Source organism: Oncorhynchus mykiss, chromosome 27 (genome assembly GCF_013265735.2).
Source record: "Oncorhynchus mykiss isolate Arlee chromosome 27, USDA_OmykA_1.1, whole genome shotgun sequence".
Taxonomy (NCBI): Eukaryota; Metazoa; Chordata; class Actinopteri; order Salmoniformes; family Salmonidae; genus Oncorhynchus; species Oncorhynchus mykiss.
In genome coordinates this window covers 43087125-43159213 of record NC_048591.1, presented here as the reverse complement: position 1 = coordinate 43159213, position 72089 = coordinate 43087125, and the positions used below count along the sequence as shown (strand labels likewise).

At 40.6% G+C, this 72089-nt stretch overlaps 3 protein-coding genes across 6 annotated transcripts; all 3 read right to left on the bottom strand.

The window, feature by feature from the left end:
- Nucleotides 1–16105: 16105 nt before the first annotated feature.
- On the bottom strand, nucleotides 16106–47417 carry LOC110508067 (aldehyde dehydrogenase family 3 member A2). 3 transcript variants are annotated; one of them, XM_036965656.1, is made up of 11 exons: nucleotides 47038–47417; nucleotides 41757–41935; nucleotides 41453–41581; nucleotides 41049–41151; nucleotides 36738–36823; nucleotides 35920–36128; nucleotides 34682–34799; nucleotides 26227–26368; nucleotides 20264–20430; nucleotides 19814–19913; nucleotides 16106–16425 (listed from the first exon to the last, which is right to left on the bottom strand). In XM_036965656.1, exons 2-11 carry the CDS (start codon nucleotides 41910–41912, stop codon nucleotides 16133–16135), a joined length of 1503 nt encoding a protein of 500 aa, XP_036821551.1. In that variant the 5' UTR covers nucleotides 41913–41935; nucleotides 47038–47417; the 3' UTR covers nucleotides 16106–16132. The 3 variants fall into 3 exon arrangements, with proteins under 3 accessions (XP_036821551.1, XP_036821550.1, XP_036821549.1); XM_036965655.1 differs by lacking the exon at nucleotides 16106–16425 and adding an exon at nucleotides 18393–18750 and having other exon boundaries at nucleotides 41757–41976; XM_036965654.1 differs by lacking the exon at nucleotides 16106–16425 and adding an exon at nucleotides 18393–18750.
- A 128-nt stretch (nucleotides 47418–47545) lies between these two features.
- LOC110508068 (aldehyde dehydrogenase family 3 member A2) lies at nucleotides 47546–62571 on the bottom strand. Of its 2 annotated transcripts, none has more exons than XM_036965659.1 (13): nucleotides 62083–62571; nucleotides 61278–61480; nucleotides 60798–60926; nucleotides 60325–60427; nucleotides 59045–59130; nucleotides 56393–56601; nucleotides 55846–55963; nucleotides 54107–54248; nucleotides 53685–53851; nucleotides 53295–53394; nucleotides 52922–53160; nucleotides 48029–48362; nucleotides 47546–47820 (listed from the first exon to the last, which is right to left on the bottom strand). In XM_036965659.1, exons 2-12 carry the CDS (start codon nucleotides 61437–61439, stop codon nucleotides 48348–48350), a joined length of 1470 nt encoding a protein of 489 aa, XP_036821554.1. In that variant the 5' UTR covers nucleotides 61440–61480; nucleotides 62083–62571; the 3' UTR covers nucleotides 47546–47820; nucleotides 48029–48347. The 2 variants fall into 2 exon arrangements, with proteins under 2 accessions (XP_036821554.1, XP_036821553.1); XM_036965658.1 differs by having other exon boundaries at nucleotides 61993–62133.
- Nucleotides 62572–67024: 4453 nt separating this feature from the next.
- On the bottom strand, nucleotides 67025–68065 carry LOC118944686 (zona pellucida-like domain-containing protein 1). Its single transcript, XM_036965042.1, has one exon. The coding sequence runs from the start codon at nucleotides 68063–68065 to the stop codon at nucleotides 67025–67027; it is 1041 nt and encodes a 346-aa protein (XP_036820937.1).
- Between the last annotated feature and the right edge of the window lie 4024 nt (nucleotides 68066–72089).

The following is a 72089-nucleotide window of genomic DNA, read 5'->3' as shown; positions in this document are numbered from 1 at the left end:
CATATTATAGATCATATTATAGTTCTAGATCATATTATAGATCATATTATAGTTATAGATCATATTATAGTTCTAGATCATATTATAGATCATATTATAGTTCTAGATCATATTATAGATCATATTATAGTTCTAGATCATATTATAGATCATATTATAGTTATAGATCATATTATAGATCATATTATAGATCATATTATAGATCATATTATAGTTATAGATCATATTATAGTTCTAGATCATATTATAGTTATAGATCATATTATAGATCATATTATAGATCATATTATAGTTATAGATCATATTATAGTTCTAGATCATATTATAGTTCTAGATCATATTATAGATCATATTATAGTTCTAGATCATATTATAGATCATATTATAGTTCTAGATCATATTATAGTTCTAGATCATATTATAGTTCTAGATCATATTATAGATCATATTATAGTTATAGATCATATTATAGTTATAGATCATATTATAGATCATATTATAGTTATAGATCATATTATAGTTCTAGATCATATTATAGATCATATTATAATTATAGATCATATTATAGTTATAGATCATATTATAGTTATAGATCATATTATAGTTATAGATCATATTATAGTTCTAGATCATATTATAATTATAGATCATATTATAATTATAGATCATATTATAGTTATAGATCATATTATAGTTCTAGATCATATTATAGATCATATTATAGTTCTAGATCATATTATAGATCATATTATAGTTATAGATCAGATTATAGTTATAGATCAGATTATAGTTATAGATCATATTATAGTTATAGATAATATTATAATTATAGATCATATTATAGTTATAGATCATATTATAGTTATAGATCATATTATAGTTCTAGATCATATTATAGTTCTAGATCATATTATAGATCATATTATAGATCATATTATAGTTATAGATCATATTATAATTATAGATCATATTATAGTTATATATCATATTATAGTTATAGATCATATTATAGTTATAGATCATATTATAGTTATAGATCATATTATAGTTATAGATCATATTATAGATCATATTATAGATCATATTATAGTTATAGATCATATTATAGTTATAGATCATATTATAGATCATATTATAGTTATAGATCATATTATAGTTATAGATCATATTATAGATCATATTATAGATCATATTATAGTTATAGATCATATTATAATTATAGATCATATTATAGTTATATATCATATTATAGTTATAGATCAGATTATAGTTATAGATCATATTATAGTTATAGATCATATTATAGTTATAGATCATATTATAGATCATATTATAGATCATATTATAGTTATAGATCATATTATAGATCATATTATAGATCATATTATAGTTATAGATCATATTATAATTATAGATCATATTATAGTTATATATCATATTATAGTTATAGATCATATTATAGTTATAGATCATATTATAGTTATAGATCATATTATAGTTATAGATCATATTATAGTTATAGATCAGATTATAGTTATAGATCATATTATAGTTATAGATCATATTATAGTTATAGATCATATTATAGTTATAGATCATATTATATATCATATTATAGTTATAGATCATATTATAGATCATATTATAATTATAGATCATATTATAGTTATAGATCATATTATAGATCATATTATAGATCATATTATAATTATAGATCATATTATAGTTATATATCATATTATAGTTATAGATCATATTATAGATCATATTATAGTTATAGATCATATTATAGTTCTAGATCATATTATATATCATATTATAGTTATAGATCATATTATAGTTCTAGATCATATTATAGTTATAGATCATATTATAGTTCTAGATCATATTATAGTTATAGATCATATTATAGATCATATTATAGATCATATTATAGTTATAGATCATATTATAGTTATATATCATATTATAGTTATAGATCATATTATATATCATATTATAGTTATAGATCATATTATAGTTCTAGATCATATTATAGTTATATATCATATTATAGTTATATATCATATTATAGTTATATATCATATTATAGTTATATATCATATTATAGTTATATATCATATTATAGTTATAGATCATATTATAGTTATAGATCATATTATAGATCAGATTATAGTTATAGATCAGATTATAGATCATATTATAGTTATAGATCATATTATAGTTATATATCATATTATAGTTATAGATCATATTATAGTTATAGATCAGATTATAGTTATAGATCATATTATAGATCATATTATAGTTATAGATCATATTATAGTTATATATCATATTATAGTTGTAGATCATATTATAATTATAGATCATATTATAGTTATAGATCATATTATAGTTATAGATCATATTATAGATCATATTATAGATCATATTATAGTTATAGATCATATTATATATCATATTATAGTTCTAGATCATATTATATATCAGATTATAGTTCTAGATCATATTATAGTTATAGATCAGATTATAGATCATATTATAATTATAGATCATATTATAGTTATAGATCATATTATAGTTATAGATCATATTATAGTTCTAGATCATATTATAGTTCTAGATCATATTATAGATCATATTATAGTTATAGATCATATTATAGATCATATTATAGTTATAGATCAGATTATAGTTATAGATCAGATTATAGATCATATTATAATTATAGATCATATTATAATTATAGATCATATTATAGTTATAGATCATATTATAGATCATATTATAGTTATAGATCATATTATAGTTATAGATCATATTATAGTTATAGATCATATTATAGTTATAGATCATATTATAGATCATATTATAGTTATAGATCATATTATAGTTATAGATCATATTATAGTTCTAGATCATATTATAGTTCTAGATCATATTATAGTTATAGATCATATTATAGTTATAGATCATATTATAGATCATATTATAGATCATATTATAGTTATAGATCATATTATATTTATAGATCATATTATAGATCATATTATAGTTATAGATCATATTATAGATCATATTATAATTATAGATCAGATTATAGTTATAGATAATATTATAGATCATATTATAGTTATAGATCATATTATAGTTATAGATCATATTATAGTTCTAGATCATATTATAGTTATAGATCATATTATAGATCATATTATAGTTCTAGATCATATTATAGATCATATTATAGATCATATTATAGATCATATTATAGTTATAGATCATATTATAGATCATATTATAGATCATATTACAGTTATAGATCATATTATAGATCATATTATAATTATAGATCAGATTATAGTTATAGATAATATTATAGATCATATTATAGTTATAGATCATATTATAGTTATAGATCATATTATAGTTCTAGATGATATTATAGTTATAGATCATATTATAGATCATATTATAGTTATAGATCATATTATAGTTCTAGATCATATTATATATCATATTATAGTTCTAGATCATATTATAGTTCTAGATCATATTATAGTTATAGATCATATTATAGATCATATTATAGTTATAGATCATATTATAGTTATAGATCATATTATAGATCATATTATAGATCATATTATAGTTATAGATCAGATTATAGTTATAGATAATATTATAGATCATATTATAGTTCTAGATCATATTATAGATCATATTATAGATCATGTTATAGATCATATTATAGTTCTAGATCATATTATAGATCATATTATAATTATAGATCAGATTATAGTTATAGATAATATTATAGATCATATTATAGTTATAGATCATATTATAGTTATAGATCATATTATAGTTCTAGATCATATTATAGTTCTAGATCATATTATAGATCATATTATAGTTATAGATCAGATTATAGTTATAGATAATATTATAGATCATATTATAGTTCTAGATCATATTATAGTTCTAGATCATATTATAGTTCTAGATCATATTATAATTATAGATCATATTATAGTTATAGATCATATTATAGTTATAGATAATATTATAGATCATATTATAGTTCTAGATCATATTATAGTTCTAGATCATATTATAGTTCTAGATCACATTATAATTATAGATCATATTATAGTTATAGATCATATTATAGTTATAGATCATATTATAGTTATAGATCATATTATAGTTCTAGATCATATTATAGTTCTAGATCATATTATAGATCATATTATAGTTATAGATCATATTATAGATCATATTATAGTTATAGATCAGATTATAGTTATAGATCAGATTATAGATCATATTATAATTATAGATCATATTATAATTATAGATCATATTATAGTTATAGATCATATTATAGATCATATTATAGTTATAGATCATATTATAGTTATAGATCATATTATAGTTATAGATCATATTATAGTTATAGATCATATTATAGATCATATTATAGTTATAGATCATATTATAGTTATAGATCATATTATAGTTCTAGATCATATTATAGTTCTAGATCATATTATAGTTATAGATCATATTATAGTTATAGATCATATTATAGATCATATTATAGATCATATTATAGTTATAGATCATATTATATTTATAGATCATATTATAGATCATATTATAGTTATAGATCATATTATAGATCATATTATAATTATAGATCAGATTATAGTTATAGATAATATTATAGATCATATTATAGTTATAGATCATATTATAGTTATAGATCATATTATAGTTCTAGATCATATTATAGTTATAGATCATATTATAGATCATATTATAGTTCTAGATCATATTATAGATCATATTATAGATCATATTATAGATCATATTATAGTTATAGATCATATTATAGATCATATTATAGATCATATTACAGTTATAGATCATATTATAGATCATATTATAATTATAGATCAGATTATAGTTATAGATAATATTATAGATCATATTATAGTTATAGATCATATTATAGTTATAGATCATATTATAGTTCTAGATGATATTATAGTTATAGATCATATTATAGATCATATTATAGTTATAGATCATATTATAGTTCTAGATCATATTATATATCATATTATAGTTCTAGATCATATTATAGTTCTAGATCATATTATAGTTATAGATCATATTATAGATCATATTATAGTTATAGATCATATTATAGTTATAGATCATATTATAGATCATATTATAGATCATATTATAGTTATAGATCAGATTATAGTTATAGATAATATTATAGATCATATTATAGTTCTAGATCATATTATAGATCATGTTATAGATCATATTATAGTTCTAGATCATATTATAGATCATATTATAATTATAGATCAGATTATAGTTATAGATAATATTATAGATCATATTATAGTTATAGATCATATTATAGTTATAGATCATATTATAGTTCTAGATCATATTATAGTTCTAGATCATATTATAGATCATATTATAGTTATAGATCAGATTATAGTTATAGATAATATTATAGATCATATTATAGTTCTAGATCATATTATAGTTCTAGATCATATTATAGTTCTAGATCATATTATAATTATAGATCATATTATAGTTATAGATCATATTATAGTTATAGATAATATTATAGATCATATTATAGTTCTAGATCATATTATAGTTCTAGATCATATTATAGTTCTAGATCACATTATAATTATAGATCATATTATAGTTATAGATCATATTATAGTTATAGATCATATTATAGTTCTAGATCATATTATAGTTCTAGATCATATTATAGTTATAGATCATATTATAGTTATAGATCATATTATAGTTATAGATCAGATTATAGTTATAGATAATATTATAGATCATATTATAGTTATAGATCATATTATAGTTATAGATCATATTATAGTTCTAGATCATATTATAGTTATAGATCATATTATAGTTCTAGATCATATTATAGATCATATTATAGATCATATTATAGTTATAGATCATATTATAGATCATATTATAGATCATATTATAGTTATAGATCATATTATAATTATAGATCATATTATAGTTATATATCATATTATAGTTATAGATCATATTATAGTTATAGATCATATTATAGTTATAGATGATATTATAGTTATAGATCATATTATAGTTATAGATCAGATTATAGTTATAGATCATATTATAGTTATAGATCATATTATAGTTATAGATCATATTATAGTTCTAGATCATATTATATATCATATTATAGTTATAGATCATATTATAGATCATATTATAATTATAGATCATATTATAGTTATAGATCATATTATAGATCATATTATAGATCATATTATAATTATAGATCATATTATAGTTATATATCATATTATAGTTATAGATCATATTATAGATCATATTATAGTTATAGATCATATTATAGTTCTAGATCATATTATATATCATATTATAGTTATAGATCATATTATAGTTCTAGATCATATTATAGTTATAGATCATATTATAGTTCTAGATCATATTATAGTTATAGATCATATTATAGTTATATATCATATTATAGTTATAGATCATATTATATATCATATTATAGTTATAGATCATATTATAGTTCTAGATCATATTATAGTTATATATCATATTATAGTTATATATCATATTATAGTTATATATCATATTATAGTTATATATCATATTATAGTTATATATCATATTATAGTTATAGATCATATTATAGTTATAGATCATATTATAGATCAGATTATAGTTATAGATCAGATTATAGATCATATTATAGTTATAGATCATATTATAGTTATATATCATATTATAGTTATAGATCATATTATAGTTATAGATCAGATTATAGTTATAGATCATATTATAGATCATATTATAGTTATAGATCATATTATAGTTATATATCATATTATAGTTGTAGATCATATTATAATTATAGATCATATTATAGTTATAGATCATATTATAGTTATAGATCATATTATAGATCATATTATAGTTATAGATCATATTATATATCATATTATAGTTCTAGATCATATTATATATCAGATTATAGTTCTAGATCATATTATAGTTATAGATCAGATTATAGATCATATTATAATTATAGATCATATTATAGTTATAGATCATATTATAGTTATAGATCATATTATAGTTCTAGATCATATTATAGTTCTAGATCATATTATAGATCATATTATAGTTATAGATCATATTATAGATCATATTATAGTTATAGATCAGATTATAGTTATAGATCAGATTATAGATCATATTATAATTATAGATCATATTATAATTATAGATCATATTATAGTTATAGATCATATTATAGATCATATTATAGTTATAGATCATATTATAGTTATAGATCATATTATAGTTATAGATCATATTATAGTTATAGATCATATTATAGATCATATTATAGTTATAGATCATATTATAGTTATAGATCATATTATAGTTCTAGATCATATTATAGTTCTAGATCATATTATAGTTATAGATCATATTATAGTTATAGATCATATTATAGATCATATTATAGATCATATTATAGTTATAGATCATATTATATTTATAGATCATATTATAGATCATATTATAGTTATAGATCATATTATAGATCATATTATAATTATAGATCAGATTATAGTTATAGATAATATTATAGATCATATTATAGTTATAGATCATATTATAGTTATAGATCATATTATAGTTCTAGATGATATTATAGTTATAGATCATATTATAGATCATATTATAGTTATAGATCATATTATAGTTCTAGATCATATTATATATCATATTATAGTTCTAGATCATATTATAGTTCTAGATCATATTATAGTTATAGATCATATTATAGATCATATTATAGTTATAGATCATATTATAGTTATAGATCATATTATAGATCATATTATAGATCATATTATAGTTATAGATCAGATTATAGTTATAGATAATATTATAGATCATATTATAGTTCTAGATCATATTATAGATCATATTATAGATCATGTTATAGATCATATTATAGTTCTAGATCATATTATAGATCATATTATAATTATAGATCAGATTATAGTTATAGATAATATTATAGATCATATTATAGTTATAGATCATATTATAGTTATAGATCATATTATAGTTCTAGATCATATTATAGTTCTAGATCATATTATAGATCATATTATAGTTATAGATCAGATTATAGTTATAGATAATATTATAGATCATATTATAGTTCTAGATCATATTATAGTTCTAGATCATATTATAGTTCTAGATCATATTATAATTATAGATCATATTATAGTTATAGATCATATTATAGTTATAGATAATATTATAGATCATATTATAGTTCTAGATCATATTATAGTTCTAGATCATATTATAGTTCTAGATCACATTATAATTATAGATCATATTATAGTTATAGATCATATTATAGTTATAGATCATATTATAGTTCTAGATCATATTATAGTTCTAGATCATATTATAGTTATAGATCATATTATAGTTATAGATCATATTATAGTTATAGATCAGATTATAGTTATAGATAATATTATAGATCATATTATAGTTATAGATCATATTATAGTTATAGATCATATTATAGTTCTAGATCATATTATAGTTCTAGATCATATTATAATTATAGATCATATTATAGTTATAGATCATATTATAGTTATAGATCATATTATAGTTCTAGATCATATTATAGATCATATTATAGTTCTAGATCATATTATAGTTATAGATCATATTATAGTTCTAGATCATATTATAGATCATATTATAGATCATATTATAGTTCTAGATCATATTATAGTTATAGATCATATTATAGTTGTAGATCATATTATAGATCATATTATAGATCATATTATAGTTATAGATCAGATTATAGTTATAGATCAGATTATAGATCATATTATAGATCATATTATAGTTCTAGATCATATTATAGATCATATTATAGTTATAGATCATATTATAGTTATAGATCATATTATAGTTATAGATCATATTATAGTTATAGATCATATTATAGATCATATTATAGATCATATTATAGTAATAGATAATTTTAGTGTATAGATCATATTATAATTATAGATCATATTATAGTTATAGACATTATTATAGATCATATTATAATTATAGATAATTTTATAGTTATAGATAATATAATAGTTATAGATCATATTATAGATCATATTATAGATCATATTATAGTAATAGATACTTTTAGTGTATAGATCATATTATAATTATAGATCATATTATAGTTATAGACATTATTATAGATCATATTATAATTATAGATAATTTTATAGGTATAGATAATATAATAGTTATAGATCATATTATAGATCATATTATAGTAATAGATAATTTTAGTGTATAGATCATATTATAATTATAGATCATATTATAGTTATAGACATTATTATAGATCATATTATAATTATAGATAATTTTATAGTTATATATAATATAATAGTTATAGATCATATTATAGATCATATTATAGTATTAGATCATATTATAAATCATATTATAATTATAGATCAATATATAGTTATAGATAATTTTATAATTATGGATCATATTATAGTTATAGATCATATTATAGTTATAGATAATTGTATAGTGTATAGATCATATTATAGTGTATAGATCATAATATAATTATAGACACTATTATAGATCATATTATAATTATACATGATCTATCTGAAATGTCTTGAGTCAATAAGTATTCAACCCCTTGTTATGGCAATCCTAAATAAGTTAAACTTAATTAATTAATTAACAAGTCACATAATAAGTTGCATGGGCTCACTCTGTGTGCAATAATAGTGTTTATCATGTGTATGCATGTGTCTGTGCCTATGTTTGTGTTGCTTCACAGTCCCCGCTGTTCCATAAGGTGTATTTAATCTGTTTTTTTAAATCAAATTGTACTGCTTGCATGGGTTACTTGATGTGGAATAGAGTTCCATGTAGGCATGGCTCTATGTAGTACTGTGGAATAGAGTTCCATGTAGTCATGGCTCTATGTAGTACTGTGGAATAGAGTTCCATGTAGGCATGGCTCTATGTAGTACTGTGGAATAGAGTTCCATGTAGGCATGGCTCTATGTAGTACTGTGGAATAGAGTTCCATGTAGTCATGGCTCTATGTAGTACTGTGGAATAGAGTTCCATGTAGGCATGGCTCTATGTAGTACTGTGGAATAGAGTTCCATGTAGTCACGGCTCTATGTAGTACTGTGGAATAGAGTTCCATGTAGTTACGGCTCTATGTAGTACTGTGGAATAGAGTTTCATGTAGTCACGGCTCTATGTAGTACTGTGGAATAGAGTTCCATGTAGTCATGGCTCTATGTAGTACTGTGGAATAGAGTTCCATGTAGTCACGGCTCTATGTAGTACTGTGGAATAGAGTTCCATCTAGTCATGTCTCTATGTAGTACTGTGTGCCTCCCGTAGTCTGTTCTGGACTTGGGGACTGTGAAGAGACCTCTGGTGGCATGTCTTGTGGGGTAGAGATTGACATGCATATGATTAATGTTTGCTCTCTGTGTACATATATGGGCCAGCCGATCTGTCCGGTTCTGAGCCAATTGCAATTTCCTAAGTCCCTCTTTGTGGCACCTGACCACAAGATTGAACAGTAGTCCAGGTGCGACAAAACTAGAATCTGTAGTACCTGCCTTGTTGATAGTGTTGTTAAGAAGGTAGGAACTAGGGCCTGTAGGACCTGCCTTGTTGATAGTGTTGTTAAGAAAGTAGAGCAGCGCTTTATTATGGACAGACTCCTCCCCATCTTAGCTACTGTTGTATCAATATGTTTTGACCATGACAGTTTACAATCCAAGGTTACTCCAAGCTGTTTAGTCACCTCACCTTGCTCAATTTCCACATTATTTATTACAAAATTTAGTTGAGGTTTATGGTTTAGTGAATTATTTTTCCCAAATACATTGCTTTTGAATTATTTAGGACTGACTTATTCCTTGCCACCCATTCTGTAACTAACTGCAGCTCTTTGTCAAGTGTTGCAGTCATTTCAGTCGCTGTAGTAGCTGACGTTTATAGTGTTGAGTCATCCGCATACATAGACAAACTGGCTTTACTCAAAGCATGTCATTAGTAAAGATTGAAAAAAGTAAGGGGCCTAGACAGCTGCCCTGGGGAATTCCTGACTCTACCTGGATTATGTTGGGGAGGCTTCCATTAAAGAACACCCTCTGTGTCCTGTTAGACAGGTAACTCTTTATCCACAATATAGCAGGGGATTTAAAGCCATAACCCATATGTTTTTCCAGCATCAGACTATGATTGATTTTGTCAAAAGCTGCACTGAAGTCTAACAAAACAGTGCCCACAATCTTTTTATCATCAATTTCTCTCAGCCAATCATCAGTCATTTGTGTAAGTGCTGTGCTTGTTGAATTTCCTTCCTTATAAGCGTGCTGAATGCCAGTTGTCAATTTGTTCACTGTAAAATAGCAATGTATCTGGTCAAACACAATTTTTTTACAAAACTTTACAAGGGGTTGGTAACAGTATGATTGGTTGGCTACTTGAGCCAGTAAAGGGGGCTTTACTATCCTTAGGTAGCGGAATGACTTTTGCTTCCCTCCAGGCCTGAGGACACACACTTTCTAGTAGGCTTAAATTGAAGATATGGCAAATAGGAGTGGTAATATCGTCCGCTATCATCCTCAGTCATTTTCCACCCAAGTTGTCAGACCCCAGTGGCTTGTCAATGTTGATAGACAATAATATTTTTTTCACCTCTTCCACACTTACTTTATGGAATTCAAAATTACAATTCCTGTCTTTCATAATTTGGTCAGATATACTTGGATGTGTAGTGTCAGCGTCTGTTGCTGGCATGTCATGCCTACGTTTTCTAATCTTACCAATTAAAAAATAATAAATTAAAGTAGTCCACTACAGAGGACATTTAATAACATCCTGTTGTCCACTACAGAGGACATTTAATAACATTCTGTTGTCCACTACAGAGGACATGTAATAACATCCTGTTGTCCACTACAGAGGACATGTAATAACATCCTGTTGTCCACTACAGAGGACATTTAATAACATCCTGTTGTCCACTACAGAGGACATTTAATAACATCCTGATGTCCACTACAGAGGACATTTATAAACAAGCTCTCACGATTACACACACTTACCATAAAATGTGCTAATTGTGATGGTATTTGTGGTGGTAGCCATTTGAAGAACCAAAAATAAACAACTATCAAGGTGACACCCCCACACGTGACATCGTTGAAAAGCCCAGAATGTCCTGTTAAAGGTACAACGGGACCTAACACAGCGGCACGCAATGGCCTTTAGAGACACGGTCCAAAAACACATTTTATTTTAGAGAGGTGAAACATAAATAGCAGGGGTCTCAGGAATATATAGCAGTATGTGTTATATGATAAGATCATAAACGTCAGGTATTGACTTTAGAGAGGGAGAGAGAGCGAGAGAGAGAGAGAGGGAGAGGGAGAGCTAGGTCCCAAGGTGCCCTTGCTCTGAACCTCACTCTGCTAGGCAATGTTCCAAATCAACCCCTAGACACTCCTGTAGATCTGAAATGACTGGATTAAGTTTAAAGACTACAGCAAAGAGTCCCCCCAGCCTAAACCTATACAAATTAAACATATTGAAATGTTCTGAATGTCGCAGATATAAATATAGTAAATATAGCTGAATCACCCTCTACCAAACACATTTACATCTGCTACGATCAATCTGACTTATACCCTTCTCATAATAAGTATGTCTTTACCTGGTTCTAACAGAGCCCATTTGGTTGTAATCTGGGTATATGACAATGTCTTCTCAACCAAAAAATGCCAAATACTGTCCAGTGTTTCTCCCCCTAGAATCCCAGAGGCCTAGACCTCCCCACCTCGACTACTTCTGTTCCACAGTACTGGGTATGTGCAGCTCTATGGTACCAGCTAAACCAGACCAGACCTCCCCACCTCGACTCCCTCTGTTCCACAGTACTGGGTATGTGCAGCTCTATGGTACCAGCTAAACCAGACCAGACCTCCCCACCTCGACTCCCTCTGTTCCACAGTACTGGGTATGTGCAGCTCTATGGTACCAGCTAAACCAGACCAGACCTCCCCACCTCGACTCCTTCTGTTCCACAGTACTGGGTATGTGCAGCTCTATGGTACCAGCTAAACCAGACCAGACCTCCCCACCTCGACTCCTTCTGTTCCACAGTACTGGGTATGTGCAGCTCTATGGTCCCAGCTAAACCAGACCAGACCTCCCCACCTCGACTCCCTCTGTTCCACAGTACTGGGTATGTGCAGCTCTATGGTACCAGCTAAACCAGACCAGACCTCCCCACCTCGACTCCCTCTGTTCCACAGTACTGGGTATGTGCAGCTCTATGGTACCAGCTAAACCAGACCAGACCTCCCCACCTCGACTCCTTCTGTTCCACAGTACTGGGTATGTGCAGCTCTATGGTACCAGCTAAACCAGACCAGACCTCCCCACCTCGACTCCCTCTGTTCCACAGTACTGGGTATGTGCAGCTCTATGGTACCAGCTAAACCAGACCAGACCTCCCCACCTCGACTCCTTCTGTTCCACAGTACTGGGTATGTGCAGCTCTATGGTACCAGCTAAACCAGACCAGACCTCCCCACCTCGACTCCCTCTGTTCCACAGTACTGGGTATGTGCAGCTCTATGGTACCAGCTAAACCAGACCAGACCTCCCCACCTCGACTCCCTCTGTTCCACAGTACTGGGTATGTGCAGCTCTATGGTACCAGCTAAACCAGACCAGACCTCCCCACCTCGACTCCCTCTGTTCCACAGTACTGGGTATGTGCAGCTCTATGGTACCAGCTAAACCAGACCAGACTACACTAGACCAAACCAGACTACACTATACCGGAATACACCAGAATAGACCAGACATGACTAGACTACACTAGACCACACTAGAGCAGACTACACTAGACTAGACCCAGACTAAACTAGGCCAGATAAAACCAGACCAGACCACACTAGACTAGACCAGATCACATTAGACCAGACTACAATAGACCACACTAGAGCAGACTACACTATACCACACTAGACTAAACCAGACCAGACCAGACCCAGACTAGATTTATAGAGACATTACAGATTACACCATCATTTTTTTATTGACAACACTATTGTTTAAAAAAGAATTGACAACACAATTTGTTTTTTATTGACAACAGTGAGTGAACAATTACTCCATAATGCCTGGCTGTATTCACCAGCATTAACCACCAGGCTATTAGATGGCTGAGGAGAGAAAGTCATCCAAGAGCATGTAACAGGGTGGTTATTTATGATAACGGATTTGTAAAATCAGAGCAGCTCTCTGCTGCCACCTGGTGTTTAATATATAATAATTTGTAACAGCCTAAACACAGTACTGTGTATAAACTCTGGGTAAAAAACAAACCCAATCCTAAGGTTCTACAGTCTGAACCTTAGGTAATGACCTAAATTAGTATTATAAACAGGGTAGTTTGAGTCCTGCATGCTGATTGGCTGAAACCGTGGTATTTTAAAGCCGTGGTATATCAGACATAAACTGGGTGGTTCGAGCCCTGAATGCTGATTGGCAGACAGCCGTGGTATATCAGACCATATACCACGGGTATGAAAAAACATGTATTTTTACTGCTTTAATTACGTTGGTAACCAGTTTATAACAGCAATAAGGCACATTGCGGTGCGGTGCGTTGCGGTTTTGCCTAAGAACAGCCCTTAGCCGTGGTATATTGGCCATATACCACACCCCCTCGTGCCTTATTGCTTAAATATACCACAGGTATGACGCAAAACTACTTGTTTACTGTTCTGTGTATGCTGGTAACCAGTTTATAAGTGCAATAAGACACCTCAGGATTTGTGGTATATGGCTAATATACCACGGCTAATAGATGTATGCAGGCACTCTGCGTTGCGTCGTGCCTAAGAACAGACGTTAGCTGTGGTATATTAGCCATATACCACACCCCCTTGGGCCGTATTGCTTAAATATATACTATTTAGTGATGCTAATAAAAGATAGAGCCCTATAGGCCCTGTTCAAGAGTAGTGCACCATATCGGGAATAGTATGTAATTTGGGATGGAACCTGGGGTGTGTGCAACTGTTGCAGGAGAGACACAAAAGGCACGTCCAGAAATGGACAATAAAGATCGAATTGACATTATTGTACAGACCAGGCAGGGCTACCAAGTGCAGCAGGAGAATAAAAACAACGCTGACAGCTACACCCCCCCCCCCCCTCCTCTAGTACCACCATCCACTTTAAAAGGAAAGAGGAAACAACATCTCTGTAACACTGGGACATATTCATCAAAGGGTTATGTGAGCTGAACATCAGACCTACTAAAGACATGGTTGTAAATGGATTAGTCTACTTCCTCTTTTGAACTGTAGTTAAGTGAGAGAACTTCATAAATAATATTTTATAATATCATTTAAAAAATAAAATGGAAAAACAGTCATTAGATACAAATTCATACAACCGACATAATAGAAAAGGAAGACATGGACAAACAAACTAATAATATTCACATAATGCCTTGACCTTTATGTATTAATACAACAGTTCACTGTGTCTCGACTCTTTCCCAAGATTCTCAGGTTTTCTTGAGAAACCCCGGTAAGGAAGATTCCCGTAATCATAAATGAAGAAGCAGGAAATCAGAAATCTTCTAAACAGGATTTCTGGAAAAAACAGGGAATTTTTGTGAACGATTCCAAAAATGCAACCGTAACCCCACTAACCCCCACGGACCCCACTAACCCCCACGAACCCCACTAACCCCCACGAACCCCACTAACCCCCACTAACCTCCACGAACCCTCACTAACCCCCACTAACCTCCACGAACCCCCACTAACCTCCACGAACCCCCACGGACCCCACTAACCCTCACTAACCCCCACAAACCCCCCCTGTGTCTATCCATCAATCACCAACAGGTACAGCTGACGCCGGCCGCTAGTATTAGAATCACAGTCAGGGCGACCAGGAGTCCCAGAGCCACAATGGACGCCGTGACGGCCCAGATGTAGGTGCCCTTGGAGAAGTCGACCAGTGGGGTCCTCATGGCCAGCCTGACCCTGCGAGCCTTCTGATGGTTCTGGGGTGGATACCGCGGCATGTTGACCCGCTCCATGCCCAGGGACTTGACCAGACACGCCCGATGGTGGCTGAACTGGTCAAAGCTGTGTTTCCCATGATACCTGCCTGTTCCACTCTGACCTGTGGGGGGGGGGGGGGGGCAGTAAGGGTTAGAAACATTAAACGTTATGACGTTCATGCAGCGTTTCTCAGGCCTTCCAGAAATCTCAGAAATCTCAGTTATTGGAATTTTAGTCGAAAATCAGCGATGCACAATGTTAGTTAGTGTATGTTGCTTTCCATTCCAGCAAACCTCTTCTATGTGACTTTATATGTGAAAGCAGTTTTGGTCATTCTAGATCTTGATCAGTGCTTTAACAAGAGGTAAACAATCAAAGCTGAATGACAAATTGGCTGTCTGACTAGAATTAAATGATAGATTAAAATGGAAGATTAAAGTCCGTGGCTCATCGTCATTACAGAGGATTGGGGGGTGGAAAGCCAAAACCACAAACAGCAGTCAAGAGTTTGGCACCAACAAGGTGTTTAGTCACAGAGACAGACACACAAAGACAATAGATAATATTCTAAAGCCAAGGAAACCAGACACAGGGACATGTCTTTTGTTAAATGTACACTAACGTTCAACAGTTTGGGGTCACTTGGTAATGTCCTGTTTTTGAAAGAAAAGCACAGTTTTTGTCCATTAAAATAATATCAAATTGATCAGAAATACAGTGTAGACATTGTTAATGTTGTAAATGACTATTGTAGCTGGAAACGGCTGATTTTTAATGGAGTATCTACAGAGGAGTACAGAGGCCCATTATCAGCAACCATCACTCCTGTGTTCCAATGGCACGTTGTGTTAGCTAATCCAAGTTTATCATTTTAAAAGGCTAATTGACCATTAGAAAACCCTTTTGTAATTATGTTAGCACAGCGGAAAACTGTTGTACTGATTAAAGAAGCAATAAAACGGGTCTTCTTTAGACTAGTTGAGTATCTGGAGCATCAACATTTGTGGGTTCGATTATAGACTCAAAATGGCCAGAAACAAAGACCTTTCTTCTGAAACTCGTCAGTCTATTCTTGTTCTGAGAAATGAAGGCTATTCCATTTGAGAAATTGCCAAGAAACGGAAGATCTCGTACAACGCTGTGTACTACTCCCTTCACAGAACAGAGCAAATTGGCTCTAACCAGAATAGAAAGAGTGGGAGGCCCCGGTGCACAACTGAGCAAGAGGACAAGTACATTAGTGTCTAGTGTGAGAAATAGATGCCTCACAAGTCCTCAACTGGCAGCTTCATTAAATAGTACCCTGCAAAACACCAGTCTCAACGTCAACAGTGAAGAGGCGACTCCGGGATGCTGTCCTTCTAGGCAGAGTTGCAAAGAAAAAGCCATATCTCAGATTGGCCAATAAAAATAAAAGATTAAAATGGGCAAAATAACACAGACACTGGACAGAGGAAGATGCTGGCCTTCTAGGCAGAGTTCCTCTGTCCAGTGTCTGTGTTCTTTTTCCCACCTGAATCTCAGTTGTGCACCGGGGCCTCACACTCCTCTTTCTATTCTGGTTAGAGAGTGTACGCTGTTCTGTGAAGGGAGTAGTACACAGCGTTGTACGAGATCTTCAGTTTCTTGGCAAATTCTCGCATAGAATAGCCTTCATTTCTTAGAAGAAAGGTCTTTGTTTCTGGCCATTTTGAGCCTGTAATTGAACCCACAAATGTTGATGCTCCAGATACTCAACTAGTCTAAAGAAGGCCAGTTTTATTGCTTCTTTAATCAGGACAACAGTTTTCAGCTGTGCTAACATAATTACAAAAGGGTTTTCTAATAATACATTAGCCTTTTAAAATGATAAATTTGGATTAGCTAACACAACGTGCCATTGGAACACAGAAGTGATTGTTGCTGATCATGGTCCTCTGTACGCCTATGTAGATATTCCATTAAAAATCAGCCGTTTCCAGCTACAATAGTAATTTACAACATTAACATTAATGTCTACATTGCATTTCTGATCAATTTGATGTTATTTTAATGGACGTAAAATGTGCTTTTCTTTCAAAGACAAGGACATTTCTAAGTGACCCCAAACTTTTGAACGTTAGTGTACGTCGGCCAATACAGGTACTGACTGGCTAGCGCCAGATTTGCCAGACCCTCCAACAGATGCAGTTCAGGCCACCAGCAATTAGCAGGATGGCTGTCAAGGTGACCAAGAGACCGAAAGCAAAGACGGTGGCCGTCACGGCCCAGATGTAGGTTTTCCTAGAGAAGTCGACCAGTGGGGTCCTCATGGCCAGCCTGACCCTGTGAGCCTTCTGGTGGTTCTGGGGTGGATACCACACCATGTTGACCTCCTCCATGCCCAGGGACTTGACCAGACACGCCCGATGGTGGCTTAACTGGTCAAAGGTGTGTTTCCCATGATACCTGCCTGTTCCACTCTGACCTGTGGGGTTCAGAGGTCACAGGGCTAGGGTCAAATGAGGGGGGTGGGGGGTCAGGGGTTCATGTGACTTGTTGTTAAGGATTAGACGTTAGCTGCATGACGCTCTAGCAGTATTTCTCCGACTCAGTCCCAAGGACGTGCTACTCTCCAACTCAAGCTACCCCCCGGCTAAGTCCCAAGGACGTGCTACTCTCCGGGTCAGGCTACCCTCCGACTCAGTCCCAAGGACGTGCTACCCTCCGGCTCAGGCTACCCTCCGACTCAGTCCCAAGGACGTGCTACTCTCCAACTCAAGCTACCCTCCGACTCAGTCCCAAGGACGTGCTACTCTCCAACTCAGGCTACCCCCCGACTCAGTCCCAAGGACGTGCTACTCTCCAACTCAGGCTACCCTCCGACTCACGCTACCCTCCGACTCACGCTTCCCTTCCGACTTGCGCTACCCTCCAACTCAGTCCTAAGGATCCGCTACCCTCCAACTCAGTCCCAAGGATGCGCTGCCCTCCGACTAAGGCTACCCTCCGACTCAGGCTACCCTCCGACTCAGGCTACCCTCCGACTCAGTCCCAAGGATGCGCTGCCCTCCGACTCAGGCTACCCTCCGACTCAGGCTACCCGCAAAATCAGTCCCGAGGACGCACTACGTTTGTTGCTTGCAAATTTTCTCTGACCTCTGTGGCCGATATGCAGGTAAAGTCAGTAAGTTACTTACAGTAGAAGTTTTGCCAAGGCTTGACTAGCAGGTGTTGGTCCTGGACAAATGTGTGGTAGTGTTGGAATGAGGTTCTGTTACCATAGGCACCAAGTTAGTGAGGGCATTGGGGCAAAGGGTGAATTTAGACTCAGTCTGTCTGTCTACCGCAGGCAAGCCACCATTGGACTGCCGTAGGCATGACTATTGTAGTGGCAAGCTGTGGTTAGGCCGGCAGTGGCATGCTATCATATCAGCTGCCATCAGTTAACCAGCATCGACCCAATACCGGCTAGCTTGCCAACTTAGGTCTGGCTAGGCAACATCCCAAAGACTTGGCGTGCGTGTAAAGTATCATAGAACACTTCTTACCTACACCCCCGAAGGGCAGAGAGTTGAGGGTGTAGTGCATCATAACGTCGTTGACTGTCACCCCGCCACTGGTAGTCTCAGCCAGCATTCGCTTTATCACCTTATGGACAGAGACGGAGAGAGGGATGTCTTTTATCAGCCCCCCCATATGTAAATACATACTGTACATACCAATATAAGTACAAATGTTGTTGCCGCAGTAACAGCTCACCTTCTTACAGTATAATCACATTTCACCAAGAGCTCACCTAAATGTGGCCCAATCCCAAATCAACCCCTAAACCCACTTGTGGAGATCTCAGTCAATCTCTCAATCTCTCCACCGTGTGAGGTTTTACCATGTCTCCTTACTAATTCATTTATATAACATCTCCAGATGAGCGTAAGGTCCCAGGGATTGATTTGGGATTCAGCCTTACTCCATAGCTTGCTCACTAGCTCCCTCCAGACCTTCTTGATGGAGGAGAAGACGTAGAGCGCCAGGGGCTTCTCTCTCTCGTTGATGAAGTGGATGGCGTCATCTATGTCGCTGACGGTCACTATGGGCAACAGAGGGCCGAAGATCTCCTCCTGCATCAGCCTAGCATGGGGGGGCACGTCCTTCACCACCGTGGGGGCTGAGGGGTCAGAGGTCAGGGTTTTTGGCCAACCAAGCATAGTTCCCAAGTGTTTCAGAAATTCAAGTTGGAGGATTTCCAACTGCAACATTTCCGGAACTTTCCCAAAGTCCTCGGTATTCCAGAAATACCCAGTTGGAGAAATACCAAGCTGGAGAAATCCCCAGTTGGAGAAATCCCAGTTGGAGAAATCCCAGTTGGAGAAATCCCAAGCTGGAGAAATCCCCAGTTGGAGAAAACCCAAGCTGGAGAAATCCCCAGTTGGAGAAAACTCAAGCTGGAGAAATCCCCAGTTGGAGAAAACTCAGTTGGAGAAATCCCAAGCTGGAGAAATCCCCAGTTGGAGAAATACCAGTTGGATAATGCCAATTGGTCAATTCTTAGTTGGAGGATTGCCAGTTGGGATATTCCTGGAATCAAGAGGGAATAAGCAGGGAGTGTTATGCACGTGAGTGAGGACCCAAAAGCGGTTTAACAAAAACAGAGTCCTTTAATGTCAAAACACAGGTAAGACATAGATCCTCTTCAAATCCACTACGATGGCAAAATAAACAACCCGCAGAGAGGGCGACAAATGAAACATAAAGTCCTTCTGAATATCACAGACGAGTTCCCCTTCTAGCAGCAGAGGAGAATAGCTGGGTTAGAGTCCCCTTCTAGCAGCAGAGGAGAATAGCTGGGTTGTAGAGGACAGAGGTACCTGATCACACGTAGCCTCAGATGAACAGGCAGATTCCGACAGGACAGGACAAGGTTGAAGCAAACAAGGGAACCCAACTCCTTTCCCAACCCAACTCCTTTCCTCAGGACCGTACCCCTCCCAATCCACTAGGTACTGATGACCACGGCCCCGAGGACGCATGTCCAAAATCTTACGGACCCTGTAGATAGGTGCGCCCTCGACAAGGATGGGGGGGGAGGGAAGACGAGCGGGGGCGCGAAGAACGGGCTTAACACAGGAGACATGGAAGACCGGGTGGACGCGACAAAGATATCGCGGAAGAAGAAGTCGCACTGCGACAGGATTAATGATCTGAGAAATACGGAACGGACCAATGAACCGCGGGGTCAACTTGCGAGAAGCTGTCTTAAGGGGAAGGTTCTGAGTGGAGAGCCAAACTCTCTGACCGCGACAATATCTAGGACTCTTAGTTCTACGCTTATTAGCGGCTCTCACAGTCTGCGCCCTATAACGGCAAAGTGCAGACCTGACCCTCTTCCAGGTGCGCTCGCAACGTTGGACAAAAGCCTGAGCGGAGGGGACGCTGGACTCTGCGAACTGAGACGAGAACAGCGGAGGCTGGTACCCGAGGCTACTCTGAAAAGGAGATAGCCCGGTCGCAGACGAAGGAAGCGAGTTGTGAGCGTATTCTGCCCAGGGGAGCTGTTCTGACCAAGACGCAGGGTTACGAAAAGAAAGACTGCGTAAGATGCGACCAATAGTCTGATTGGCCCGTTCTGCTTGACCGTTAGACTGGGGGTGAAAGCCGGAAGAGAGACTGACGGAAGCCCCAATCAAACGGCAAAACTCCCTCCAAAATTGAGACGTGAATTGCGGACCCCTGTCCGAAACGACGTCTGACGGAAGGCCATGAATTCTGAAAACATTCTCGATGATGATTTGTGCCGTTTCTTTAGCAGAAGGGAGCTTAGCAAGGGGAATAAAATGAGCCGCCTTAGAGAACCTATCGACAACCGTAAGAATAACAGTCTTCCCCGCTGACGAAGGCAGTCCGGTGATAAAATCTAAGGCGATGTGAGACCACGGTCGAGAGGGAATGGGAAGCGGTCTGAGACGGCCGGCAGGAGGGGAGTTACCGGACTTAGTCTGCGCGCAGACCGAACAAGCAGCCACGAAACGACGCGTGTCATGCTCCCGGGTGGGCCACCAAAAACGCTGGCGAATGGAAGCAAGCGTACCCCGAACGCCGGGGTGGCCGGCTAACTTGGCAGAGTGAGCCCACTGAAGAACGGCCAGACGAGTAGGAACGGGAACGAAAAGAAGGTTCCTAGGACAAGCGCGCGGCGACGGAGTGTGAGTGAGTGCTTGCTTTACCTGCCTCTCAATTCCCCAGACAGTCAACCCGACAACACGCCCCTCAGGGAGAATCCCCTCGGGGTCAGTGGAGGCTACTGAAGAACTGAAGAGACGAGATAAAGCATCAGGCTTGGTGTTCTTAGAGCCCGGACGATAAGAAATCACGAACTCGAAACGAGCGAAAAACAGCGCCCAACGAGCCTGACGCGCATTAAGTCGTTTGGCAGAACGGATGTACTCAAGGTTCCTATGGTCAGTCCAAACGACAAAAGGAACGGTCGCCCCCTCCAACCACTGTCGCCATTCGCCTAGGGCTAAGCGGATGGCGAGCAGTTCGCGGTTTCCCACATCATAGTTACGTTCCGACGGCGACAGGCGATGAGAAAAATATGCGCAAGGGTGAACCTTGTCGTCAGAGAGAGAGCGCTGAGAAAGAATGGCTCCCACGCCCACCTCTGACGCGTCAACCTCGACAACGAACTGTCTAGAGACGTCAGGTGTAACAAGGATAGGTGCGGATGTAAAACGATTCTTGAGGAGATCAAAAGCTCCCTGGGCGGAAACGGACCACTTAAAGCACGTCTTGACAGAAGTAAGGGCTGTGAGAGGAGCTGCCACCTGACCAAAATTACGGATGAAACGACGATAGAAATTCGCGAAGCAGAGAAAGCGCTGCAGCTCGACGCGTGACTTAGGGACGGGCCAATCAATGACAGCTTGGACCTTAGCGGGATCCATCTTAATGCATTCAGCGGAAATAACAGAACCGAGAAATGTGACGGAGGAGGCATGAAAAGTGCACTTCTCAGCCTTCACAAAAAGACAATTCTCTAAAAGGCGCTGGAGGACACGTCGAACGTGCTGAACATGAATCTGGAGTGACGGTGAAAAAATCAGGATATCGTCAAGGTAAACGAAAACAAAGATGTTCAGCATGTCTCTCAGGACGTCATTGACTAATGCCTGAAAGACAGCTGGAGCGTTAGCGAGGCCGAAAGGAAGAACCCGGTATTCAAAGTGCCCTAACGGAGTGTTTTAACGCCGTCTTCCACTCCTCCCCCTCCCTGATGCGCACGAGATGGTAAGCGTTACGAAGGTCCAACTTAGTGAAAAACCTGGCTCCCTGCAGGATCTCGAAGGCTGAAGACATAAGAGGAAGCGGATAACGATTCTTCACTGTTATGTCATTCAGCCCTCGATAATCTATGCAGGGGCGCAGGGACCCGTCCTTCTTCTTAACAAAAAAAAAACCCCGCTCCGGCGGGAGAGGAGGAGGGGACTATGGTACCGGCGTCAAGAGCTACAGACAAATAATCTTCGAGAGCCTTACGTTCGGGAGCCGACAGAGAGTATAGTCTACCCCGGGGGGGAGTGGTTCCCGGAAGGAGATCAATACTACAATCATACGACCGGTGTGGAGGAAGAGAGGTGGCCCTGGACCGACTGAACACCGTGCGCAGATCGTGATATTCCTCCGGCACCCCTGTCAAATCACCAGGCTCCTCCTGTGAAGAAGAGACAGAGGAAACAGGAGGGATAGCAGACATTAAACATTTCACATGACAAGAGACGTTCCAGGAGAGGATAGAATTACTAGACCAATTAATAGAAGGATTATGACAAACTAGCCAGGGATGGCCCAAAACAACAGGTGTAAAAGGTGAACGAAAAATTTAAAAAGAAAGGGTTTCGCTATGATTACCAGAGACAGTGAGGGTTAAAGGTAGCGTCTCACGCTGAATCCTGGGGAGAGGACTACCATCCAAAGCGAACAAGGCTGTGGGCTCCCTTAACTGTCTGAGAGGAATGTCATGTTCCCGAGCCCAGGTCTCGTCCATAAAACAGCCCTCCGCCCCAGAGTCTATCAAGGCACTGCAGGAAGCTGACGAACCGGTCTAGCGTAGATGGACCGACAAGGTAGTGCAGGATCTTGAAGGAGAGACCAGAGTAGCAGGGCTCACCAGTAGCCCTCCGCTTACTGATGAGCTCTGGCTTTTACTGGACATGAAGTGACAAAATGACCAGCGGAACCGCAATAGAGACAGAGGCGGTTGGTGATTCTCCGTTCCCTCTCCTTAGTCGAGATGCGGATACCCCCCAGCTGCATAGGCTCAGCACCCGAGCCGGCGGAGGAAGATGGTAGTGATGCGGAGAGGGGGGCAACGGAGAACGCGAGCTCCTTTCCACGAGCTCGGTGACGAAGATCAACCCGTCGCTCTATGCGAATAGCGAGTTCAATCAAGGAATCCACGCTGGAAGGAACCTCCCGGGAGAGAATCTCATCCTTTACCTCCGCGCGGAGACCCTCCAGAAAACGAGCGAGCAAAGCCGGCTCGTTCCAGTCACTGGAGGCAGCAAGAGTGCGAAACTCAATAGAGTAATCTGTTATGGATCGATTACCTTGACATAGGGAAGACAGGACCCTGGAAGCTTCCTCTCCAAAAACAGAACGATCAAAAACCCGTATCATCTCCTCCTTAAAGTCCTGATACTGGTTAGTACACTCAGCCCTCGCCTCCCAGATTGCCGTGCCCCACTCACGAGCCCGTCCAGTAAGGAGAGATATGACGTAGGCGATACGAGCTGTGCTCCTGGAGTAAGTGTTGGGCTGGAGAGAAAACACAATATCACACTGGGTGAGGAACGAGCGGCATTCAGTGGGCTCCCCAGAGTAACACGGCGGGTTATTGATTCTGGGCTCCGGAGATTCGAAAGCCCTGGAAGTGGCCGGTGGATCGAGGCAGAGATGGTGAATCTGTTCTGTGAGGTTGGAGACTTGGGCGGCCAGGGTCTCAACGGCATGTCGAGCAGCAGACAATTCCTGCTCGTGTCTGCCTAGCATCGCTCCCTGGATCTCGACGGCTGAGTGGAGAGGATCCGAAGTCGCTGGGTCCATTCTTGGTCAGATTCTTCTGTTATGCACGTGAGTGAGGACCCAAAAGCGGTTTAACAAAAACAGAGTCCTTTAATGTCAAAACACAGGTAAGACATAGATCCTCTTCAAATCCACTACGATGGCAAAATAAACAACCCGCAGAGAGGGCGACAAATGAAACATAAAGTCCTTCTGAATATCACAGACGAGTTCCCCTTCTAGCAGCAGAGGAGAATAGCTGGGTTAGAGTCCCCTTCTAGCAGCAGAGGAGAATAGCTGGGTTGTAGAGGACAGAGGTACCTGATCACACGTAGCCTCAGATGAACAGGCAGATTCCGACAGGACAGGTCAAGGTTGAAGCAAACAAGACGATAGTTTGGTTCTGGCATGAGAAACTCAAACGAGAATCTGACAAAGACAGAAGCAGGAACAGAGAGAGAAATAGAGACCTAATCAGAGGGAAAAAAGGGAACAGGTGGGAAAAGGGTGAACGAGGTAGTTAGAGAAGATGAGGAGCAGCTGGGGGAAGGAGAGGGAGAGAAGGTAACCTAATACGACCAGCAGAGGGAGACGGAGTGAAGAGAAAGAACAGGAACAAGACATAATATGACAATACATGACAGGGAGGCAATCCTTCAACTGGGAATCCTTCAACTGGGAATCGTTCAACTGGGAATTCTTCAACTGGGAGTCCTTCAACTGGGAATCCTTCAACTGGGAATCCTTCAACTGGGAATCCTTCAACTGGGATATCTGGAAAACTTTGGAACTTTGGGAAATGTCCCTGGCATGTTGGAACGTGAGGTCAAATACACTACTATTACAACCCAAGTCAACTACAAATGTATCACCAAATATCTGTGAGCCCTATCAGTCTGCATACCAATGTAGCGCTGTGATGAGTCACTCTGGCCCCCTAGCGCCGCTGTGTAGCCATCCAGTAGAGCCATTACGCGGTTGAAGTGGCGCTGGTTGATGATGCGGCCATAGTCAGGGGAGGATTTGGGGTCGGGCCCATAGAACTCCTTGGATTAAGGAAAACAATCTTTGTATTATTTTGGGGTTCTTCAACCTGGGGTCCATGCGGAAGTACTGCAAGGGGTCAGCACATTTATTTAAATACTTTAACGCGGATTTGGTTTGGTTATAATTTGTGTATGAATAGTGCTAGAAACAAAAGAATAAACACATTTTCAATTACATATCTTCAAGTCAGCTCCTTTTATAAGAAAATTACACTCACTGGTGTATCTGACATAGGCTTTGAAAAAGCACCTGCGAGTATCAGTCCCAGCAGCTATCCGGCCCAGCAGCTATCAACAGCTATCCGGCCCAGCAGCTATCAGTCCCAGCAGCTGTCACACCCAGCAGCTATCAGTCCCAGCAGCTATCAGTCCCAGCAGCTATCAATCCCAGCAGCTATCAGACCCAACAGCTATCAGACCCAGCAGCTATCAGTCCCAGCAGCTATCAGTCCCAGCAGCTATCAGTCCCAGCAGCTATCAGTCCCAGCAGCTATCAGTCCCAGCAGCTATCACACCCAGCAGCTATCAGTCCCAGCAGCTATCAGAACCAGCGGCTATCAGTCCCAGCAGCTATCAGACCCAGCAGCTATCAGACCCAGCAGCTATCAGTCCCAGCAGCTATCAGTCCCAGCAGCTATCAGACCCAGCAGCTATCAGACCCAGCAGCTATCAGACCCAGCAGCTATCAGACCCAGCAGCTATCAGTAACACTCCTAGTAGGAGTAGGAACGTGAAGCGTTTGTTGTCATTCAACAAGAGACGACTAGTGTCATTCAACAAGAGACGACTAGTGTTCATTCAACAAGAGACGACTAGTGTTCATTCACATTCTTTCAATTGAGAAATACTAGGACCTCCTCCTTGGCAGAAACGTCAAAATGAATGACAGATTCCTTGATACGTCTTAAATTCATTTGGACTATTTTGAGGAAGTCTTTTCTTGCTCTGTTGTTGCTACGGTGGCTCAACAGGGACAAAAAAACAAATATTGCCGTTTTTTTTCCCTTGTTTTTTCAAACGAAGGTCTTTAAGGAGTATGCAAGCACACACGGTCGCTTTGATTGGCCGAGTTCTGCTAGGAGCAAACCGAACCGATGTATGCAGAAGCCGTTTACTGAAGTTGAAGGCCGACCAGGGTACTGCAGGCTGCCATTAGCAATTCAATTATCCTTATAACTTGTGTGTGGGTTATTTTAAAATAAATCGGTTCAAGAACATACATCTGGTGTATTAGAAGCAATTATTGGTACCATGATTGTCTTCTAAACATTTTTCATTACACGAACATTGACTACGAAGATATACATTTTTCCATTTACTATAATGGGGAATCCTGTTTTCTGCAAACAATGCCTCCAGTACCGTGGTCGACAGTGAACTTCCAGGGGGCAGTCGTTCTCCCCTGGTAGAGATAAATGAAAAGATAGAGGGGGGAGTCGTTCTCCCCCGGTAGAGATACATGAAAGGATAGAGGGGGGAGTCGTTCTCCCCTGGTAGAGATACATGAAAAGATAGAGGGGGGAGTCGTTCTCCCCCGGTAGAGATACATGAAAAGATAGAGGGGGGAGTCATTCTCCCCCGGTAGAGATACATGAAATGATAGAGGGGGCAGTCCTTCTCCCCCGGTAGAGATAAATGAAAAGATAGAGGGGGGAGTCGTTCTCCCCCGGTAGAGATACATGAAAGGATAGAGGGGGCAGTCCTTCTCCCCTGGTAGAGATACATGAAAAGATAGAGAGAGGGATAGAGAGAGAGGCATAGATGAAGAGAGAGAGGGATAGAGAGAAGGGTAGATGAAGAGAGAGAGTCGGGGATAGGAAGAGAAAGAGGGGTATAGATATATGTAGAGAGAGATAGATATAGAGAGAGGAATATAGATAGATGGAGAGAGAGATATACAGTGCATTCAGAAAGTATTCAGACCCCTTGACCTTTTCCACATTTTGTTACATTACAGCCTTATTCTAAAATGGAATAAATATATATTTTTTGCTCATCAATCTACATATAATACCCCATAATGACATCACAATACCCCATAATGACATCACAATACCCCATAATGACATCACAATTACCCCTAGTGACAAAGCAAAAACAGGTTTTTAGAAATGTTTGCAAATGTTTTTTTTTTAAAAAGAAGGAAATATCACATTTACATAAATATTCAGACCCTCAGTACTTTGTTGAAGCACCTTTGGTAATGATTACAGCCTCAAGTCTTCTTGGGTATGACGCTACAAGCTTGCCACACCTGTATTTGGGGAGTTTCTCCAATTCTTCTCTGCAGATCTTCTCAAGCTCTGTCAGGTTGGATGGGGAGCATCGCTGCACATCTATTTTCAGGTCTCTCCAGAGATGTTCGATTGGGTTCAAGTCCGGGCTCTGGCTGGGCTACTCAAGGACATTCAGAGACTTGTCCCGAAGCCACTCCTGTATTGTCTTGGCTGTGTGCTTAGGGTGGTTGTCCTGTTGAAAGGTGAACCTTCACCCCAATCTGAGGTCCTGAGCGCTCTGGAGCGGGTTTTCATAGAGGATCTCTCCGTTCATCTTTCCCTCGATCCTGACTAGTCTCCCAGTCCCTGCTTCTGAAAAACATCCCCACGGCATGATGCTGCCACCACCACGCTTCACCATAGGGATGGTGCCATGTTTCTTCCAGACGTGATGTTTGGCATTCAGGACAAAGAGTTCGATCTTGGTTTCATCAGACCAGATAATCTTGTTTCTCATGGTCAGAGTCTTTAGGTACCTTTTGGCAAACTGCAAGTGGGCTGTCATGTGCCTTTTACTGAGGAGTGGTTTCCATCTAGCCACTCCAGCAAAAAAGCCTGATTGGTGGAGTGCTGCAGGGATGGTTGTCCTTCTGGAAGGTTCTCCCATCTCCATAGAGGAACTCTGGTGCTCTGTCAGAGTGACCATCGGGTTCTTGGTCACCTCCCTGACCAAGGCCGTTCTCCCCCGACTGCTCAGTTTGGCCGGGCGGCCAGATCTAGGAAGAGTCTTGGTGCTTCCAAACTTCTTCCATTTAAGAATGATGGAGAACACTGTGTTCTTGGAGACCTTCAATGCTGCAGACATTTTTTGGTACCCTTCCCCAGATCTGTGCCTTGACACAATCAATACAATTCTTTCAACCTCATGGCTTGTTTTTTGCTCTGACACGCACTTTCAACTGTGGGACCTTATATAGACAAGTGTGTGCCTTTCCAAATCATGTCCAATCAACTGAATTTACCACAGGTGGACTCCAATCAAGCTGTAGAAACATCAAGTATAATTTTTGAGACTCATAGCAAGGGTCTGAATACTTACAGTACCAGTCAAAAATTTGGACACACCTACTCATTCAAGGGTTTTTCTTTATTTTTACTATTTTCTACATTGTAGAATAATGGTGAGGACATCAAAAATATGAAATAACACATGGAATCATGTAGTAAAAAATTCAAAATATATTTTAGATTCTTTAAAGTAGCCAGCCTTTGATGACGGGTCACCAGGTGTTCATGTTTTGTTGATTTATTAAGTAAATGTTTTCACTCCCTGAACTTGCTTACCGACTCTCAGCATACATCTTTACACTTGACATTCTCTCAACCAGCTTCATGAGGAAGTCACCTGGAATGCATTTTGATTAACTTGTTAAAAGTTCATTTGTGGAATTTATTTCTTCTTAATGCATTTGAGCCAATCAGTTGTGACAAGGTAGACGTGGTATACAGAAGACAGCCCTATTTGGTAAAAGACCAAGTCCATATTATGGCAAGAACAGCTCAAATAAGCAAAGAGAAATGACAGTTCGTCATTACGTTAAGACATGAAGGTCAGTCCATCTGGAAATTTTCAAGAACTTTGAAAGTTTCTTCAAGTGCAGTCGCAAAAACCATCAAGCTCTATGATGAAACTGGCTCTCATGAGGACCACCACAGGAAAGGAAGACCTAGAGATACCTCTGTTGCAGAGGATAAGTTCATTAGAGTTACCAGCCTCAGAAATTGCAGCCCAAATAAATGCTTCACAGAGTTCAAGTAACAGACACATCTCAACATCAACTATACAGAGGAGACTGCGTGAATCAGGTCTTCATAGTCGAATTGCTGTAAAGAAACCACTACTAAAGGACACCAATAATAAGAAGAGACTTGCTTGGGCCAAGAAACATGAGCAATGGACATTAGACCGGGGGAAATCTGTCCCTTGGTCTGATGAGTCCAAATTTGAGATTTTTGGTTCCACCTGCCGTGTCTCTGTGAGATGCAGAGTAGATGAACGGATGATCTCCGCATGTGTGGTTCCCACCGTGAAGCATGGAGGAGGTGGTGTGATGGTGTGTGGGTGCTTTGCTGGTGACACTGTTGATGATTTATTTAGAATTTCAGGCACACCTAACCAGCATGGCTACCACAGCATTCTGCAGCGATACGCAATCCCATAAGGTTTGCACTAATTGGGACTATATATAATTTTTTTTCAACAGGACAATGACCCAAAACACACCTCCAGGCTGCGTAAGGGCTATTTGACCAATAAGGAGAGTGATGGCGTGCTGCATCAGATGACCTGGCCTCCACAAACACCTGACCTCAACCCAATTGAGATGGTTTTGGATGAATTGGACCGCAGAGTGAAGGAAAAGCAGCAAAAAAAGTGCCCAGCATAAGTGGGAACGCCTCCAAGACTGTTGGAAAAGCATTCCAGGTGAAGCTGGTGGAGAGAATGCCAAGAGTGTGCAAAGGCAAAGGGTGGCTACTTTGAAAAATCTAAAATGTTAAATATATTTTGATTTGTTTAACACTTTTTTGGTTACTACATGATTCCATATGTGTTTTTTCATAGTTTTGATGTCTTCACTATTATTCTACAATGTAGAAAATAGTACAAATAAAGAAAAACTCTTGAATGAGTAGGTGTGTCCAAACTTTTGAGTGGTACTGTATGTAAATATGGTATTTATAAATTACATTATTAATACATCATGGTGTATTGTGTGTAGATTGATCTGGAAACAGTTTTATTTAATCTATTTTAAAATAAGGCTGTGACGTAATAGGTAGGATCACCACTTTATTTTAAGAATGTGAAATGTCAGAATAATAGCAGAGAGAATGATTTATTTCAGCATTGATTTCTTTCATCACATTCCCAGTGGGTCAGAAGTTTACATAAACTCAATTAGTATTTGGTAGCATTTGCTTAAAATTGTTTAACTTGGGTCAAACTTTTCAGGTAGCCTTCCACAAGCTTCCCAAAATAAGTTGGGTAAATTCTGGCCCATTCCTCCTGACAGAGCTGGTGTAACTGAGTCATGTTTGTAGGCCTCCTTGCTCGCACACGCTTTTTCAGTTCTGCCCACAAATTGTCTATAGGATTGAGGTCAGTGCTTTGTGATGGCCACTCCAATACCTTGACTTTGTTGTCCTTAAGCCATTTTGCCACAACTTTGGAAGTATGCTTGGGGTCATTGTCCATTTGGAAGACCCATTTGTGACCAAGCTTTAACTTTCTGACTGATGTCTTGAGATGTTGCTTCAATATATCCACATAATTTTCCTACCTCATGATGCCATCTATTTTGTGAAGTGCACCAGTCCCTCCTGCAGCAAAGCACCCCCACAACATGATGCTGCCACCAACGTGCTTCACGGTTGGGATGGAGTTCTTCGGCTTGCAAGCCTCCCCCTTTTTCCTCCAAACATTACGATGGTCATTATGGTCAAACAGTTCTATTTTTGTTTCATCAGACCAGAGGACATTTCTCCAAAAAGTACGATCTTTGTCCCCATAGTCTGTCTTTTTTATGGCGGTTTTGGAGCAGTGGCTTCTTCCTTGTTGAGCGACCTTTCAGGTTATGTTGATATAGGACTCGTTTTACTGTGGATATAGATACTTTTGTACCTATTTCTTCCAACATCTTCACAAGGTCCTTTGCTGTTGTTCTGGGATTAATTTTCACTTTTCGCACCAAAGTACATTCATCTCTAGGAGACAGAATGCGTCTCCTTCCTGAGCGGTATGACGGCTGCGTGGTCCCATGGTGTTTATACTTGCGTACTATTGTTTGTACAGATGAACGTGGTACCTTCAGGTGTTTGGAAATTGCTCCCAAGGATGAAGCAGACATGTCGAGGTCTACTAAAGAAGCTTCTAAAGCCATGACATAATTTCCTGGAATTTTCCAAGCTGTTTAAAGGCACAGTGAACTTAGTCTATCTAAACTTCTGACCCACTGGAATTGTGATACAGTGAATTATAAGTGAAATAATCTCTGTAAACAATTGTTGGAAGTCCTAAACGACTTGCCAAAACTATAGTTTATTAACAAGAACTGTGTGGAGTGGTTGAAAAACTAGTTTTAATGACCCCAACCTAAGTGTATCTAAACTTCAGACTTCAACTATATATATATATATATATATATATATATATATATATATATATATATATATATATATATAGAGAGAGAGAGAGGGCGCGCTATGGAAATAGATAGAGGATAGAGATATAGATAGAGGGATAGAGATATAGATAGAGGGGTAGAGATATAGATAGAGGGATAGAGATATAGATAGAGGGGTAGAGATATAGATAGAGGGATAGAGATATAGATAGAGGGGTAGAGATATAGATAGAGGGATAGAGATATAGATAGAGGGGTAGAGATATAGATAGAGGGGTAGAGATATAGATAGAGGGGTAGAGATATAGATAGAGGGGTAGAGATATAGATAGAGGGGTAGAGATATAGATAGAGGGGTAGAGATATAGATAGAGGGATAGAGATATAGATAGAGGGGTAGAGATATAGATAGATGGATAGAGATATAGATAGAGGGGTAGAGATATAGATAGAGGGATAGAGATATAGATAGAGGGATAGAGATATAGATAGAGGGGTAGAGATATAGATAGAGGGGTAGAGATAGAGGGATATATATATAGAGGGGTAGAGATATAGATAGAGGGTAGAGATAGAGGGATAGAGATATAGATAGAGGGGTAGAGATATAGATAGAGGGGTAGAGATACAGATAGAGGGATAGCGATATAGATAGAGGGGTAGAGATATAGATAGAGGGGTAGAGATATAGATAGAGGGATAGAGATATAGATAGAGGGATAGAGATATAGATAGAGGGGTAGAGATATAGATAGAGGGGTAGAGATATAGATAGAGGGGTAGAGATATAGATAGAGGGATAGAGATATAGATAGAGGGGTAGAGATATAGATAGAGGGGTAGAGATATAGATAGAGGGGTAGAGATATAGATAGAGGGATAGAGATATAGATAGAGGGATAGAGATATAGATAGAGGGATAGAGATATAGATAGAGGGATAGAGATATAGATAGAGGGATAGAGATAGAGAAATATATAGATAGAGAGAGGGATGAAGATCGAAAGAGGGATAAATATATAGATATCCCTCTAGTGGTGTGGGGGCTGTGCTTTGGCAAAGTCGGTGGGGTTATATCCTGCCTGTTTGGCCCTGTCCAGGGGTATCATCGGATGGGGCCGCAGTGTCTCCTGACCCCTCCTGTCTCAGCCACCAGTATTTATGCTGCAGTAGTTTATGTGTCGGGGGGCTAGGGTCAGTCTGTTATATCTGGAGTATTTCTCCTGTCTTATCCGGTGTCCTGTGTGAATTTAAGTATGCTCTCTCTAATTCTCTCTTTCTCTCGGAGGACCTGAGCCCTATGCCTCAGGACTACCTGGCATGATGACTCCTTGATGTCCCCAGTCCACCTGGCCGTGCTGCTGCTCCAGTTTCAACTGTTCTGCCTGTGGCTATGGAACCCTGACCTGTTCACCGGATGTGCTACCTGTCCCAGACCTGCTGTTTTCAACTCTCTAGAGACAGCAGGAGTGGTAGAGACACTCTCAATGATCGGCTACGAAAAGCCAACTGACATTTACTCCTACTACTGACTTGTTGCACCCTCGGCAACTACTGTGATTATTATTATTTGACCATGCTGGTCATTTATGAACATTTGAACATCTTGGCCATGTTCTGTTATAATCTCCACCCAGCACAGCCAGAAGAGGACTGGCCACCCCTCATAGCCTGGTTCCTCTCTAGGTTTCTTCCTAGGTTTTGGCCTTTCTAGGGAGTTTTTCCTAGCCACCGTGCTTCTACACCTGCATTGCTTGCTGTTTGGGGTTTTAGGCTGGGTTTCTGTACAGCGCTTTGATATATCAGCTGATGTACGAAGGGCTATATAAATACATTTGATTAGAATTTGATTTAGATAGAGAGAGGGATGATGATCGAGATAGGGATAGAGAGAGATAGATTAAGTACGAGACCAGTAGTGTCTGCCGGATGCCCTCCACCACTCTGTTCTGGAGGCTGGGTTCACACAGGATGTAGTCTGGGGCGATGCACGTCTGACCACAGTTCACAAACTTCCCCCAGGTGATACGCCTGTGGTGGACAAAATCACAGGGATAAAGTAGATAACTTGAAAATGTTTCCTTTTCGATGCTTCTGATGCTTCAGCCTTGGGGCAGAGAGCTAAGCATGTATATTAGAATTACGTCAAATGACTCCTAAACCCTGCGCCTCCCAATTGTAATCTTTATGATCAATCTTTGTGTAATTCATTTTTTTCCCAAAGACAATCATGGTATCATTAATTGCTTCTAATACACCAGATGTTCTTGAACTGATTAATCTGGTGTATTAGAAGTAAATATTGGTACAATGATTGCCTTCTGAGCATTTTTAATTACACGAAGATCGCAATTTTTCCATTCACTACAGTGGGGGTCATTCACTACAATGGGGGTCATTCACTACAGTGGGGGTCATTCACTACAATGGGGGTCATTCACTACACTGGGGGTCATTCACTACAATGGGGGTCATTCACTACAATGGGGGTCATTCACTTCAATGGGGGTCATTCACTTCAATGGGGGTCATTCACTACAATGGGGGTCATTGCAGATCATGATTTCTGTAAACAATGCCTGCAGTACCGTGGTCGGCAATGAACTGCCATGTCTTCAATCCTTCTAAATGTTTTTAAAAGTCACCAGTAAACCACTGCAAAAAACATTAGCCAAGGTAAAGTATAACGGAGTGATATTGTAGCGTATAAACCAATAGCGCCATTGACTCTTGATCTTTTCAGCGGCTAAAACTGCTATGCTAGCTAGAAAAAATGTGATAAAGGTAAAATTCCCTATCGGAGTGCTAACGGCTAAAGCTAAAATTCCCTATCGGAGTGCTAACGGCTAAAGCTGAAATTCCCTATTGGAGTGCTAACGGCTAAAGCTAAAATTCCCTATCGGAGTGCTAACGGCTAAAGTTCAAATTCCCTATCGGAATGCTAACGGCTAAAGTTAAAATTCCCTATCGGAGTGCTAACGGCTAAAGTTAAAATTCCCTATCGGAGTGCTAACGGCTAAAGTTAAAATTCCCTATCGGAGTGCTAACGGCTAAAGTTAAAATTCCCTATCGGAGTGCTAACGGCTAAAGCTAAAATTCCCTATCGGAGTGCTAACGGCTAAAGCTAGCTCTATTGTATGAAGTTACTGACCGGCACGCAACTCTGAGGTCGACGTCCTTATCGATGTAACAGGGGCTCTTCCCTCCCAGCTCCAGGGTCACAGGGGTGAGGTGTCGGGCTGCGGCCTCCATCACCACTTTACCCACAGTGCTGTTCCCTGTGTAGAAGATGTGGTCGAAACGCTGACGCAGCAACTCCTGGGTCTCTGAGACACCCCCACACACTACAGGGTACAGCTCCTGGGAAGACCCAGGAAAATAAGGATTTCAGTTCATTTAGCCAATATGTTTTGCAAATTGCACAGATGCCCCTGTCACTTTCCCTTGATTGTTAGCTAGCAGCGGCTAAAGTTAGCTGAAGCTAAAGTGGCTGTTAAAATATAGAAAACCAAACCGTGGATTACAGTTCTCCCTGGCACATAGACTACTTTCATTACGAGAAACCATCTAACATAAAGTTGTAAAATCCTGAACTTCCCCTTTAAAAAGGACAGTTACACAGAACCAACGTTTGTCAGATGCTTGTTCATATACTGTCCCTCACAGGTGGTTCAGAGTGATGTGTACTATCCCTTTAAGAATTCTGGGCGGCGAGCCAGCCGTTGGACAGTTACTCAAGACAGCAGTATGTATCTGTAGCTAGTATGTATGATTGGCATGACAACAATAGAAGACTTGTCTATAGAACATACAGTACGAGGTGAGGTGAACACATTGGAACTAAATCACTGATTTCCAACTAGTGGTTGACAGTCACGGTAATCACAGTAGTTTTCCAGTAACTTCAGCCAGATATCTCTACATTTATATTCTTATACAATGAGAGACAAGGGGGAATAGAATAGGTACCTGGTCCAGATATCGTGGGAGCAGAGCTTTGAGGAGACTAGCTGAGTATTCACTCAGCTCAGATGGCTTCACCACAGCGGCATTGCCTAGAGAGAGCGAGAGCGAGAGAGAGAGAGAGAGAGAGAGAGAGAGAGAGAGAGAGAGAGAGAGATAGAGATAGAGAGAGAGAGAGAGAAGAGAGAGAGAGAATTTTTATTGTTTATTTCACTTTATATATTCACTTTATATATTATCTACCTCACTTGCTTTGGCAATGTTAACACATGTTTGCCATGCCAATAAAGCCCTTGAATTGAATTTAATTGAGAAAGAGAGAGAGAGAGAGAGAGAGAGAGAGAGAGAGAGAGAGAGAGAGAGAGAGAGAGAGAGAGAGAGAAACAGAGTGACAGAAACAGAGAGGGAGAAACAGAGAGGGAGAAACACAGAGAGAGAGAGAGTTATGAGAAGATGAGCTCCTGCATTTTTCAGCATGTTAAAAAAAAAGAGATAGATTTAGAGTTAGATAAAATTAGTTTTTTTTTTGTCAGGAACAGGATGCCACCCTCTACAACATAACCTTCACTCCAAATCAAAACTCAAAACCTACAACCTGATTTTGGACGGAATTATGGAATTGCATGGAAGGTTTACAACTACCAAAGATTATAATTCCCAAGATATACAGCACCTGAAAACGCCATCCAACCTCAAACTGATTGAGTAATGTTTAGTCTGAAGCTATATTTTATTTCCAAAAGCCAAGAAGAAAAATACATTACAATGACATATTTTACCTTATAAGGACTGAATGCTAAATTAAGGCTACCAAGCTTGATACAACTTCAATTAGCACTGACGTGTCAAGTGAGAGGTGTCAACGCCCTTCAGCCCAACAACGGCAGGAGAATCCAACAGTCTACTCCACCCAAATGGAGAGGTGCCCTTCAGCCCAACAATGGCAGGAGAATCCAACAGTCTACTCCACCCAAATGGAGAGGTGCCCTTCAGCCCAACAATGGCAGGAGAATCCAACAGTCTACTCCACCCAAATGGAGAGGTGCCCTTCAGCCCAACAACGGCAGGAGAATCCAACAGTCTACTCCACCCAAATGGAGAGGTGCCCTTCAGCCCAACAACGGCAGGAGAATCCAACAGTCTACTCCACCCAAATGGAGAGGTGCCCTTCAGCCCAACAATGGCAGGAGAATCCAACAGTCTACTCCACCCAAATGGAGAGGTGCCCTTCATCCCAACAACGGCAGGAGAATCCAACAGTCTACTCCACCCAAATGGAGAGGTGCCCTTCAGCCCAACAACGGCAGGAGAATCCAACAGTCTACTCCACCCAAATGGAGAGGTGCCCTTCAGCCCAACAATGGCAGGAGAATCCAACAGTCTACTCCACCCAAATGGAGAGGTGCCCTTCAGCCCAACAATGGCAGGAGAATCCAACAGTCTACTCCACCCAAATGGAGAGGTGCCCTTCAGCCCAACAACGGCAGGAGAATCCAACAGTCTACGCCACCCAAATGGAAAGGTGCCCTTCAGCCCAACAATGGCAGGAGAATCCAACAGTCTACTCCACCCAAATGGAGAGGTGCCCTTCAGCCCAACAATGGCAGGAGAATCCAACAGTCTACTCCACCCAAATGGAGAGGCCTTTGAAGCTGCCTCCCGCTGTTCAGAGGGAAATACAATACAGTAAGTACTCTGTGTAAGTAAAGGCAAGAAAAGATTACAAAATGAACCTCCTTATGGAAAATCAAGAGAGGCTTTTTGCTGACTAAAATAACAATGGGAACATAAGAACTTGATCTTCCACACAGACCATCCCTTGGTACAGTGCTATATTAACCAGACCATCCCCTGGTACAGTGTTATATTAACCAGACCATCCCCTGGTACAGTGTTATATTAACCAGACCATCCCCTGGCATGGCACAGTGCTATATTAACCAGACCATCCCCTGGTACAGTGTTATATTAACCAGACCATCCCCTGGTACAGTGCTATATTAACCAGACCATCCCCTGGTACAGTGTTATATTAACCAGACCATCCCCTGGTACAGTGTTATATTAACCAGACCATCCCCTGGTACAGTGTTATATTAACCAGACCATCCCCTGGCACAGTGCTATATTAACCAGACCATCCCCTGGTACAGTGCTATATTAACCAGACCATCCCCTGGCATGGCACAGTGCTATATTAACCAGACCATCCCCTGGTACAGTGCTATATTAACCAGACCATCCCCTGGTACAGTGCTATATTAACCAGACCATCCCCTGGTACAGTGCTATATTAACCAGACCATCCCCTGGTACAGTGCTATATTAACCAGACCATCCCCTGGCACAGTGCTATATTAACCAGACCATCCCCTGGTACAGTGCTATATTAACCAGACCATCCCCTGGCACAGTGCTATATTAACCAGACCATCCCCTGGTACAGTGTTATATTAACCAGACCATCCCCTGGTACAGTGCTATATTAACCAGACCATCCCCTGGTACAGTGCTATATTAACCAGACCATCCCCTGGTACAGTGTTATATTAACCAGACCATCCCCTGGCACAGTGCTATATTAACCAGACCATCCCCTGGTACAGTGCTATATTAACCAGACCATCCCCTGGCACAGTGTTATATTAACCAGACCATCCCCTGGCACAGTGCTATATTAACCAGACCATCCCCTGGTACAGTGCTATATTAACACAGACCATCCCCTGACACAGTGCTATATTAACCAGACCATCCCCTGGCACAGTGCTATATTAACCAGACCATCCCCTGGTACAGTGCTATATTAACCAGACCATCCCCTGGCATGGCACAGTGCTATATTAACCAGACCATCCCCTGGTACAGTGCTATATTAACCAGACCATCCCCTGGTACAGTGCTATATTAACACAAACATCCCCTGGTACAGTGTTATATTAACCAGACCATCCCCTGGCATGGCACAGTGCTATATTAACCAGACCATCCCCTGGTACAGTGCTATATTAACCAGACCATCCCCTGGTACAGTGTTATATTAACCAGACCATCCCCTGGTACAGTGTTATATTAACCAGACCATCCCCTGGTACAGTGTTATATTAACCAGACCATCCCCTGGTACAGTGCTATATTAACCAGACCATCCCCTGGTACAGTACTATATTAACCAGACCATCCCCTGGCACAGTGTTATATTAACCAGACCATCCCCTGGTACAGTGTTATATTAACCAGACCATCCCCTGGTACAGTGCTATATTAACCAGACCATCCCCTGGTACAGTACTATATTAACCAGACCATCCCCTGGCATGGCACAGTGCTATACTAAAACAATACAGAAATACACTACGGAAAAAGAAGGAACAGCACGTCAGAAATCAGCTCAATGTAATTGAAGAATCCATAGACTCTAACCACTTCTGGGAAAATTGGAAAACACTAAACAAACAACAACACGAAGAATTATCTATCCAAAATGGAGATGTATGGGTAAACCACTTCTCCAATCTTTTTGGCTCTATAACAAAGAACAAAGAGCAAAAACATATACATGATCAAATACAGATCTTAGAATCAACTATTAAAGACTACCAGAACCCACTGGATTCTCCAATTACATTGAATGAGTTACAGGACAAAATACAAACTCTCCAACTCAAAAAGGCCTGTGGTGTTGATGGTATCCTCAATGAAATGATCAAATATACAGACCACAAATTCCAATTGGCTATACTAAAACTCTTTAACATCATCCTTACCTCTGGCATCTTCCCCAATATTTGGAACCAAGGACTGATCACCCCAATCCACAAAAGTGGAGACAAATTTGGTTGGTGTGGTAAGTGTGTGTGTCAGAGCTGTGTGTAAGTTGACTATCCAAACCATTTGGGATTTTCAACAGATCAATGTTTCTTAGAAAAAGAAGTGATGCAGTCAGTCTCTCCTCAACTCATAGACAAGAGAGACTGACATGCATAGTATTTATATCAGCCCTCTGATTACAATGTAGAGCAAGATGTGCCACTCTGTTCTGGACCAGCTGCAGCTTAACTAGGTCTTTCCTTGCAGCACTGGACCACACGACTGGGCAATAATCAAGATAAGATAAAACTAGAGCCTGCAGGACTTGCTTTGGGGAGTGTGGTGTCAAAAAAGCAGAGCATCTCTTTATTACAGCCAGACCTCTCCCCATCTTTACCACCATGAAATGTATAAGTTTTGAACATAACAGTTTACAATCTAAGGCAACGCTGAAAATAAACACAGCTATGGAGGAATAGTAATGGAGGGGAAAGATAAACATAGTACCAGCAGCGATGGCCCCGACCAGGGGCTGCAGGGTGAGGGCCCAGGGATAGTTCCAGGCCCCGATGATGAGGACCACTCCCAGGGGCTCTGGCTGGATGTATACCTTCAATTACATGAAACTGTATTAATCCTCTCAGTCAGTGGCTAAATGGTTCACATATATACTCCTAGAAATAAAAATCTCCTTCAGCTGTCCCCATGGGGAGAACTTTTAGAAGAAACCTTTTGAGATCCATGTAGAACCGTGTTGGGTTTCATATAGAACCCTCTGTGGGAGGGGTTATTCAAATGATTCTCCAATCGGAGACAGCCGTAGGACCTTCTTTCTAAGAGAGTAGTAGTTAAGTGTAAATGTCTGCTGTAAAGGACTGATGTATTTCACTGATACGTGGTCCACACTGTACCTGGTCTGAGATGGTGAGGAGGCTCTTCTCTACTGGCCGAGGAGCAGCCCACTGCGCCAGCTTTGACACAGCCAGGCTAATCTCATTCTCCAGGCCGATCAGCTCCAACAGCGGGGTGTCGTACTGGCTCTGTGGAATGCAAAGTGAGGTGTATTGATGTGAGATAAAGGACACGTTCCAAATGGAACATCACGCCCTACTTTTGACCAGGGCACAAAAGGCAATTTCACTTTACTTCCTGAAATGTTTGTCTTCAATTTTGTAATTGACCCCAACCCTGATAAGTCCAGTGTGAAGATTTTACCCTGTTGATGTCCTGTTTGAGGGCGGTGGCGATCTCTCCCTGTCTGTCTGTGATCATCCTCTGGAGGGACTTGAGCTGCTGAACTCTGAACTCCAGGGGTCGCGACCTCCCTGCAAGGAAGTTCTCCCTGGCCCGCTGCACCACCTGCATCTCCATGGAAAAGTGTCACCAGCACACACCTGGATAGACAGACCGACAGACACAGGTCACCAACTCGCACCTGTAGAGTACACACACAGGTACCTGTCACCACACCACACCTGTACAGACAGACCAACAGAGAGTACAGACAGATACAGGTACCTGTCACCAGACCACACCTGTACAGTATAGATACAGGTACCTGTCACCAGACCACACCTGTACAGTATAGATACAGGTACCTGTCACCAGGCCACACCTGTACAGTATAGATACAGGTGAACATCTTTTCTACCTACGGCAGGGGACGAGGAGCGCACAGGAGTTCGCTTTGGACTTTCGGACCCTGGCCTCCGGAGCAGGATGGAACGACAGGGCCCTGATCGACTACTATCGCTGCAGTTTGTGCAAGGACCTCCGTCGAGAGTTGGCCTGCAGGGACACCACCCTCATCTTCGAACAGCTGGTAGACCTGTCCATTCTGCTGGATAACCTGCTGGCTACCCGCGGATGTCCAGATTGGGGTCTGTTGGTTCCATCCCCCAGTACCGCCGCTCCGATGCCCACGGAGTTGGGAGGTGCTGCGCTCAGGGAGACCGGAGGAGGTTCCGTCTTGTGCACCATCTGTGGCCGCAGAGGTCACACTTCCGTTCGGTGCTGGGTTGGTTCCTCTGGGGGTCAAGGCAGCAGGCAGGGCACTCTGGCATCACCTCAGGTGAGCCGGCACCATTCTCACCCAGAGCCCTCTGTTGCACATTACTTTTCCTGAGTTTTCCCCGCATTCCCAGCATAAGGCGCTCCTCGATTCAGGAGCGGCTGGGAATTTTATTGACAGATCATTTGCCCATATTTTAGGGATCCCCATGGTTCCTGCGGCTATGCCCATCCTAGTTCACGCCTTAGATAGTCAACCATTAGGGTCAGGGTTGATTAGGGATGCCACCGCTCCTCCGGACATGGTGACGCAGGGGGGTCACATGGAGAAAATCATTTTCTTTCTCATTGACTCTCCTGCGTTCCCCGTGGTGCTAGGCTTACCCTGGTTAGCTTGTCATGACCCCACTGTTTCATGGCAACGGAGGGCTCTCACGGGGTGGTCGCGAGAGTGCTCGAGGAGGTGTTTAGGGGTTTCCGTAGGTGCTACTACGGTGGAAAGTCCAGACCAGGTCTCCACCATGCGCATTCCCCCTGAATATGTCGATTTGGCTCTCGCCTTCTCCAAAAAGAAGGCGACTCAATTATCAACCCATCGACGGGGGAAAATGTGCGATAAATCTCTCTTGTTGTTGACGGTAGTTTATGGATATTAAACGACACCGTTGTAAATCAGTTTTCGCTCTCCTGCGCCTGACTTCTCTGCCGCCAGTACCCACAGCATTACATCGTTGGTGCAGCTGTAGAACCTTTGGAGGATCTGGGGGCCCATGCCATATCTTTTCAGTCTCCTGAAGGGGAAAGGTTTTGTCGTGCCCTCTTCAGGACTGTCTTGGTATGTTTGGACCATGACAGTTCGTTGGTGATGTGGACACCAAGGAACTTGAAACTCTCGACCCGCTCCAGAGGGCCATTATCAGCAACCATCACTCCCGTGTTCCAATGGCACGTTGTGTTAGCTAATCCAAGTTGATCATTTTAAAAAGGTTAATTGATCATTAGAAAACCCTTTTGTAATTATTACCTCCACCCAGCTGCCCACTGCACTGAGGAAACACTGTCACTACCGATAAATCCACAATAATTGAGAATCTCAACAAGCATTTTTCTACAGCTGGCCATGCTTTCCACCTGGCTACCCCTACCCCGGTCAACAGCCCTGCGCTCCCCACAGCAACTCGCCCAATCCTCCCCCACTTCTCCTTCACCCAAATCCAGATAGCTGATGTTCTGATACACCTGCAAAATCTGGACCCATACAAATCAGCCGGGTTAGACAATCTGGACCCTGTCTTTCTAAAATTATCTGCCAAAATTGTTGCAACCCCTATTACTAGCCTGTTCACCTCTCTTTCGTATTGTCTGAGATTCCCATTGATTGGAAAGCATCCCCTCTTCAAAGGGGTAGACACTCTAGACCCAAACTGCTACAGACCTATATCAATTCTACCTTGCCTTTCTAAGGTCTTTGAAAGCCAAGTTAACAGATTACCAACCATTTCGAATCTCACCGTACCTTCTCCACTATGCAATCTGGTTTCAGAGCTGGTCATGGATGCACCTCAGCCACGCTCAAGGTCCTAAACGATATCATAACCGCCATCAATAAGAGGCATTACTGTGCAGCTGTATTCATCAACCTGGCTAAGGCTTTCGACTCTGTCAATCACAACATTCTTATTGGCAGACTCAACAGCCTCGCTTGGTTCACCAACTAGTTCCCCGATAGAGTTCAGTATGTCAAATCGGAGGGCCTGTTGTCCGGACCTCTGGCAGTCTCTATGGGGGAGCCACAGGGTTCAATTCTCGGGGCGACTCTCTTCTCTGTAAACATCAATGATGTCGCTCTCGCTGCTGGTGATTCTTTGATCCACCTCTACGCAGAAGACACCATTCTGTATACCTCTGGCCCTTCATTGGACACTGTGTTGACTAACCTCCAGACGAGCTTCAATGCCATACAATTCTCCTTCTGTGGCCTCCAACTGCTCTTAAATGCAAGTAAAACTAAATGCATGCTCTTCAACCGATCATTGCCCGCACCTGCCCGCTCATCCAGCATCACTACTCTGGATGGTTCTGACTTAGAATATGACTACAAATACCTAGGTGTCTGGTTAGACTGTAAACTCTCCTTCTAGACTCACGTTAAACATCTCCAATCCAAAATTAAATCTAGAATCGGCTTCCTATTTCGCAAACAAAGCATCCTTCACTCATGCTGCCAAAACATACCCCCGTAAAACTAACCATCCTACCGATCCTTGACTTTGGCGATGTCATTTACAAAATAGCCTACAACACTCTACTCAACAAATTGGATTCAGTCTATCACAATGCCATCCGTTTTGTCACCAAAGCCCCATATACTATCCACCACTGCGACATGTATGCTCTCTATGGCTGGCCCTCGCTTCATACTCGTCGCCAAACCCACTGGCTCCAGGTAATTTACAAGTCTCTGCTAGGTTAAGCCCCGCCTTATCTCAGCTCACTGGTCACCATAGCAGCACCCACCCGTAGCACGCGCTCCAGCAGGTATATCTCATCCCCAAAGCCAATTCTTCCTTTGACCGCCTTTCCTTCCAGTTCTCGGCTGCCAATGACTGGAACAAACTGTAAAAATCACTGAAGCTGGAGACTCTTACTTCCCTCACTAGCTTTAAGCACCAGCTGTCAGAGCAGCTCACAGATCACTGCACCTGTACACAGCCCATCTGTAAATAACTCATCCAATCTACCTCATCCCCATACTGTATTTATTTATCTTGCTCTTTTGCACCCCAGTATCACTACTTGCACATTCATCTTCTGCACATCCTACCATTCCAGTGTTTAATTGCTATATTGTAATTCCTTCGCCACCATGGCCTATTTATTGTCTTACCTCTCTTATCCTACGTAATTTGCACATGCTGTATATAGACTTTCCTACCATATTATTGATTGTATGTTTGTTTATTCTATGTGTAACTCTGTGTTGTTGTATGTGTTGAACTGCTTTGCATTATCTTGGCCAGGTCGCAGTTGCAAATGAGAACTAGTTCTGAACTAGCCTACCTGGTTAAATAAAGGTTACATTTTTTTTTTTTTGGAGCATCAGCATTTGTGGGTTTGATTACAGGCTCAAAATGGCCAGAAACAAAGACCTTTCTTCTGAAACTCGTCAGTCTATTCTTGTTCTGAGAAATGAAGGCTATTCCATGCTTGAAATTGGCAAGAAACTGAAGAGCTCGTACAACGCTGTGTACTACTCCATTCACAGAACTGCGCAAACTGGCTCTAACCAGAATAGAAAGAGGAGTGGGAGGCCCCGGTGCACAACTGAGCAAGAGGACAAGTACATTAGAGTGTCTAGTTTGAGAAACAGACGCCTCACAAGTCCTCAACTGGCAGCTTCATTAAATAGTTCCCGCAAAACACCCGTCTCCACGGCAACAGTGAAGAGGCGACTCCGGGATGCTGGCCTTCTAGGCAGAGTTGCAAAGAAAAAGCCATATCTCCGACTGGCCAATAAAAATAAAACATTAAGATGGGCAGAAGAACACAGATGCTGGACAGTCTATCTCCTTTCCCAGTTTCATCAACAGTTCTGAATTCACGCTGCTCCAGATGCATAGGGCGTTGTACCTAATAAAGTGACCACTGTGTCTATAGACTTTCCACAACGTGTTCTGGGAATACCTGGGGTATTAAACATTTGGCTGTAAGTGTTCAACAGTTTAATCTATTACCTCAGGAGATGGTACTATTCAGCTTGTCTGGGGATGACAAAGGACTTCAACAAAGCCTAAATAGAAAATGATTGGAAGGGGCCTCTTTGCTGTTAAATTAGAGACATAAATAAATGACCGTTGTGCCTTGTAACTACTTTAAACATGTGCAGCTGTTGCACTAACAATGCAAACACTGATTTGGCATACAATTTAAGACTGTAAACATTGTACAACGTAATGTAAACACTGTCTGACTTCATATAGAACAAATTGCACCTGAAATGAACATTTCTTTAAAGTTATTGCAAAATAAATGCATATTTTCACTTTTTTTCTGTGACAATCACTGAATTAGTTATTGATTTCTTCATCTTTTAAATGCAATATTTGAGATTTTATGTATTTCTATCAAGTCAAAACTGGAATTTCTACTCAAAACAAAGAATAGAATAAATCATATCTAGTTTGATGATTCTGTGACAAAACGGTGAATTAGTTATTGATTTGTACATTTTTAAATGGCTTTTGGCGAATGTCTGATGAATGTCCGATTGTGTAAATATAAACTTTACCTCAGTTATAAAAGCCTTTAGAATTATTAGTTGGTTGGTTGTCAATCCTAAAACGGTATACAACTGAAATAACTGTGTAATGAACGTTGTAATTACTCTGATAGACTACATACAGTACTTTGTCTGTTGGATACATCTAAACAATTATGTTCCATATGTAACGGATGTGAAAAAATTTGTACTGTTACACATACTCACACGTGAATGAAAGCATCAATCTGGAGCAACAATACACGAAATCAATGATCCCGATTTATCCAAGTAGTGAAATCACCGCTGGCAGTGTAAAAAAAATAAGCTATCAGAAACGTTCCTATCCTGTGCAATAAAAACAAAATATTGGTGTATAACCAACGAGGTGAACAGCGTTACTGCCACAGTACAATACAGTCTGTCCTTGTTCCTGCCTCACTGACGTGACCGTGGGAGGCACATGGCTGCACATTTAAAGTTTATCGCACGAGGCTACCGGGGTATCGTTTACCCCATCAGACGTCACTAATAACTAGGTAGCTAGGTAGACGTTTTTTTTGCATTTATACAAAATGGAAAATTGAGCTACGAAATGGCCATATGGTTAGTCCTACAATATCCCAGAATTGTATTCATGAAGTTGAACAGAATGTTGTATGAAATGTTTTTTGCTAAATATACATTTTTTTTGTTGTTAAAAAGTGACATCGAAGAAGTGTAATAAATACCCATAAACAAGATAACTTTTTATTTGAAATGAATAACTCTTCACGGTCTTATTTATATATTATTTCACAGCTAAGCCTAAATGTCATTTTAATATCTTAAATAAAACATGAACAATGAGATGATCAGTTTAAGACAGTATATAAGGCAGGCAACTTTTCTTTTGATACTAAACATAAAAGTACTGTTGACATAATCAGTATAAAAACTAGTACAACAAGAGGCACATTCTCTACATTACAAAACAGTTGCACTCCTTTAGGAAATTCCCAGGAATAATGCCCTGGGCGGCAGGGTAGCCTAGTGGTTAGAGCGTTGGACTAGTAACCGGAAGGTTGCGAGTTCAAACCCCCGAGCTGACAAGGTACAAATCTGTCGTTCTGCCCCTGAACAGGCAGTTAACCCACTGTTCCCAGGCCGTCATTGAAAATAAGAATTTGTTCTTAACTGACTTGCCTGGTTAAATAAAGGTAAAATAAAAATAAAAAAAAAATGCATGGTACTCAGTCTTCCATTGAGGTTAGAATCCATTTGCAACAGCGCACCAGAGATGAAATGTGTAAGACACGATACGAAAAATAAAAAAAATAACCTCAAATATACAGGTTCACTGGCATCATAAACACCTCTAAAATGATTAATGGTTCATAACCCTTGTTCTAAAAAAGAGTTAAATAATTGTGATTTAAAATAAACTATTGCAATTTTGCTATGTTTATGACTGACACTGAGACATAACTGTTGCCCCAGCAAGTCTAAATCAGGGTCCAAGATGGCGGAGCCTCACGTACAGTTTCCCCACATCAGCATCACCGCAGGAACCTCTGCATGAAACACAAGGCACAGAATGTCTCCCATCATCGCTTTTCACAAACAGGACAACGATGAATATGACAATCAACAGGGGCACGGCACACTACAAAAACAGATATGTGTAGAGGTACCAGAGGACCCAAAACAAAGGCCTTGTTTTGTGAAGGAGAATGCATGCTGGGTAATTAAAGGGGGCTGTAGATCATGTTTCTAGTGTTGTGTGTTTAGATTTCCTCAACAACACCAAACATTGTCTGAAGGAGACAAAGCCAATCTTGTGTTGGGAGCACAAGGGTTCTGTCCACAATGTCAACCTATTCCCTATATAGTGCACAACTTTTGACCACAGCTCTATGGGCCCTGACCAAAAGAAGTGCACTATGTAGGGAATAGGGTGTAATTTGGGACGGACACCATTCTATGGAGCTGTGGGAGTTAAGAGAGGGAATGTTCGCATAATGTATCTTCCCATCTCTGTGAAAATGTACTTTCCAGGATGGATTCAAGAGACAAAATAGAAGCACTCAGTTATCATTTAGACACAAATAGCTCATTGAAAAACAATAGCTGGGATTCTTTCGAGATAATCATTTAAATCGTATTAATAGACTTTTTTAATTTGAAAATTAATAAATAAATAGAACAGTTGACAACATAAACTACTTATAATAGAAAAACACCTTATTCGGCTAACAAGCTGCAGTTCGCTACACTCGCATTAACATCTGCTAACCATGTGACCATTAACATCTGCTAACCACGTGACCATTAACATCTGCTAACCATGTGACCAATAACATCTGCTAACCACGTGACCATTAACATCTGCTAACCATGTGACCATTAACATCTGCTAACCACGTGACCATTAACATCTGCTAACCATGTGACCAATAACATCTGCTAACCACGTGACCATTAACATCTGCTAACCATGTGAAAATTAACATCTGCTAACCATGTGACCATTAACATCTGCTAACCATGTGACCAATAACATCTGCTAACCATGTGACCAATAACATCTGCTAACCACGTGACCATTAACATCTGCTAACCATGTGACCATTAACATCTGCTAACCACGTGACCAATAACATCTGCTAACCATGTGACCAATAACATCTGCTAACCACGTGACCATTAACATCTGCTAACCATGTGACCATTAACATCTGCTAACCACGTGACCATTAACATCTGCTAACCATGTGACCAATAACATCTGCTAACCATGTGACCAATAACATCTGCTAACCATGTGACCAATAACATCTGCTAACCATGTGTATGTGACCAATAACATCTGCTAACCATGTGTATGTGACCAATAACATCTGCTAACCATGTGTATGTGACCAATAACATCTGCTAACCATGTGTATGTGACCAATAACATCTGCCAACCATGTGACCAATAACATCTGCTAACCATGTGTATGTGACCAATAACATCTGCTAACCATGTGTATGTGACCATTAACATCTGCTAACCATGTGTATGTGACCAGTAACATCTGCTAACCATGTGTATGTGACCAATAACATCTACTAACCATGTGCATGTGACCAATAACATCTGCTAACCATGTGTATGTGACCAATAACATCTGCTAACCATGTGTATGTGACCAATAACATCTGCTAACCATGTGTATGTGACCAATAACATCTACTAACCATGTGTATGTGACCAATAACATCTTCTAACCATGTGTATGTGACCAATAACATCTGCTAACCATGTGTATGTGACCAATAACATCTGCTAACCATGTGTATGTGACCAATAACATCTGCTAACCATGTGTATGTGACCAATAACATCTACTAACCATGTGTATGTGACCAATAACATCTGCTAACCATGTGTATGTGACCAATAACATCTTCTAACCATGTGTATGTGACCAATAACATCTGCTAACCATGTGTATGTGACCAATAACATCTGCTAACCATGTGTATGTGACCAATAACATCTGATTTGAGTATCAGTCTGTTAGTGGGACACACAAACTTCTATGTCAGCATCCTAAATGGCACCAGTTTTTAATCAGTGGTTTAGAGAGCCAATGGCACCCTATTCCCTATGTAGTGCACTACATTTGACTAGACCCTGGTCAAAAGTAGTGCACTAAATAGGGAATAGTGTGCCATTTGTGATGGACTCTATATCTCCTCTCTCTTCCTTGGATCACCGGTCACTGAGAGGTTGTCGTTATTTAAACCAGTCATGACCGAGACGCTCCTGTCCCTCCCTCTGCCCTCACACAGGCCACAATGGTATTTAAGTAGGAGGGGCTGTAGTGACCGGCCGAGCTAAGACAGGGATCTATTGTGGGGATCTCAACTGTTTCATAGTATCCACTTTTGGGATATGTCCAGAATGGCACCCTATTCCCTATGTCGAGCACTACAGGGTCTAGTCAAACGTAGTGCACTACATAGGGAATAGGGTGCCATTGGCTCTCTAAACCACTGATTAAAAACTAGAGCAGGAAGGCCTATTAGCAAACTCAGTCTGAACCCCCCCTGAAAAATCAGGGAAAAACAGTTACCAGGATATATATTTTGAAATCTGAGTTTATAGTTTGGGGCGGCAGGTGGGCTAGTGCTTAGAGCGTTGGACTAGTAACCGAGAGGTTGCTGGATCGAATCCCTGAGCTGACAAAGTAAAAATGTGTCATTCTGCCCCTGAACAAGGCAGTTCTTCCCTACTAGGCCGTCATTGTAAATAAGAATCTGTTCTTAACTGACTTGCCTAGTTAAATTAATACTTTATTAAGTGTTGCAGTGTCTTGCATCCTCGATTTTACATCTCCCAACACTTAGAGATGTTTTGATCAACTAAAACCTTGTGATTGGAGACTTGTTGACCACATGTACATGGCACCTTGGGGATATGGTCTAATTACCATTGGAAAAACGTTTTGGAAATGTGTTTCAATTCATGTTGTTATCCCCTCGGTCAAAATGCACATCTTGTTTTGACATAATATTTATAGTCTATCTGACCTGTACTATAGTCTATCTGACCTGTACTATAGTCTATGTGACCTGTACTATAGTCTATCTATCTGACCTGTACTATAGTCTATCTATCTGACCTGTACTATAGTCTATCTGACCTGTACTCTAGTCTATCTGACCTGTTCTATGGTCTATCTGACCTGTACTCTAGTCTATCTGACCTGTTCTATGGTCTATCTGACCTGTACTATAGTCTATCTGACCTGTACTATAGTCTATCTGACCTGTACTCTAGTCTATCTGACCTGTTCTATGGTCTATCTGACCTGTACTATAGTCTATCTGACCTGTTCTATGGTCTATCTGAACAGTACTATAGTCTATCTGACCTGTTCTATGGTCTATCTGACCTGTACTATGGTCTATCTGACCTGTACTCTAGTCTATCTGACCTGTACTATAGTCTATCTGACCTGTTCTATGGTCTATCTGACCTGTACTATAGTCTATCTGACCTGTACTCTAGTCTATCTGACCTGTTCTATGGTCTATCTGACCTGTACTCTAGTCTATCTGACCTGTACTCTAGTCTATCTGACCTGTTCTATGGTCTATCTGACCTGTACTATAGTCTATCTATCTGACCTGTACTATAGTCTATCTGACCTGTACTCTAGTCTATCTGACCTGTTCTATGGTCTATCTGACCTGTACTATAGTCTATCTGACCTGTTCTATGGTCTATCTGAACAGTACTATAGTCTATCTGACCTGTTCTATGGTCTATCTGACCTGTACTATGGTCTATCTGACCTGTACTCTAGTCTATCTGACCTGTACTCTAGTCTATCTGACCTGTTCTATGGTCTATCTGACCTGTACTATAGTCTATCTATCTGACCTGTACTATAGTCTATCTATCTGACCTGTACTATGGTCCATCTGACATGTACTCCAGTCCATATATCTAACCTGTACTATAGTCTATCTATCTGACCTGTACTATGGTCTATCTGACCTGTACTATAGTCTATCTGACCTGTACTCTAGTCTATCTGACCTGTTCTATGGTCTATCTGACCTGTACTATAGTCTATCTGACCTGTTCTATGGTCTATCTGACCTGTTCTATGGTCTATCTGACCTGTACTCTAGTCTATCTGACCTGTTCTATGGTCTATCTGACCTGTACTATAGTCTATCTATCTGACCTGTACTCTAGTCTATCTGACCTGTACTCTAGTCTATCTGGCCTGTTCTATGGTCTATCTGACCTGTACTCTAGTCTATCTGACCTGTTCTATGGTCTATCTGACCTGTACTCTAGTCTATCTGACCTGTACTCTAGTCTATCTGACCTGTTCTATGGTCTATCTGACCTGTACTATAGTCTATCTATCTGACCTGTACTCTAGTCTATCTGACCTGTACTCTAGTCTATCTGGCCTGTTCTATGGTCTATCTGACCTGTACTCTAGTCTATCTGGCCTGTTCTATGGTCTATCTGACCTGTACTCTAGTCTATCCGACCTGTTCTATGGTCTATCTGACCTGTACTATAGTCTATCTATCTGACCTGTACTGTGGTCTATCTGACCTGTACTATGAAGGCAGTCATGGCAGAGAACAGGGCCAGTAGTGCCATGCGTCTGAGCCGGCGCAGGTTGACCCGCTTCAGGAGGAAGAAGCGTGCCCAGCCCAGCTTCTTAGCCGTGTGGGGCGGGTAACGCATGGCGTTGGCATCCTCCAGGTTGAGCTTCTTAATGAGACAGGCACGCAGGTGGCTGAGCTGGTCAAAGCCGTGCTGGCTGTGGTAGCGTCCCATACCACTGTTACCTTGGGGAAGGGAGGGGAGGGACACACACACACACACACACACGTCAGGTCAGGTACTAACAAGGGTGCCATTAAGACACACACATAACACACATATCAGTATCATATGTGTGTGTGTGCTGGTGTTAACTTACCCACCCCTCCGAAGGGGAGAGCACTGACAGTGAAATGGACCAGACAGTCATTGGCCACTAGGGCCCCACTAGAAGTCTCTGCTATCACCCTCCTGATCAACTAGAGGTGGAGGGAGGGAGGGAGGAGAGAGAGGGATGGAGAGAGGGGGAGAGAGAGAGGGAGAGAGGTGGAGAGAGATGGAGAGAGGGGAGAGAGAGAGGGAGGTAGAGAGAGATGGAGGAAGCGAGAGAGAGACAGCGAGTCAGAGGGAGAGAGACAGAGAGACACTAACTTAGTATTTAACGTAGGTCATAAGTCATATTCATTAATATGTATATGTTTCATTAGTTAAAGTTTCATTAGTTTAATCTTACAGACTTTAGCTTTGATTTGACTTCTATTGTCTTTACCTTGTTGTCAGGTGAGAACACGTAGAGGGCCAGAGGCTTCTCTCTCTCATTGATGAACTGTATAGCCTCGTCCACTCCACTAACAGTGACAATGGGGAGCAGGGGACCAAAGATCTCCTCTTGCATCACCTTGGAGCCCCCTGTCACGTCCTTCAGCACCGTGGGGGCTGAACACACGCGCACATTGAGGAATAACACAATAACACACACAGTGAGAAGGGGGGGGGGGGGAGGCTCGTGAATACTACAAACTTGAGAAATAACACACACACACAGGGGCCTCGTTAACGTACCTACACACACACACACTTGGAGACAGAACACACACACACACACACACACACACACACACGCACACACACACACACACACACACACACACACACACACACACACAGCCTACAGGGGCCTCGTTAACGTACCTATGTAGCATTGTGACTGGTCGCTGTCTCCTCCGATGGCCACAGTACTCCCCTCGAGCAGTGACATCACCCTCTGGAAGTGGCGCTGGTTAATGATGCGTCCGTAGTCCTCGAAGGACTTTGGGTCGTCCGTATAAAACTCCTAACGCCAGCACAAAGGTCAAATACACTATTGCGAATGACCATTAAAATGCAGCTATGGGGCCTAGTGAAAGTCTGCACCCTCTTGCATGTTTTTCCTTAACATAAAAAGGGATGGAATTATACTTTTCCCCCCCCTCTATTTACCAGTATTGTGGTGGCAGCATCATGTTATGGGTATGCTTGTCACCGGCAGGGACTGGGGAGTTTGTCAGGATGAAAATAGATATGAAAAGGAGCAGAGCCCAGGTAAATAGTTTGAGGAAAACCCCACCTCAGTCTCTCGAGTTGTATTTTTTCTACGGGACAACTACACAAATGTTTATGCAAAAGCAGTGTCGAGTGTTCCTGAGTGGTCAAGTCTCAGTTCGGACATAAATCTGCTTAAAATAAAAAATCAGAGTCAAGGTTTAAATAACACTGTCCATTAATGATCCCCAACCAAATTTACTGAACCTGAGCAATTGACACCAAGTATTAACTCAGGGGGTTGGATTTATCCAATTATCATATTTCATTTTTTTTTTCTTAATTTGGAAAATGTTGTAGAATTTTATTTTACTTTGAAAATGTGGAGTAGGGTGTGTAGATATGTTGTAAAACACATTTAACTGTGGAGTAGGGTGTGTAGATTTAAATGTGGAGTAGGGTGTGTAGATTTAAATGTGGAGTAGGGTGTGTAGATTTAAATGTGGAGTAGGGTGTGTAGATTTAAATGTGGAGTAGGGTGTGTAGATTTAAATGTGGAGTAGGGTGTGTAGATTTAAATGTGGAGTAGGGTGTGTAGATTTAAATGTGGAGTAGGGTGTGTAGATTTAAATGTGGAGTAGGGTGTGTAGATTTAAATGTGGAGTAGGGTGTGTAGATTTAAATGTGGAGTAGGGTGTGTAGATTTAAATGTGGAGTAGGGTGTGTAGATTTAAATGTGGAGTAGGGTGTGTAGATTTAAATGTAGGGTGTGTAGATTTAAATGTGGAGTAGGGTGTGTAGATTTAAATGTGGAGTAGGGTGTGTAGATTTAAATGTGGAGTAGGGTGGAGTAGGGTGTGTAGATTTAAATGTGGAGTAGGGTGTGTAGATTTAAATGTGGAGTAGGGTGTGTAGATTTAAATGTGGAGTAGGGTGTGTAGATTTAAATGTGGAGTAGGGTGTGTAGATTTAAATGTGGAGTAGGGTGTGTAGATATGATGGAAAACAAGTTCAAGGGGGTGTTGACTTTGTACAGGCACTGAGTGAATTACAGCTGCTGTCAACTTCTTTAAGAACAGGGGGGTGGCAGGGAGCCTAGTGGTTAGAGAGTTGGGCCAGTAACCGAAAGGTTGCTGGATCGAATCCCTGGGCTGACGAGGTAAAAATCTGTCATTCTGCCCCTGAACAAGGCGGTTAAACCCACTGTTGACTTCTTTAAGAACAGACGTGACATAGATCTTAGTTGCCGGATAAAGGTTCTGTATGAGTGGTCTGGAGTCAACACCGGTTCTGAGCTAATGTACCCCTCCTTGTACTCTGGGTCAGATGAAGTAGTGGAAGGTTAATTACCCTACTGTATGTGTAAGCCCCATTCTGCCCCATTTCTATTCAACTCATTTGTATAATACCGTGATGCATTTCCTGATCTCCTCCACCACTCTGTCCTGGATGCTGGGTTCACACAGGATGTAGTCTGGGGCAATGCACGTCTGACCACAGTTCACAAACTTCCCCCAGGTGATACGCCTGGGGAAACACAGAGGATTAATGGGCTTCTCATCTGAGTAAAATATGAAACAGACTTTGAGCTGTTCTCATCTGAGTAAAGTATGAAACAGACTTTGAGCTGTTCTCATCTGAGTAAAGTATGAAACAGACTTTGAGCTGTTCTCATCTGAGTAAAGTATGAAACAGACTTTGAGCTGTTCTCATCTGAGTAAAGTATGAAACAGACTTTGAGCTGTTCTCATCTGAGTAAAGTATGAAACAGACTTTGACCTGTTCTCATCTGAGTAAAGTATGAAATGGTCTTTGAGCTCTTCTCATTTGAAACAGTCCTTGAGCTGTTGCAGTGACGCTGCCCACAATATACAATTTCCAAGATTTTAGATGACCAGGGACAAAATGACACAGATTGAATAACTCTCAAGGAATATGGGGCAGTCTGCCACTGACCGGCACGCAACTCTGAGGTCGACGTCCTTATCGATGTAACAGGGGCTCTTCCCCCCCAGCTCCAGGGTCACAGGGGTGAGGTGTCGGGCTGCGGCCTCCATCACCAGTTTACCCACAGTGCTGTTCCCTGTGTAGAAGATGTGGTCGAAACGCTGACGCAGCAACTCCTGGGTCTCTGAGACACCCCCACACACTACAGGGTACAGCTCCTGGGGAGGACACACACACACACACACACTTCAGTTTCCTCTCACCATAAACAGAAGCCTACGACACAAGAGGGTTTGAAATGAGAATTTAAAGGAAACACAGTGGCCTTCAGACAGGATTCACACTCCTCGACTTTCCCCACATTTTGTTGTTACAGCCTGAATTTAAAATGGATTTGATTTACCTACACACAACAACAACAACAACAACGCCCTACAATGTCAAAGTGGAAATATGTTTGTTATAATTTTTTACTGATTAATAAAAAAAGTGAAAAGCTGAAATGTTTTGAGTCAACAAGTATTCAACCCCGTTGTTATGGCGATGCCTAAATAAGTTCAGGAGTAAACCCTTGCTTAAAAAGGTCACGTAATATGTTGCATGGACTCCCTCTGTATGCAATAGTGTTTAACATGCTTTTTGAATGACTACCTCATCTCTGTACAACACACATACAATTATCTATAAAGTCCCTCAGTCGAGCAGTGAATTTTAAACACAGATAATACCACAAAGACCAGGGAGGCTTTCCAATGCCTCGCAAAGAAGGGCACCTATTGGTAAAAACAAAAAAAAGAGAAGAGCATGGTGAAGTTATTAACAACACTTGGGATGGTGTATCAATACACCCAGTCACTACAAAGATACAGGCGTCCAACCTAACTCAGTTGCCGGAGAGGAAGGAAACTGCTCAGGGATTTCACCATGAGACCAATTGTAATTTAAGTTTAATGGCTGTGATGGGAGAAAACTGAGGACGGATCAACAACATTGTAGCTACTCCACAATACTAACCTAATTGACAGAGTGAAAATAAGGAAGTCTGTTCCAAAACATGCATCCTGTTCGCAACGAGGCACTAAAGTAATACTGCAAAAAATGTGGCAAAGAAATTAACTTTTTGTCCTGAATACAAAGTGTTGTGTTTGGGTCAAATCCAATAAAACACATTACTGAGTCCCACTCTCCATATGTTCAAGCATAGTGGTGGCTGCATCATGTTATGGGTATGCTTGTAATCGTTAAGGACTGGGGAGTTTTTCAGGATAATAAAGAAACAGAATGGAGCTGAGGACAGGCAAAATCCTAGAGGAAAACCTGGTTCAGTCTGCTTTCTACCAGACTCTGGGAGATTAATTCACCTTTCAACAGGATAATAACCTAACACACAAGGCCACATCTACACTGGAGTTGCTTACCAAGAAGACAGTGAATGTTCCCGAGTGGCCGAGTTTTGACTTAAATCTGCTTGAAAATCTATGGCAAGACATGAAAACGGCTATCTAGCAATATTCAACAACCAATTAGACAGAGCTTGAAGAATTTAGAAAAGAATAATGGGCAAATGTTGCACAATCCAGGTGTGGAAAGCTCTTAGAGACTAACCCAGAAAGACTGTAATCGCTGTTAAAGGTGCTTCTACAAAGTATTGACTCGAGGGTGGGAATACTTATGTCAATGTGATATCTGTATTTCATTGTCAATACGTTTGCAAAAAAATAAAAATAAAAAAAACATGTTTGCACTTTGTCTTTATGGGGTATTGTTTGTAGATGGGTGAGATTTAAAAATAATATTTCATCCATTTTGAATTCAGGCTGTAACAACAAAATGTTTCAACAAGACGTAAGAATAACACGAGTAAAGTAAGTAAGCAGAATACATACAGGGTCAGTACCATATTAACAATGTACAGGGATACTGGAGTGATGGAGGTAGATATGTAGAGGGGTAATGTGACTATATACAGGGTCAGTACCATATTAACAATGTACAGGGATACTGGAGTGATGGAGGTAGATATGTAGAGGGCTAATGTGACTATATACAGGGTCAGTACCATATTAACAATGTACAGGGATACTGGAGTGATAGAGGTAGATACTGTATGTATAGGGGGAAGGAGACATCAGGTTATGTGATAAACAGAGTAGCAGGAGTGTACAGTAAGTATCTGATGATTGTATGTGTGTGTGTATGTGTAGAGTCAGTATAAATGCATATTATGTGTGTGTGAGCAGATGATGGAGTGTGTGTTTGTGTGTGTGTAGAGTCAGTATAAATGCATATTATGTGTGTGTGAGCAGATGATGGAGTGTGTGTTTGTGTGTGTGTAGAGTCAGTATAAATGCATATTATGCGTGTGTGAGCAGATGATGGAGTGTGTGTTTGTGTGTGTGTTGGAGTGACAGTGTGTAGGGGCCATGTGAGTGTGCGTAGAGACAGTGCAAAAAAATAAGAATAAAATACAATGGACACCTCAGATAGTTTGTGTAGCCATTTTGTTAGCTATTTAGTTAGCTATTTAGCAGTCATATGGCTTGGGGATAGAAGCTGTTCAGGAGCCTGTTGGTGTAAAGGTAGAATAAGTCAAAGGGTTTCTGAAGGCTGTGTAAAGGAGTAAACATGCATCTGATAGGGATTTGATGCTAGTGAAGTGACCTTGTCCAGGTAGAGAGGGAGCAGTTCCTCCATGACCTTGGCTGAATGAGAGCTGACCTCTGACGGCTTAACCACAGCTGCATTACCTGAGGGAGGGAGGGAGGGAGGGAGGGAGGGAGGGAGGGGAGATGGGAGGGAGGGAGTGAGGGAGGGAGGGAGGGAGGGAGGGAGGGAGAGGAGATGGGAGGGATGAGGGAGGGATGAGGGATAGATGAGATGGGAGGGAGGGATGAGGGAGGGATGGATGAGGGAGGGATGAGGGAGGGATGGAGGGATGGATGAGGGAGGGATGGAGGGAGGGATGGATGAAGGAGGGATGGAGGGATGAGGGAGGGATGGGGGGATGGATGAGGGAGGGATGAGGGAGGGATGAGGGAGGGATGCAGAAGAGAGGTGGTATTAGACAGTGAATGTGTAATCATAACAACGTTATGTGAGGATTCTGTGTTATGCACTATAGCCCGTTACCATATATGTGATTGAATATTATCTGCTGTTGGCTTGTGTGGATGTATGGGTTATGCACCATGGCTGGCTTGAGACATTGTTAACAGTTTCAGGGCCATGGGCCTTTCTCGTGATGGAGAAATACAGAATAACATAAAAACGGACACATACAGAACGTAGTGTCGGGAACAAACGGTCTTTTGTTAGATAACAGGAGCCAGGTGCGTGATAACTGTATCGAGCATGGGCGCATAGATATTCTACACAACTACAACGACTGACCGCTGAAGCGCCCGGGGGCTGGGACCAGCTCGTGCGCCAACAATCAACGATAGGCTGGGTGAGTTTAAACCACGCCCAGTCTCTACTCTGACAGGCTGGCTCAGAAGCAGGAATGACTTCTGTCAGTATATTATAATATCTTTGTCAGGAACAAGTCAGTTCTCTGTTTTGCCTTGCGAGGTGTGACAGAGAGCCCGTATATACGAAAATTGCATTTACCACTTATTGCTTAGCTAATAAAAAATACATAGCATACATTCGGTGACTCAGTGTCATACTTATCCTGATACCAGATTCGATTGACGCAACCCTAACAGTTACAAGACTGTGTTAGCTCAATGTTAGCCTGCTGAGGTAAAGCCTAGGCATTAGCTCTATGCTAGCCTGCTGAGGTAAAGCCTAGGCATTAGCTCCATGCTAGCCTGCTGAGGTAAAGCCTAGGCATTAGCTCGGGGAGCTAACACAAGTTTCCAAGTCTCAGGCAAGGTTATTCATCACGCGAGCATTGTTTACACACAGAACCACCTCCATTACGTTTTCTACTACAGTACCTGCAGCAATAGCCGCGACCAGGGGCTGGAGGGTCACTGCCCAGGGATAGTTCCAGGCCCCGATGATGAGGACCACTCCCAGGGGCTCTGGCTGGATGTATACCTGTGACAAGACGTAGACTATGTTTTTAATCTATGATCCCCCATCCTTCCTATGTTCTGTAGGGGTGGCATGTAGCCTAGTGGTTAGACAGTTGGGCCAGTAACCGAAAGGTTTCTGGATCGAATTCATGAGCTGCCCCTGAACAAGGTAAAGCCTAGGAACCCACTGTTCCCAGGCCGTCATTATAAATAAGAATTTGTTCTTAACTGACTTGCCTAGTCAAATAAAGGTAAAATTTAAACGTTCTATGTTGTAAAAATACATTTAGGTGGAAACAGACAATGAGGTCCGATGGGCCCTGGTCACAAGTAGTGCACAATATAGGGAATAGGCTGCCATTTGGGACCCTCCAATGTTTATCTTGTCTTACCTCGTCTAAGATGGTGAGGAGGCTCTTCTCTACAGGCCGAGGGGCAGCCCATTCTGCTAGCCTCTCCACAGCCACGTCGATCTCCCCTTCCAGACCCAGGGTCTCAAACAACTCTGTGCTGTGTTCAGTCTGCAGCAGGTCAAGGACACACCATTACACCAATCAGTCAGTCAGACAGTCATATTTATATAGCCATTTTTACAAAAACATTGTCACAGAGTGCTCTACAGTAGGTTGACACATGGTTATAAGTGGGTTATAATTAGATGTCCAGACTACATATTAACAAATTCTAAAAACTACTTATAAACCATTTTACAACCCCCTTAAAGGATACCTTTATGTAAATTGTCAAATTAAACTCTCAAATGGTAACCAATTCCCTTTATAGTGTGCTACTTTTGACCAGGACCCAGGGCTCTAAAGTAGTGCACTATAAAGGGACTAGGGTGTAATTTGGGACGCCACTCCAACGCTCACCTTGTTAAGGTCCTTATTGACAGCGTCTGCAATGTCCTTGCGTCTCTCTGTGATGAAACGGTGCAGGTTCTTAAGCTGGTGAACTCTGAACTTCAGGGGTTTCGACATACCGGTCTGGAAGGCCCTCCTTGCCCTCTCTACCACCAGCTGTTCCCGAGACATACTACTACCGTACTGGGTCAAGGACTGGTAGAACAGGGACACTAAGGAAATGCATTATTGGGTTAGTAGCTAACGTTACATGTTGTGTGCTACCGAGGTACAGTGTGTGTGTGTGTGTGTGTGTGTGTGTGTGTGTGTGTGTGTGTGTGTGTGTGTGTGTGTGTGTTATCAAAACGGAGATAAGGATGCCTCTCTTATATTTCTACTCGTACATAACTATAGGGTAGGAATGTCAAAGTGTATTCATTAAAGCCAGTAGCCTAATAGGAGGAATCAACAATAATGCAAAAGTATATGTCTATGTGGTAGTAATACACACTATCAGAAGGCAAGGATCTTTACCAGGATATTCCTGTAGGCACTCGATTCCAAAACAACGCCTAGCATTAAGAGACTGTATAATCCTGGAGTTTTGCCATTCAAATAAAGGGGCTGAGCTACTAGCCAACGTTAGCTAAATGGCTAACAGCTAACAAAAAAACAACATTGAATTACAGAACCGTTCATATTCGAAGGCAACTAAAATGGCAAACCCAGATTTTCATAGCAATACCTTGTAAAGTCAGCAGAGAAATTTGGTATATTTTTGAACGAACGTTTGCACTTCAGTTGACCCCAATAGTGCAACACGGTAGCATCTCACCTCAGTACAGTAGCTTTCGTCCTGTTATCCGACAAAATTATAACAGTAACACCACGTCATCGGAGGGGGAAGGGCCACTACAGCGAACACCATTGCGGTTGGTTAAGCAATATGTCAATCCAACTCGAGAAGCAAGGTTTGTCAAATGACAAGTGTAGATCGGTTGACTCTTGCCCATTTGGGAAGTAGGCGCCGCCTATTTGATGGTGCCCACAGATGATAGAACAAAGAAACAGATGATTCACCGGATGTATAAATCCGTAGCATCCGGTTGGAATTTTCATTCCCAAATATGGTGAGGGGAGGAAGCTCAGTCAGAGAATAAGAGGCGAAGAGAGAGGTTTCACTCTCGCCAAAATCTGTCCAAAAATAAACCCAATTCGTTTCTACAGTAGCTGTGCGTAGGTAACATCATCGAGGAAGACAAGGCAGAAAAAAATAAGCTATACAACCTAGGTGTTGTGATAATTGCGTTGTTTGCTCTATAACCTGTTAGTTCATATACCTTGCCACCGTGATATATAGGCCTAGACAATAAGACACTGTGGCAGAATAAATTCAACCACACCTTTGTTTAATCACAAAACCAGAGAGCAACCTCTGTCTGGTGAAGTCCACAAAGCATATTCCATGTAACAAACAATTTTGTGATGTTACCCGCCTACATACAGACTCGAAATCATTGGCCACTTTAATAAATGGAACACTAGTCACTTTAATAATGCCACTTTAATAATGTTTACATATCTTGCATTACTCATCTCATATGTATATACTATATTTTAAAGCATCGACTGCATCTTGCCTATGCTGCTCTGTCATTGCTCATCAATTTATTTATATTTTCTTATTCCATTTCTTTACTTATATGTGTGTGTATTAGGTATTTGTTGTGGAATTATTAGATAATACTTGTTAGATATTGCTGCACTGTCGGAACTAGAAGCAAAAGCGTTTTGCTACACTCGCAATATAATCTGCTAACGATGTGTATGTGACCAATAACATTTTATTTTTATTTGATTTACATGACCTACAGCATTGTCTGGCAAATTCATGTTTCTGACATTTTCGGACTACAAAACAACTATTGATGTAGAACCACGGAGAGTTACCACAAGTCACAAAGAAAACGGGAGCTGCCTCCACTATTCCAGCACCATTTCAATTAAAACATTTCAACATCATCAAATCACCCCTGTTTAGTCTAAAACAGCGACAACCAAAATAGCGAATACCAATTTCGTCCAATCAACATAAGCTAGATATGATATGGCTGTCCATGATTTCTGATTTGTGTGTGTGTGTGTGTGTGTAGAAAAGTAGAAAAAACATGACTCACCCTACTTGTAGAGAAACGCCAATGTCATCCTCCTCTCGTTCATGTTGACGAAGCGGTCTATGACTCCGTCATACAGTACACTCTTTTAGTTTTGTTGTTCTTGGCTACCTTGCTAAAACGCTTGCTCGCTAGCCTAGCTTCCTTTCATGGGCAACGATGAGCCAACTAGTTAAGATTAAGCGTACTACATCTAACTACATATTGAACTTCCATCCTCTCAGGCCAGAGGCACAACAATTTATTAATTTGTGGTTGGATCAGAATTGCCGTTTTAATCATTGGCCAGTACGGAGAATTAAGTAAAACCACAAGTCCAAATCTCTATCTCCATACATGGCAAATTTAGGGAAGGGTACATTTTAGCTAGCTGGATAGCCACCGGAGGACAACGACACAACAAGTTTTTTCTGACAATGACATTTTGCTTTTGATTGGTGATTGGTCTGAAGCCAAATCCAAACCTTTTTTTGGACCATTCACATTCGATCTCACTCAGCTGATTTGAAATTATTTTATCTTTTTAAAAAAAAAATGTTATCAAGGGAGACCAAATGCTCACTGGCTTCGCTAGCGTTCAATGGGATTATTTTGAACCTAAGCTTGTCGCATTCCAGGCGTTGGGACAACGACTCCCATTGTTAAGGCGGAGACATGAGCATCTCGTCAATATACAGTGCATTTGGTAATTATTCAGACCCCTTCACTTTTTACACATTTTGTTATGTTACAGCCTTCTTCTAAAATGGATTAAATCATTTTTTCTTTTCTCTCATCAATCTACACACAATAGCCCATAATGACAATGACATAATTACAGGAAATTTGTGATAAATTCACAACGTTTTCTCTCCGTTCCCATGGGAAAATGTGTAGAATTGCCAAAAAGTTACTTTAAAAAACGTAGAGGCTACTTCTGTCAAGAGGGGTGCAAAAAAAAAAAAAAAATTGCACGTGAAGGGGCCCAAAATGGTATAGCTGTACATGCTATACACTCGCAAACTGAAAGCATATGTACAATTTATTGGTTAAGAGAGAGGACTCAAATATCACCTTAATTTGTAGCTTTATCATCGCTGCAAAGTTGGTTCCAGTTTCAGTCACTTCTTTGGCCACGTTCGCATGGGTCTAACAAAAACACTTTAATGACTGGTTGACATATGGAATTGTTTTAAGATGGTGGGTTGGCATATGGGATTGTTTTAAGATGGTCACACCAAGGATAATTTAGTTATTTGATTTAGAATTTTAGGACCCCAGGAAATCACAGATTTCCTGCAATTATGTCATTGTCATTATGGGGTATTGTGTGTAGATTGATGAGAGAGAAAAAAAACGATTTAATCCATTTTAGAATTGTGACCCCTTTAGGTCTAATAAAAATATTGAATGAAACATTTTCACCCATATTTCACCTTTTCATAGAGAGATCATATTAATGTGTAGTCCTAACTGTTCGGACAATACCAACAGAAGATGGCAGATCGGCGGTACCGACTTCCGGCGTGTCCCGTGACGCAACCCAAATCGTTCAAAAGCTACAGATGTTTTTGTGAGATCACTGATTTTCAGGATGTCTTACAGTCTGACGAACACCGCTGATGCGGAAGGCCGCCATTGGCGGATGTGAGGGATTGAGACGCAGCCCATGCAAAATGTATGCTAATTAGATTTACGCGGGGGCGTGGACATCAACTCTAGGTTAAGAAGTGAAATTGTAGAAATAGGCGGGGTTTATGATTGTGGCTGTGGTAACTAGTGACGTTAGTTACTCATTTCATGCAGCGTACCAGAGCAGTTCTTCCCCTGTCATATTAGTTTGTAGCCCAGATGCTACAGACAAAAGTTGGTACATCAGCATTACTGACTTCAGACGAGTCCCGTGACACTTGTGGGGGTCGTAGAGCAAAACGGAGCACACCCTTGTGTTCGTGAGAGTCTTCCCTCTGTAGGCGGATGTGAGAAGGCCGATCTTCAAGATGTCACCTGGTCTGACAAACAGTGTGTAGCTCTGCCACTTTCCACTGCATAAGAGGAAGGGCGACGTAGGTGGATGCGGTGGATTGAGACTCAGTCCATGCAAGAAAGCAGATATCTCTAGCTTAAATTGACAGATTTTGTGGCAGATTTATTTACTATGTTACTTATATGGATGCACCGGTGCCTCAATAGACTCTAGGGGGTTAAATAATAAAAATCAACAAAACATACTGTAGCAATTTTTGCTTTCCATATTGGCGGGATTGCGTAGGTGGTTTGCCTTTTACGCTGGAGACTCAGGTTCGCTTCCCACTCCCTCCGTTCGCTACACTGGTGTCAGAAGTGGGATGGTGGCTGTGAGGCAGTCCCACATGGCCCCAATGTGTGAGGGACACTTGTGGTTAGTCGAAGCACGTACCTTCCCGTTTGTAGGAGGCAGTCTAGTGATTCTCGCCACGTTACAATTAGTTATCGAGCCATCTTACCAGCACCAGCTAGCTTTCTAGCAGGTTGTTTAATGAAGGAGATATCATTTTTTAAATGAACATGTGAGATTTGTGAGATTAGAACAACTTTCCAATGATAAATATAGCTAGTTATCTACAAAAACAGAATCATACAATAAATCACCCCAAAAATGGCTCACTCACCATAACAGCAGATTGGTTCAAGTATCCTTTTGGAGCATGCAGCAGGTTTGAAATAAAATGTAAGCCCCGCCCTCGTAATTGAGTCAACCAACCACATTAATTCTTTCTTCGGGGCAGAGCTGCCTTCATGCCCTCGTTCATATTTTGTCGGGTAAATCGTAAATAGGACCTTCCTACTGGGATATATGCACTTGAACACCCCTCCAACTTGTCGTTACGACTAGGAAACTTGGCCATGATCTCTTTCCCACATGCTGAACACTGACTTCACGCACCACAAACATGACCGTGATTTCGGGTGGTCAATGGTGAGAACGGTTCTTGCTTTCCTTCTGAGCTCCGAGCACGTGAACGCTCCAAGTCTTTCGTCCGATCACTGCGACAGGACGTGAACGCGACATAAGTACATTAGTCATGACATTAAATGAGCACCTGCACATAGCACTAGCTAAGTCTGTAATAGTGTATTTATATAGACACAGCACTAGCTAAGTCTGTAATAGTGTATTTATATAGACACAGCACTAGCTAAGTCTGTAATAGTGTGTTTACATAGACACAGCACTAGCTAAGTCTGTAATAGTGTATTTATATAGACACAGCACTAGCTAAGTCTGTAATAGTGTATTTACATAGACACACCACTAGCTAAGTCTGTAATAGTGTCATTACACAAACACTCTAAAAGGTGGATTGTTCTATTCTTTAGTATGCACAACATTAATCAGCTCTAGCAGACAAATAACTAGAAAAACAAGATCTCCCAAATGTAAACAAATGTGAAAAAAAGGCATGATAAGTTGAGTCCTCCCCCAGAGTAGTGAGACCAGCAGGTGGACACACACAGACACACACACACACACACGGTCTTGAGCTGAGGACCCCATTTATACTCGGAAGTCAATGCCACCAACCTGACCTCTATTTAAAGGAACAACGCCGTCCTGTGTTGCTGACCCGTATTTCAACTCATTCAAGGTGGAGCAGTCAACCCCCTTTTTAATGGTTTGCGTGTCCCGTAGAAGACTGCTGCCATTATAATGACAGTAATGCATACGAATGCCAGAAAGCCCACTGCCACACCAAGTCCTGTAGAAGTGTCTGAGTTGTTGCTGGCAGTCTCCTGTTCTTTCATTGCCACAACTCTTTCTGCTCTTATGGTGATAGGAGTAGAGCTAATGGTTGTGTACCCTGTCACTCCGTCTACAATTTCGGGAACGGCATTCCTTCTCCTCCGGTTGGTACATTGTTTAAGAGTACTGCAGGCGCTCTCCTCACAGAGACGGGTGATGCAGTGGAGGAAGTAGGTGGACATCATCTCATTTGGTTGCTCCACGAATCGGAAGGCCGGGAAGGAGAAGCAGGCACGTTGGCTCTCTCCGTTCTCTCTGATGACGGTCGACGGGTCGACGTTGCAAGGGACAAACAGGTTGAAGACAGTGGAGTTGTCACCGTCGGGTTGTGGAGAAATGGAGGCGTAGCATTGGTCCAGGAACACGTGGTAATGGGAGGTCAGGTTGGTGGCTTGGACTCGAGTGTAGATTTCGGTCCTCAGCTCAAGACCCTGTTTCGGAATGATTAAGGGCGAAATGTAGTCGTCATCGCTGAAAAGATTAAGACTCAAAGTGCTGACGAAAGTACCATTGTTGTCCTTAACCGCAATGGAAGATGCAGACGTATCAATCTGGGTGTTGTTGGTCAGGTACTCTAAGGGATAGGCGCAGGAGTAATGATACTTCAACTCAGTGTTGTAAGTGACCGGCCGTGTGGTGGGATCGTAAGATCGGACCACCCCGCTGATGTTGACCGTCTGGACGTTGGAGAAGTCAGAGAATATCCCCGTGCCTGCAGCGCTGGTTGTCCTGAAGAGGCTGCCACAGGAATTGGTTGTGTTGAGGGGGAATTCAAACCTCACGACAGGTGGAATCACACTTTGATCTAAGGTTCCCTTGCAGGCTGGGCCATTCATGACGTGGTTGAGGATAAGCAGGGACTCGTTGTAGCCAGTGTACATGGCTGGGCAGATGAGGATAGCCAGGCCAATAGATTTGGTTCCACAAGTTACCGAGATGTCAGTGTATTGTGGCCGTCTTAAGTTTGTTCCACAGTCAATTAATTGTAGTTGACTGTTCTTTGCGCCCATCACGGCAAAAAGTACAACGCTGAGAAGTTTCATTTTTGTTTGCGTTCCTTGCTGTGTTCATATCTTGACTGTCCTGCTTCATTACAGGTGCTCTTATAGCCAGGGCTCCTTCTTGGGATAGGACAGAAACAAGGTCAACGTAAGCTCTGCTTATTCAAACGATTACATTGTGTTGAGGGTGTCACGCAAAGAAAATTGCCTATTTCTTTTGTCAATGTTCTTGAAAATGCAGGTTTCCCTTGGGCTGATATGATGTTTCATGCAGTGTTGAATGTAAACGAAACCGTTGTTGGCCTCATTTTTGGACTCTCGACAATACCCCGCTGACCTTTCTCATGACCCAGTGTGGTCGTAAGAGAGCACACAATGACCCAGAAGTTGAAGTTTTAGTCTGTTTATAAATCACATACACATGATGTAGGTGGAGAACAGTGCCATGAAATTCGGACTTGCAGGTTCGCCTCGACAATGGAACAACAATCAAAAAGTAATTAAGTGAATAAAATAGAACAAAAAAAATAAAAGCTAAATGAATACAAATATGATACAACATTTGCTAAAAAAGTATGTGGACACCCATTCAAAAAGTATGTGGACACCCATTCAAAAAGTATGTGGACACCCATTCAAATAGTATGTGGACACCCATTCAAAAAGTATGTGGACACCCATTCAAATAGTATGTGGACACCCATTCAAAAAGTATGTGGACACCCATTCAAATAGTAAATGGACACCCATTCAAAAAGTATGTGGACACCCATTCAAATGAGTGGATTTGGCTATTTCAGCCACACCCATTGCTGACAGGTATATAAATCGAGCACACAACCATGTAATCTCCATAGACAAACATCTGCTGTAGAATGGCCCGTATTGAAGAGCTCAATGACTTTTGGTATTTGGTATTTTATTAGGATCCCCATTAGCTGTTACACAAGCAGCAGCTACTCTTCCTGGGGTCCAACACAGAACATGAAACATAATAGAGAATGACATAACACAGAGCATCAATAGACAAGAACTGCTCAAGGACAGAACTACATACATTTTTAAAAAGGCACACGTAGCCTACATACTGTATCAATGCATACACACAAACTATCTAGGTCAAACGTGGCATCTTGATAGCATGCCACCTTTCCAACAAGTCAGTTTGTCAAATTTCTGCCCTGCTAGAGCTGCCCCAGTCAACTGTAAATGCTGTTATTGTGAAGTGGAAATGTCTAGGAGCAACAACGGCTCAGCCGCGAAGTGGTAGATCACACAAGCTCACAGAGTGGGACCACCGAGTTCTAAAGCATGTAAAAATCGTCTTCCAATTCATCCCAAAGGTGTTTGATGGTGGTTGAGGTCAGGTCTCTGCGGAGGCCAGTCAAGTTCTTCCACACCGATTTCTACAAACCATTTCTCTATATACTTTTCTTTGTGCACAGGGGCATTGTCATGCTGAAACAGGAAAGGGCCTTCCCAAAACTGTTGCCACAAAGTTGGAAACACAGAATTGTCTAGAATGTAATTGTATGCTGTAGCGTTAAGATTTCCCTTCAGTGGAACTAAGGGGCCTTTCCCAGACCATTATTCCTGCTCCACCAAACTTTACAGTTGACACTATGCATTCGGACAGGCAGCTTTCGTCTGACATCTGCCAAACCCAGATTAGTCCGTAGGACTGCCAGATGGTGAAGCGTGATTCATCACTCCAGAGAACGCGTTTCCACTGTTCTAAAGTCCAATGGCGGCGAGCTTAACAACACTCCGGCCGACGCTTGGCATTGGGCATGGTGATCTTAGGCTTGTGTGCGGCTGCTCGGCCATGGAAACCCATTTCATGAAGGTCCACGACGAACAGTTCTTTGTGGTGCCGTTGCTTCCAGTTTGAAACTCGGTAGTGAGCGTTGCAACCTGAGACAGACAATATTTATTTGCTATTAGCTATTTGTTCTGTGAGCTTGTGTGGCGTACCACTTCTGGGGCTGAGCCGTTGTTGCTCCTAGACGTTTCCACTTCACAGGGACAGCTGTGTACATTAGTTATTGTGTAGTCTTTAATCCCACCCTTCAGCTCCTCACAACCCCCTCCCCATCTATCTCTTAACAGCATCCATTTTTGCCTCATATTTTTCAACTGTGCTGTGATTTTTCACAAAAGTTCTGAACCTTTCTATTCTCATAGTTTCTACAGATTTTAAATTAATGATAAAAATGTTTGCTAAAAGTATTATTATATTATTGATCGATTGACTATGACTTTTCAAATCAAATTCTATTGGTCACATACATTTTTTTTTAGCAGTTGTTATTGCGGGTGTAGTGCTATCTGTAGAGTTAGACAATGTTTGTCTATGGAGATTGCATGGCTGTGTGCTCGATTCTACACACCTGTCAGCAACCGGTGTGGCCAAATTCATTAATGTCAAGGGGTGTCCACATACATCTGTAGATACACTGTATTTTTTTATCCAACCAAGTTAGTCAAGAACAAATTCCCCCTCAGCATCCTGAAAAGATTTGGCATCAGTCCTCAGATCCTCAAAAGGTTTTACAGCTGCACCATTGAGAGTGGTTGCATCACTGCCTGGTATGGAAACTGCTCAGCCTCCGACCACAAGGCACTACAGAGGGTAGTGCGTACGGCCCAGTACATCACCGGTGCCAAGCTACCTGCCATCCAGGACCTCTATACTAGGCGGTGTCAGAGGAAGGCCCTAATAATTGTCAAAGACTCCAGCCACCCTAGACATAGACTGTTCTCTCTGCATCTCACGGCAAGCGGTACCGGAGCGCCAAGTCGAGGTCCAAGAGGCTTCTAAACAGCTTCTACCCCCAAGCCATAAGACTCCTGAACATCTAATCAAATGGCTACCCAGACTATTTACATTGACCCCCCCTCTCCCCCTTTCTACACTGCTGCTACTCTCTGTTGTTACCATCTATGCATCTAGGGACTTTAATAACAGTACCTATTGTACATATTACCTCAATTACCTCGACACCGGTGCCCCAGCACATTGACTCTGTACCGGTACCCCCTGTATATAGCCTCCACATCGTCTCTGTACCGGTACCCCCTGTATATAGCCTCCACATCGTCTCTGTACTGGTACCCCCTGTATATAGCCTCCACATCGTCTCTGTACCGGTACCCCCTGTATATAGCCTCGCTATTGTTATTTACTGCTGCTCTTTAATTATTTGTAATTCTTATCTCTTACTTTTTTTTAAGGTCTTTTCTATTCCCCAATTACATGTTCATTATTTAACCCTCTGTTTCCCCCATGTTTGTGTGCGTGTTTGTATATCATGTTCAGGTCATTACTTGTTGGATGGTATTGTTTGCCGGGTTCATTATTACGCCCGTTATTTACGAGTGACCGGTTATTTCACGCACCTTTAGTATTAGTTTTATACTGATGCTGTTCGTGGAATAAATTACCGTATTACACTCATCTCTGCTCTCCTGCTCTTGATTCCATGCACCAGTTACCCACAGCCTGACACAGAACAACAGATGTTTACCTTGTCAGCTCGGGGATTCAATCTTACAAACTTCCGGTTACTAGTCCAGCTCTAACAACTAGGCTAATACCTGCCTCCCCAACAGTTTCTTCACTGTATTTCTGATCAATTTGATGTCATTTTAATGGACAAAAATGTGCTTTTTTTTTCAAAAACAAGGGCATTTCTAAGTGACGCCAAACTTTTGAACAATAGTGTATGTGTTAAGGCTTTACACACCCTGCTATATTATGGATAAAGAGTTACCTGTCTAATACAACACAGAAAGTGTTCTTTAATGGAAGCCTTGCCAACATAATCCAGGTGGAATCAGGAATTCCCCAGGGCAGCTGTCTAGGCCCCTTACTTTTTTTCAATCTTTACTAATGACATGCCAC

Bases quoted from the DNA above. Each gene is read 5' to 3' on its own strand.
- LOC110508067 (XM_036965655.1), bottom strand. From the start codon at position 41,912: ATGGAGATGCAGGTGGTGCAGCGGGCCAGGGAGAACTTCCTTGCAGGG. The intron at 36,824-41,048 runs GTACTATGTTTA...CGCTCTCTCTAG, and splicing joins GGTCGGGGCCATCGCTGCTG to GCAATGCCGCTGTGGTGAAG. The intron at 26,369-34,681 runs GTCTCGTACTTA...CCTTAATCCAAG, and splicing joins GCATCCGGCAGACACTACTG to GAGTTCTATGGGCCCGACCC.
- LOC110508068 (XM_036965659.1), bottom strand. From the start codon at position 61,439: ATGTCTCGGGAACAGCTGGTGGTAGAGAGGGCAAGGAGGGCCTTCCAG. The intron at 59,131-60,324 runs GTACTGTAGTAG...TCCCTCCCTCAG, and splicing joins GGTCGCGGCTATTGCTGCAG to GTAATGCAGCTGTGGTTAAG. The intron at 55,964-56,392 runs GTCAGTGGCAGA...GTGTTTCCCCAG, and splicing joins GACCTCAGAGTTGCGTGCCG to GCGTATCACCTGGGGGAAGT.
- LOC118944686 (XM_036965042.1), bottom strand. From the start codon at position 68,065: ATGTACACTGGCTACAACGAGTCCCTGCTTATCCTCAACCACGTCATG.